At 38.3% G+C, this 72,089-nt stretch overlaps 1 protein-coding gene across 2 annotated transcripts; it reads right to left on the bottom strand.

Moving 5' to 3' along the window:
• Positions 1-24,461: 24,461 nt before the first annotated feature.
• PTGFR (prostaglandin F receptor) lies at positions 24,462-51,981 on the bottom strand. 2 transcript variants are annotated; one of them, XM_072419527.1, is made up of 3 exons: positions 51,754-51,981; positions 35,597-36,442; positions 24,462-27,567 (listed from the first exon to the last, which is right to left on the bottom strand). In XM_072419527.1, the coding sequence occupies exons 2-3, from the start codon at positions 36,389-36,391 to the stop codon at positions 27,232-27,234; spliced, it is 1,131 nt and encodes a 376-aa protein (XP_072275628.1). In that variant the 5' UTR covers positions 36,392-36,442; positions 51,754-51,981; the 3' UTR covers positions 24,462-27,231. The 2 variants fall into 2 exon arrangements, with proteins under 2 accessions (XP_072275628.1, XP_072275627.1); XM_072419526.1 differs by lacking the exon at positions 51,754-51,981 and adding an exon at positions 42,146-42,253.
• Between the last annotated feature and the right edge of the window lie 20,108 nt (positions 51,982-72,089).

Genomic DNA, 72,089 nt, shown 5'->3' with positions numbered 1-72,089 from the left:
TGCTGCCCCCTGTGCATGCACAGGCAGGTGACTGCTGACAAACAAGACTCAAGCGAGGTGCAGGAACGTGAGGCAGAATTGAATTCAAACGAACCTGAGGTCAGGGCAGGCAGCAAGCTGTAGTCAAAGACCAAAGCCAGAGTTGGTACACAGGAAATACACAGACAGGAACCGCAAGAACCACCTAGAACAGAGCCCAAACAAACTTCTTGTTCAGGCAACTTACAGTTGCCAGTCACTTCCTTTTATAGGGGAGGTCATGTGGCAGATAGGAGTCACATGATAAACACGTAAGAGAACCCACCAACAGAAGGAGTGCTGGAGCAGAGGCAGCTCAGGTGGAGTATACACTTCTACCAGCTAAGGGAGTGCTTGTGCCAAATACTCTGGTTCTCTGGGGTAAAGGAGCAACTCTCAGAAGATCACATGATTGAGACCAGGAATGTTAGATGGGTGACACAGACAGTGGCACAGATCCCCTGGGCTTGCAGGGATCTGTGACAAAAGCAAATTTATAGGTGCAGCATTAAATGTCATGGATGCTGTCACAGCGAGAGCCAGTAACATCCAGTAATAGAAAATCTGGTTGATGTTTATGAGTCTTTGCAACCTAATTGGAGCACATGGACTTCCGGCAGGGACTTGTGCACCTTAAATTGTAGTAGATCAGATTTGAGAACTGGTAAACTCACTACTTATTGTTACAATAGAAGAATCCCCTGTAATAACTCCCAACTCTGCTTCAGCCCACCACAAAGTTTAGGCTGTTCCATCAATCTCTGTGTGTTTCTCCAATTAAATTCTACATTATTTATATTAAAATCCAGTAGGAAGAGTGGTACCTTCCCATAATGAACATAGAAGACGTGCACACCCAGCACAGAGTTCCTAACAAGTCTTAGAAAGATAAGAAAATTCCTGGTGGTTTAAATCCCAATTCAGTATTCTTTTAAATGTCAACAGACCAGTCACATTATGCACTGGGTATTGTTTCTCTTTGCCACCATCGTAGCAGAGTCCTCTGTAGGGATGAGCGAGCGAGTTTTTAAAACTCGAGCTCGCTACGAATTCAGACGTTCTCACTTACCGAAATTGAAAGCGAGAATGGCCGGTGTAAATTCGCGGATCAAGCTCAAATTAAAAAAAAAAAAAAATATTGCGGGCTGTGCTGATCAATGAATGCAGCGCCGGCTGCATTCATGATCAGCTCAGTATGCGATCCCTGGCACTAGAGGTTAAATGAGTTACAATTTTCCCCATTTCAAAACCTCTAGTGCTTTCTGATTGGCTGAAGAAAGCTTTCCTCAGCCAATCAGGGAGCACTCGAGTTCCGGGAATCACAAACAGGATTCCCAGAGCTGCAAAAATGAGTTCTTCTGCAGTTCCACTGTGATCCCTGGGCACTAGAGGTTAATTAACCTCTAGTCCTGGGGATCTTCTCAATGAATGCAGCCGTGGCTGCATTCATTGGGATTAGTGTGCAATCCCCGGGGCACTGGAGGTTAATTAACCTTCAGTGCCCCGGGGATCGCAAACAGGAGGATTCCCAGGGAATCATCCTGTTAATATTTCCTTGATCTTCTGATCTTTCCGTTTCGCGAAATCGGTTTGCCAAAATTTTGCGGAACCACCAGAAGTTCGAAGACATTTTCGCTCATCCTTAGTCCTCTACAAAGTCATGATATCAGTGCTGATCTCTGTTTCAATATACTATGATTGAAGGATGCCATTGGTAGATGAGAACTTAAAGCACATTCTCCTATATGCATCTTCTTCAAAAAGGAGTAAATCTAACATTTACCAAAACTTTCCCTGGTGGAAGTTTAGGTTTATTTGTTTTCAATACCAGTAATTGATTCTCTGCCAGAGAATAGATTCACTGCTTCATAACTAAACCCCATAGTGTGTCTTCAATCTTCAACCTGGACATCTTGTAGTAAAAGAGAAGTATTACTGGCAGAGAGCTCTGGTTTGAAGATGAGTATTGCATTCCGAATTATTCTTTTTTTAGTCTGCCCTGCTCAGAGTTTGGCTTTAACTCTCTATCATTCACCTAAATCTGCAAAAGGTGTGCAGGGTTAAACTAGCTGCCTGATGGAAACTGTTCCTAATAGATACCAGAGCTTTGTTCTGTGCTGGAGTGCGTGTCAGATGTAACTACAATGGCTTTGTATCATACTGGTCCTTGTTAGCTTCATCTGCTGAAGGTGAAACATTGAGTTCTGTCATCTGCAGACCAAACAACATGATCTGATCCAGACACATTTGTTACCAATTTTCAGTTAGCATGACATCAGCTTTTCTGTTGTGTTTGTAATCAGCCAAATTATATCGAATCCCAGGTCAGAAACAAGACAAAGGCTAATATTATACTTTCTCACAGCTATATAATTGTCTTTTTTCATGTACAGATCACAACACGTGTTTGTTCAAAACTTACGCAAAATATTTTTTCATTAAAATACAATAACTGAAGAAAACCTGTCACAAAGCAAAATATACTCAATATAATACCTGCTTGAACGTATAGAAAACTAAAATAAGGACTGATAAATTGCACAATATTAGCGTTTTGAGCTTGGTTTTATATATGCTTTATGCTAGGTTGGATTGATGAACATGTAACATATTAAATCAGATGCAGGTCCAGTTTTAGGGCAGGGCAAACTGGGAAATTGTTCAGTGTAGGGAATTGGAATGCTTTGCTATGGGGCACCCAGTTTTTAATTACCCACGCCCCCCATTTTTTTTGGAACCCTCTCTGATCCGATGGTTTGACTTTGCTCCGACTTTTCCCATCAACATGCTTGTCCCAAGTATAAATATCAGAGACAAGACAGAAGGTAGGATTTTCAAAGTACTTCTTATTTTAAATTTCCTGTCGGTCCCTCCTCCCAACGCATGCTGCCCACATGCACACTCGTCCCATGCCTGCCCGGCATTTGTATCCCCTGCACTTGTGTCCCCAACGTTCACATACGGGGGATGCGAGGCCCAGGGACACAGATGCAAGGCATCGCTAAGGGGGTGCAGATGCCAGCTGGGCATCGCCAAGGGGACACAGATGCCAGGCCGGCATCACCAGAAGAAGCCGCGGACTTGTGGGGACCAGGTAAGCCCTCAATTCAACCCCGAGTGTGGCTTGGGGTTACCGCTTTTTGTAATGAAAGTTAACCCCGACACATTTCGCTGATAGGCTTCCTCAGGGGACATACAGCATAAACTAGTGCACAACATAACATAATACTGTATAAGTTACAATGAAAACCAAAATTACAATAAATATCATATAAATGTGATTACAATACAGATGATTATTATTTTTATTATTGTGCCATCATATTATGCAGCCCTGTACAAAGTCCATAGTCATGTCACTAGCTGTCCCTCAAAAGGGCTAACAATCTAATGTCCCTACTATAGCCATATGTCTATATTACAGTCTAAATGTCAATTTTGGAGGGAAAGCTAATTACCCTAACTGCATGTTTTTGGAATATGGGAGTAAAACCGGAGTACCCAGAGGAAACCCACCCAGACACAGGGAGAACCTGCAAACTCCATGCAGATAGAGCCCTGGCTGAGATTCAAACTTGGGACCCAGGGCTGCAAATCACTGAGCCACCATACTGCCCCCCAGCTTATACAGTAAACAACTCAATTCAGCTATGTGTGTAATAATATTATAAGATAGGTGAATCTGGATGACTCTGTCTCTGCTACATGTAGAATCTCAACTGTGGCAGCCCAGAGAGAATAAATAGGGATGGCAATGAGTGGTTCATCACTGCTATCTGCTGTAAAATGTGCCAGGCTGGGTTCCTTAAAAACCAACACAGCAGTACAGGCACCAAACAGTGCTAGCTACCAGGGAATGCTTTTTCCTGACTCAAGCTTCAACTTACCCTAAACAGAGAAGGGAGCCTTTGTAATGACTGGGGGTGAAGTATTGGATGATTAGTAAAAGTTGGTAAGGAACATATTGCTGGCAGCTGGATTCAAGACTTACTGGTACCAGTTTAATCTTCAGATTGTTAGAATGACAACATTCCAAATGTTCAATGATTAAAGAATAGATTAATATAAACAATCCTTCCAGCTTCAGAAACAGAGATTTAATATGTTTTATTTAGATATCTAAACACATATTCCGTTAGAAACAATGGAAACTTTTCATTTTATTTATATTTTTTATGTTATGCAAGAGAATAAATTAGCAGGATATGATTAAAGCTAAAGTCTCTGTAAATAGATAAATACACATGTGGATTCGGTTTCACCTTCCAAATACTTTGTAATTTATACATAGCTATAAATCTTAGCTAAGGATGCACACGAATCCTAGGTATGCCTCTGTCAGCAGAGGAAGACTTTTGCATTCACTACAGAAGCAGTGGGTTCTCTGCATGGGTTCAATACTCCCTTTGCTAATACCTATAGTTTATAGGATTAGAAAGCTGTCATAAGAAATTGATTTGGAAGATTTTCCCTCTGTATTTGCTCTGCCAAAAACAGGACAAATACAGAATTTGAATTTCCACAGCAAAGGATCAGTCTGTAATAAAAAACTTAGAGGGGTTCTAACACTTCCCTGCTTTATGCAAAACTGAAAAAAACATTCAGCTTTAGATTTTGAGCTTGAATGCCTCATTTGCAGTGAAATGCAGCCAGGTGCATGGAATAAACAGTACAGAACAATACAAATTTCATGTGTCTTCTGATCAATGCACATATTCATAGGGAAACATTTTATTAGCCCGATATTGCTTATGATCTGGAATTCATTTATGGTTTTATTTAAGCCAGAGCCGCTCAGGACTTCTACATGAAAGAGGTCATGTGACTCTGCAAGGTGCAGATGATTACTGCTTGTCTGGAACATATAGCTGGGATTTCATTAGCAAGCTTGGCGTGGTATATAGAGAAGGTTTTCAGATAGACATCTGTTCCGCCGATGACCTGCTGTGCCTTTGAAGTGGAAAGATCAATGAATAAAGTCACTGGAAGGACACCTGTTCTAAAAGTGGAATATAACTAAAAAATACAAACATTTTAAGCAAGCAGTAGTTTCTTGCAACAGGCTGCAAAAACAAAAAAACTTACTTGCCAGTTCACAATTGTTTCTAGAATCAATGAATGTCCAGCTCAGTATACCTTCTTGGCATGTCTAGGTGCTGGAACAAATGAATTCCTTGGTGCACGCGTAGAAGCTACGTCATCCTAGCCTGGCCAATCAAGATCGCCAAAGATCCCAAACCTGGAAAAGGACTCAGAACAGAAAGAGAGGCGAGTCTGTTTTATGTCCGCTATTGTTAATCTTTCTTCTTTGGCTTCTGATCCATTGGCTTCAGCAGTTTCTATGTTTTTGACCCTAAACAAAAATTGTTGGTTGGGAGCTTGTTCCTAAAATGTTAATTTTTTAGGTGCCATGCAAAACGTCTATTTTAATATTTTTGACTTGACAAACTTTCCTACCCTTTGTTCTGCTTCCAGGGTAATGGACAATAGGAAATCATAGCAGCTGGACTGGTGGGAAGGGAGACGGTACTAACCGTGAGAAAGCTTCCATCACAGGCCAAGATGGAGCTTGTACAGGCATTAGTCCAAACAATAGGCAAAAAAACTAATTCTTACTTCCAGGACTTTCAATTTCTGAGAAAGTTATGGTCAGAGTTAGGTAAGTCAGAGTAATGGCAGGTATTGTCTACACCAGTGTTTCTGAACCTGGATTCTTTGGAACCATAGGTCTCCTCCAGAGGTTGATAGGGGTTCTTGAACAATGAGAACTGTGAGCGGTGAGCGATATAATATCGAATGGCTTATCTAATCCCATAAATTTTGCAGAGTGGAGCAAGCATTATCTGGCACTCTTCTCCCGGTCTGTGGTGTCCATGGCCGTCCCCTTCATCTATTTGCTACCTGAAATGTTCAAGTGTAGTGTAATTAGTTATGCCAAAAAACAACATGGGAAATGCAAAATTGCAAGTGTGCCTGTGGTTTGTGTAAATTTAAGAGAGTTTATTTATTTATTTATTTTGGGGGGGAAGGCGGGCGTGAACTAAAGTCAAGCTCTAAAAGCCTAACTTCAGGAAAGATATTGGTAAGAACAACCCATGCATAAAGCATATATATAATCAAAAATACACCTGCACTATAAAACTAAGAATATATAAAAACCATAATAAAGCATAATCATGCATAGAGCATGACATTGCAGTGCTGGCAGTGTGTTGGCAGCCCATTCAATAATAAATGTATTGCAACGTAAGTTGACAAACACCATAATACACATTTTGGGGCGAGAATGGGAACTAAGACTTTTCTGTGATTGATTTCCTTTAATACAAATGATGAATGAAGTCAAGTATAATATTTACCTGCAAAATGTTTTCCCAAGCTTCTTTTACTAATTAGCTTCAACGTTTTCCTCTAAGCAAATCTATATACGAGAATGCTGGCTCAGAGGAAATATTATTCTTATTATTAGATAGAAAAACTTGAGTAAAGTTTAATGTAATGACTCACACTTTAATCAGACTGATATACCGGTACCTATATAATAAGGAACTGACCTCAGATAATTATCAATTCACCTCAGCAAATAATATTAGGTAGACGTCTTGCAATGGTGTCATTCAAAGGATGTTTTTTAATACGCCTTGGAAAGAAATTGCCAGGAAGAGGAAAATCATTTTTGTTTATTTGACTTATAAAACTTGTAAAAGTTATATAATTTCTAATACTTTGCAGTTATATAGTAGTGCATGAAGAATTGTCTGAAATTACCTTGGCCAAGAACATTGGTATTTGTTGTACCAGTAGCTGAATCCTTTCTTAACCTCCCTGACATCCAGTTCCGGACTTGTCTAACTAATGCTTTGATTATTTTATATAGTGTAAATAATAAATGAACAATGAACAAAAAAGCACCAGGGTCTCTAAAACTACATTTCACTTTCTGCATTTACCACTGTCATGTAATTCAGCTTTATATACAGTAATAAATATGTTCATATTTTGTTTGTCTTTTTCATTTTGTTTATTTATGTGTTGCAGCAAGAGTTAAAATACCCTGGAATGTGAACACTGTCAGAAAGAAACAGATTGTAATATGTATATAAAATATTTGTATACAGGTAGTTCCCGGGTTAGGAACTGTAGGTTTGTTTATTGGTTAAATTTGTATGTAAGTTGGAACAGGTACATTATTTTAATAAATGTAATTAGGACACATGTATGTCTCAACATATTATTAGGCAGCATGGTGTCAGTTACTGTATAAAATCCTCACTGTAAGTTAATCACAAACAAAGCAAAAAAGTAATAATAACTTAATGGAGCCTAGACATTTATTAATTTCTGGAGCAAGCTGTGCTCTGATATGCAAAAGGAAACAACTGCAGCGTTTGTCTTGGTCATTAAAGAGTTACAAGAGCTTGCTGAACAGCAAAAGATTTCTTCTACAAGTCATGAGAACCGCCCCTCCCCTCCTCAAGCCTCTGTCCTGCACACTAACGAGCAGGGAAGCCCCGTTCGTATCTAAGAGTCGTCCGTATGTCTGATGTCTTTAACTCGGGGGCTACCTGTATATAAAATATGTGGATTCCAAATCCATGATAATTCTACGGTCACTACTTTAAATACTGTAGTACATGACTAATAAATGAAGACATTGCCAAACCATGAAAGAGAATTCACTATTTAAATCTTCACTGCGCCTATGAACAGCTCTTAGCTAATAAAAACTATATGTAAAGAAAATTTATGGTTTTGACACTATTGTACTATTAGGGCCCAATTTATTAAAGCTCTCCAAGCCTGGGGGACACAGGAAGTGGGTTTGGATAACCACAGATGTCAAGCACAATGGAAGACAACTGGTGCTGGATGTTGGAGTGGAACAGCACCGGGGAATGGGATAGGACGCATGTTTCAAAAAATGCTTTTTTAATTTTATTGTGTGAATGCACTAAGATAAAAAAAGAATGTAAAGTCGAGTTCCCTTATTTTTTTTTTCCTGAGAATGGAAAGAAGAATGATGATTGGTTGCTCAAGTAAACTTGCAAAGTTTTTTGAGCACAAAAGTTTATTAAGCAGTATGTCCTTGCAAATGTTTTGTCCCTTTAAAAAAAAACTTTACTTTAATATGAATCACATTTTTTTCCACAGTGCTTGCAAGTGTCATTTTCGGTAATTTAATTAGTCTAGTTCAGGCTCCTGGGTCCCCCATATATTATTTAGAGGATGCAGGTAGAACATTTAGGTATTCATTTAAATGACATATTCAGAGAACAGACACAAAATGCACAGTCTGTGTCTTTATTCGCTGCTTAATACGTTTGTTCCGTAGTTTATTTTTCCAAACCTCAAAGCTTCAGACTAAAGAATTGTTGAAGTATCAAATCACAATGTTACAGAGAAAATGAAGTCTGAGACTAAGAGTCATGAAAAATAAAACCATGTCCCGTAAATACATTGTTTCAGTTCTGAAGCAAGATGTATGTAGTTGAGAAAATATTTGATGTTCTCAAGATTCGGTCCTTGGAAAAAATTAGCTGAACAATTGCTGGAATACAACAGCAGAGCTACAGAAAATAGATCTGAAAGCCTGAAAAAAGAGCTATGAAAATGTAATTTAAAGGTCCAAAGAACCTTTCATGAAATATGCTTTGAAGATTAGAAATGAAAATATTGTTATTAAACCTTTTACAGTCGATTATATGTATAGCATGTTCTTTTACAACCTTCTCATGAAAAATTTTAGGAGGAACTATGATCTTCTCATCCATGCCTGTATAACATTTGATGGACATACAAGTAGAATGGGGAATGTCATTTTATGGGTGCACGTAAAGTGGAACTAAACCGGGAAACTGCGTCTGTGCACAGCTGAAGGGAATTTCAGAGGCAATTAGCTCCTGACTCAGTCCTGCACTGCCATTGGCTGCTGGGACTTCATAGCCTCTCTGCTACTAGTCACCAGTCCCTGTTGTAGCGTATAGCTGGGCTAATCCATGCTTGAGTGAGTTTCGTTTCTTTTTACCGATTTTCTTTTTTTCCATTTTTATTTTTTTCAAATGCTGACCTTGCCTGATGTCTGGGTCTGAATTCTGGACTAGTTTATTGGAATCTTGATTTTTCTATCTGTGGGCTCTTGGCCTGCTGCCAGCCCATCCCCAGGCACCATCCCTTGTGCAGTAAGTCCTGGGGGCAACCCAGTGCTGGGAGACACAACCTGTCTCCTGAGGCTGAGCGGGGGCCTACTAAAGGTGAAGAATGCGGTATTAGATTGAGGGCCTTACAGCCGGGATTACATAATCATATGTTATCCTGAATCATGCCAGGGAAATGGAATAGAAACCCCAAGCAATTGGGAAAGTAATTCACATTATTGCAGAAGGGATATTACATGTACCTGCATTCTACATGCCTGATAGCTCAAAGTTACTTCCTAATGTCACAGTACTGCTATTGCCTAATGGAGGTTTCAACTATTCTGGGTCATGATAAGTTTAATAGATGAGTTTTGCATTTGCAATCAGCTATCTATGGTGTCAGTGTCACCCTCCACCATAGCTCTTTTCCAATGGTGTCAAAAACCTTAAAAGTCCATCAATGAGTTTACAAACACCCAACTATGACCCATTAGACCCAGGTGGACATCTCATTCTGAAACAATGGGCATCATTTTAAAGTTGATTGTTAATATTATAGAAATATTTAGCAACCAAGGGGCCCAATGTTTTCCCAAGAATAACACTTTTACCTGAATTTCGCAAATTATCATATTCCGTTATAAAACTGTAAGAATAATAGGTGAAAGTTGATTCATACATTTTCTAATTGCATCCTGTCTGAAAAATGTAAACATTTAGAAGAATTCCAAGGTAGGGGCAATAAATAGATATGTCATTCAATTAAGGTTTATATTTACTTGAATTTTTGACCAAATAGTTCAATGTCAGATTAAAACAGAAAAAAAACTGTGAAATGTGGATTACGGTCATAACATTATGTGTGTAATATGAAGTGTGAGCTGCTCGTCCTCTGCCATGTAAAATTCCATTTTTAACTTTGTATTTTATCTGGCACTAGATATTTCCTGTATTAGCTAGAATATTCCGAGAAAGGGTCAACCTGGCTACATAATTCCTTAAAAAATTACAATTTTGTGAAATGTCCCGGAAGATTCCATTCCAGGGGAGCATCTACTTCCATATAGCTCCTAAAAAGCCTTTCTATAAAAGCTTACATCATTCATTCCTATTGATTTGCAGGAAGTGTTCGTCCCAATAACATTTCCTGTTAATAAAGCTGTTCAGGGCGATTTTCTATGAATGGTCTTCATTTAGATTGAACAAAATGGTATTACCATAGCAATGTATTGCTAAATGGATTGCTAAATGTGGATCTAAGAATATTTCCAGAATCTTCTCCAAAACCATGAGTAAATATTTTCTTTCTCTAATCCATTTAAATCAGGTCAGCAGTGTCAAACTCATATACACAGTGGGCCGAAATTAAAAACTTAGACCAAGTCGGGGGCCAAACTTGAAATTTATTGACAAAATTGAGGAAGTTTACCACTTCATCCATAACTAACAAAAACAAACCCTTCTACGCACACTTTAGGGTTGAAAAGACTAATTTCTATCTATCTATGCAGGCTGTGTGTTGTTCATCCTCTCACATCACAGGTTTGTCTGACACTAAATATTACACTATGCAGTCTCTAATGGATTAGGACAAACACAATGCCCCTGGTAGTCAGGCACCATGTGATCATTTCCTAGGCTTTGTGTCACATGATGGGTGTACAGGAATAATGTCTATGAATTGCATGAATTTAAAATTCTTTGGGGGGCCAAAAAAAAAGGACACAGAGGGCCAGATTTGCCCCAAGGGGCCAGAGTTTGACATCCCTGAATCAGGTGAAATATATTCCATGTACAGAGGCAAAAAGGAATAAGCAAACTTGGGAAATGTTCTATTGTGAAAAATTTTTCTCAATAGTTTCCCAAATATGTTTATGATTTCATAAACCTAAAGCGGACCTTAAATAAAATTTTTACCTAACATAAAAGGGTAGACAACCCTTTTATATAGGGTAAAAATTACCTTCTTTGGGGAAGGGTAAAGAATGGGAGTGCACAGCATCCCAGGATACATGTCATGGATCCTAGGAGGCTTCTGGCTGTTCTTTCTCTGCATACCTGATCTCAACCGATCCCGACCAAGCTTTTTCTTGAATGCATGCACAGTGAGATTGGCACTTTTTTCCCATCTACATCACCCAATCCCGCACCTGAGCAGTACGAGATTGGGTGTCATACGAAGAAGTAAAAAGAAGATGGCTGAGCCCCGCACTTCCTCCACCCCAGGACAAAGGAGGATACCAGGACGACACGATCCAGGAAAACCCTGGATCGATGGATATTCGAAGGTATAGGTGAGAAAGTTTTTTTTTTTTCTCAGTTTACTTCCACTTTACCTTACTAAATTCACAAACTAATTGCAAAGCTAAAACTAACTGATTGTTTCAAACTAAAGCCTGGAACCTGGGTGGTCAGAAAAGTGTGAACAGCAACCGTGCTCATCTCCTTCTTCTTGCCCACATATTTGGGAAACTACTTGAGGGACTGAGCATCTTCTTCACATACTGTTCCCAGAATGAAAGTGTGGGTCCAAATGTCAGGGGGCTTACCATTGAATCGGTTGATAGCCTTTTTTCCTTCCAGGGGTCTTAAACCAAGAGGAGGGGTGGCTATATGAAGGCTTACTTTAACATACCATAAATGATGGAGGCCTTCATGTCAGGAAGGAAAGGAAAAGTAGCATTGAGCCTGGATTTGGACTTTAAAAAATATCAGATGCTCAAAATTACCAAATGATCTACCTAATATAAAGAAAGGAAATTCAATTACTAGAGAAGATGCAGAGACAGATGCAAAGGACATTTCGTAGAAACTTGGGGTACTTGCTGTGGGTGCCAGTGTTTAGCAATGCATCTGATTCTGGAAACTATGGGGAACTTGTGGGGCCCAAGGAAGCAATAAAAAAAAGTTCCTTCTGAATTTACATATACCTCTTCCAAAACTCAGGGCCACACCGTAGCAGCAATTCAAACTAAACATTACTGAGCAAAATCTTTTTTTCCATGGAAATATTATTGTTTTGAATTTAGAAAATTAGATTAAGGGGAAACACTGATTAGAAATGCCTGTAAGATTTCACAGAGACTGTAAGAATTTCTCAGTGGAAAACAGGTTCTAAGGTCTGCATTTTGTTCCTCTGATTACATCAATATATATAAAGCAATTATTTGTCAGAGAACAACATGGAAGGTGGCCAGTAGCCTTGTGTCTTCCATTGCAGGTGTTTGGCAAGGGATGAGGATCTTGCATCCAGGGTTAAACAATTAGGCGTGTCCACTCGCAGCACACTAGGCCATCAGAACAAAACAAGTAAATGCAATGGGGCCGATTTACTAAAATAATTTAGGCAGTTCACTTACCAAGGTGAAATGATCCTTTGATAAACATAATTCACTTAACTTAGTAAATGTTGTTCGCTTTGCCCAAATGCGCAAGGAAATTTAAGAAAACAGGATATTATTTTTTTTTTAAATGATTGGATGGTTGAAGTCAGCAGAGCTTCCTCTCATTTACCAAGCTACGTAAAGTATCACTTTGCAAGGGAATAAATAATTTTGCAACGCAAACAACCCATTCTCCTATTGTAAATCAACCCATGCACAGCTTCCCAAATGTCACAGATTTAATCCCGGTGTTAAATGTTTGTACCTTGAAGTTTTTTTTACGGCAAATGGTCCCGGAAATGTAGTAATGAAAAAGTATTGCCTGGAATTAATGGACCTGGAAATTCTACAGTATATTTAACTTTCTTGTAATGGGTAAAGGGTACTATGTACTATTGTATTCATTTCCCAGGGTAGTGAGGTGGTTATCTTGGGGACCTGTTATCAAAGGGGATTTCCATATTTCAAAAATCCTTCTCAAACACCTCCACAAGCACTGATTTATCAATTATGGCTCCCCCCATGTTGATGGAGCATGGTGTCTGGTATGGACAGGGTGAGGTGGGCACATGCTGTTAATGCCTTAAAGTCTTTTTTGTAAAATAGGAAATGTTGTTTAGTGATTGTAAAATATGATGATATATAAAATATGCTGCTCCTACAAAAATACAAATCTATACATATACAATTTTCGCTCTTCGCCAGTGATGTTTTCTCTAACCTTTTTCTTACTTTTTGCCATAGTTCAGTTCCTCTCCTAAGAATACATAGATACATGGATCCCATGTAGATTTTCTGCAACGGAGGTATTCTTGTACAGACTTCTGACATTTTTATTCCTTTTCTGTTTTCTTAACTAACCTAGCATGAAGAACATTTGTCACAGCCCACTTATATAAATCCTGGTATTGCTTAAGTCTGTGTAAGTGTTGCCAATGTACACTCTAGATCAACAGACAGAAGTACTTATTGCCCCGACTATTCCTTACCTGTCCAAAGGGACTGATTTTGCTTCTGATCCACCATTCTAAGCCAGTTTCATGGCTATTAAAAAAAGTTCAACATCCAAAAAAAATGACAAGATGATTTCCTAAAGCTTCTCTTGGTAATTTTATACTGCATAATTTATAAAAATGAAATGAATGTAACCTTCATTAACTTACGCCCTGAAGATAATATATACTGGAAATTATAAATGTAAGTTAGAGTGACAAGGAGAAATTCATAAACCAAAATGGAAAAGAAAGTATCTAGTTGAGGTGACCAATAACTATGGCCTTTTTTTTCGTGCAGAATTAATTTGGTCAAAAGACAATAAAGACAGGTCAGATGTGCTTTATTTACAGATGTGCCAATCTTATTTTTTTTTTTTTTTATTGAAAGTTTTTCATTATATATTATAAACAATATAGAAAGAAGGAAAAAAAAAAGAAAAGAGAAGAAAATCAGTAAACAAACAAAAACAAAGTGCCAGAAGTTAACCATAAGCATTTAACCAATCTATCAATGTTGTAAATCAGTAGTCATTAATACTGAACATCAAATACAACCAATTATACTTTTTGCATGAACCTTTGGGGACAAATATGCATGAAATGTATTCACTTGGTCGCTGTTATAAGCAAACATTTTCTCATATAAGACCTGTAAATTAATTTTGAGTATTATGTCAGATACATTTGAAACATCAGTGCTTTTCCAATAGGATGCTATGATCTGTCTGGTTGCATATAAGAAATGCATAACATTGGGCTTATGTTCTACTGGATATTGTTCAATCCCTAAATTAAGTAAAGCCGAAATGGGTTCGGTTGCACAACTATTCCGGTCACATCAGATAGCAGTTTAAATATTTCTATCCAGACACTTTTAATACTTTTGCAATATATGGCTCAAGGAGCCTATATGGCCACCCAACCTCCGGCAATATTGTGAAACATTTAAATCATATTTTGCAACAACATATGACGTTCTATACCATCTAAGTAACATCCTAAAGTAGGATTCCCAGGAAGAAGTACATCTAGTGTATTTAAGGGAAGAGTGAATGGCTTGTCTGAAAAAGATTTATTTATTTCAATCTCCTATTTCAAGATATAAGTCATTTTGATAAAAACGTGTTTTTCTTGTAATTCCTGATAAATTATTGGGATGCCTCAATTGATTTGGAATGACCCCGTAAAGAAACCCGCTATCTGTGGTTGCGTATAAAGTGGTGGATTTTTGTGATAATAAAGAATTTGACACAAAGTTTAGGCATCGGAAATAGGCAATCCAAAACAATTTAATTTTTGCTGAAGTGAAAATTTAGGTGGGCAGGATTGTAAATCTAGAAAAGTAAAATGTTCAGTAGTTTCCAATGTTCTATTCCATGATCAGGGATAAAATAGGTATAAGTGTAAATCGGTAGTTCAGTGGAAACATTATCCGCCTTAGAAACCATTTCTGACCACATAGAAAAAGCTGCTTTTATCGTGGAGTAGTCTGATGAAACTATCGAAGAATCTAGTGACTTGGCTACAAATAAAGTCACCAGATTCTTCTTCGGACAGAAAGAATGCTCCATACTATTTCAGATTCTGTCAGTAGAAGTGTTAAAAAAATATTGTCAGCACAGATTCTTTAAAGTAATCATAGAAATCCGGGAGGCCGAGGCCTCCAACTTTCTTATGTTTTATTATAGCCACATACCCAATTCTGGCTTTACCATTAGCCCAGATATATTGCTTCAATATTCTCTGTAATTACCCTGTAAAAAAAAGTTTTAATAGCCATAAGTACTCCTTTACATTTTTTCTCTGCATTAGCTGTACAAATATGCAGAATTTATGAATACATTTAGGAGGTTTAGTCACACAAAAATGTTTTTCTTGAGCACATAGAACATCACATCTGTGATTTTCCGCCGTGGCCCATGAAGCCGATCTTTTTTGAGGACTATTCAGTCCTTTAGTATTAATGGTTAATATGTTAATCATTAAATATTCTTTGTAAAACAAGCCTTGGTCAAAATTCATGGTCAAAAGTCAAAAATATGGTATTGGCACTAAAATAAAAAGAAAAAAGGGACAGAAGTATAAAATATAAAATAAATTAAAAAAATTCCCCAATATGGGGATAGCACTTGATGGCTCAAATTCATGAGTACTCAATGGGGGAGAATGAATGTGTAACCAAGAACAGCTCTATACACATAAAATAATTCTTTGTAGATTATGACAAGACATACTGATAAAATATGAATACATTTCAATTCGGATTTGACCCAGCATGCTACTACGAAAAAGGAAAAACAGAAGCCTAAGAGGCACCTGCAAAAGAATAGCACAGACAGTTCACTTTGGTGTCCGTGAAGCTTTACGGTGGACTTCTTGCCATTCCTGCCGCAGTCTCGGTGAACGTTGTGCAAGCGGTGGAGAATCTTCTACCTCTGGGCCCCACTCATGAAGAAGTGGTAAACCATCCTCTAGAATGGAGATCACATGTCGAGATCCAGATTTAGATGTTATGATCTACACCGGGAAACCCCACCGGTACGGAATGCCATGTAATCAGAGCACTTTGGTCACCACTAAAAACTTGCATCTAGCCAAAATCGTTGCTTGAGATAAATTTGCATAGATGGTAATATGAGAATACGGCTCTGGTAAGACTTCCATATTTCTAAAGGTTTGCAATAATTTCTCCTTGGCATGAAAAAATGAATTCTGGCAATTACATCCCTAGGTGTCGTTGCGGGTAGGTGAGCAGGTTTTGGAATTCTATGAGCTCTATCAATCACCAGTTCTACTATAGGAACTTCTGTTAAAACAGTGGATATCAGTTGTTGCAGATAAGTAGTAAGCTTCATCGGAGGGACAGTTTCCATTATTCCATGAAATTTAGGAATATTCCGTCTGGCCCTGTCTTCCATATCAGCCAGTGTACTTTTCACCTTAGCCACTTTTTCTTCCAGATAATTATGAGAGTCCACCAACTCATTATGAGCTGTTGTAATTTCTCCCATTTGCCCTTTTTCCCATTTTGGCCTTCGATATGATCTACTGTAGAGTAGATCATTCCAAGACCTGTAAGTCTCTTCCAAGTGTAGAAATCAAAGAAGAAAAGTCAGATTGTAACGACTTTCTGAGGGATAGTAGCAGTACTGTGTCTATAACTGGAGCATTGGTTGTCAGAAAATTATCAATAGGCTGATTCATCGGCGTCTCTAGTGGAGCACTCCTTTGTAATGGAGGGCCTCCTGTCTATGTAAAATCACAGGCTGAGGATGAATCATCATCAATAACTTCAGGATTAATAGGCTTACCCAGTTTATTCAGTGAGGGTTCCCCAGAAGATAGTGGAGTTTGCACCACAAGAAGGAGAAGTTCTTTCTTAGAAGCTGTTTGCAAATCTTATTTTTTTATCTCAAAGGAGAAAGCTGGAGCCATTTCCAAAAAGAACAAATAGTTTTCTAACATGTTCAATTGATGGTATTTCCAAGAAGCAGCAAAAAACTTTCTTGAAATACCATAGATAGGTGGACTATGCAACTGTCATCGTGAAGTTTGATTAATGGAGTGTTTGGTAACGGGAAGGACAAGCTAGAGCCATTTCCAAGAAGTAATTGCCTGATACCACAGACACCTGGGCCATACAACTGTCACCATGAAGTTTGATTAAAACAATATTGTGGAATGGGAAAATGCTGCCAGTACCGAGGTTGCTAGGCTGTCCTTAAGCTATAAACAAATTTTTGCCTCCCAGGTCAGTTTAACTTATTCAAATGATCTTTTTGGCTATCTGTATGGGTGACATCCTTCTCAATGGCCAGTGTAGGAAGGATTTTTTGTACTGTGAGCTAAGGATGAAGTAATTATTGAAGGCGTTCCCTGAAAACCTGAAAGATATTTCAAGGCTTCTCCATGTAGGCCCCCGCACACCTCACTCAAACCTTGAGAAAGATTGGACATGCTTTACTGAAACATGTGAACTTGAAAATTCATCTGTAATGTACCTACTATATTGTGATTGTGCCTAGTTTTGTGTTAGTATATAGTATAAAATAAAGCCTAAAAAGATTGGCCTATGGACTGTATAGATGCAGTCAGTTCCTGGGTTACTCAAAATTGATTCCATAGATATTCTAACTTCCCTCTCTATTCATTGCTTATATTTAATTAAGGAGATCTAGGAAAACAAACAAATAGAAAATCAGTTTGCTTAGAAAGAGAACTAAGTGCTATCAATGCTTATAAATGACTTTGTAGCAAGCTAAGCTGTAGTTCTTTGAGCCAGGCCGGAGATGTTCAGAAAGTCATTAGCAATGTCTCATCCACTATTGATCCTAGTAAGGAAAGAGCAATTCCAGAGAGGATTACAACACATGCTGAGTAAATCATCTTTAACATGTTCACATTCACAGCAATATCTGTTTCCATTTTTTTTTCTGCATCTCTAAAACCGCAACATGAAAAACAAAATGAAAAAGCTCCAAAATTCCCTTTAGAGACTGGAAGTTATTATCTAATTATTACTATTGGAGTCTGAAATTAACCTCCACTTGATAAACACCATCAGAAGATGCATGATGAATATAAATATGGACAGATTGCATTGTTTTGTTATTTACAGCAATAAACCCTCCAGAAAATATAATTTCTAAAGAGAGGTGAAGTCATGAATAAATATTCAGAATTCATTTAAAAATGTCAGAATGATTCAACCCTACAGCAAATTACCCAGAAATCTAAGGATCTATCTATACATTTTTCATCAGCCATCATATGCCCAGATTTTCTCCTATGTCCAAACCCACATATGCATTTTAAAAATATAAACCCTATAAATGGTGGGCTCTGCTTTAATCTCATCTCAGAAATCAATTTTAAGTTACTATGATTTGCCTTTAAATCACTCCATGGCTCATTTCTCAATTATATTTCCCACCCATGAATGTCCTCTCTTCTTATCCAATGACCTCACTCTTAACCTCCTCCCACGTATGGCTTCAAGACTTGTCTAGGGCTGACCCCACTCCCTGGAAATTCCTCCCCCACCCCATGAGGTTTGCTTCTATCCCAGTCATATAAAAGCAAGCTCTTAAAACCCATTTTTTTTCAACTTACTGTAAGACCCTGGTCCAGTGTCAGTGCTTACCAGACATCAGTCCCCCAATCTAACTCCGCACTCTTCACCTATAGCAAGCACCCATTCAGCCTTGGGAGGCTAGTTGTGCCTTCCCTGCACATGGGGCCCCCCACAACTTTTGCACACAAAGGGTGGCATCTGCTGAAGAACTGACGGAGGACCAGGAACCCACAGATAATGCAGAACAGGAGAGTGCAGAGGAGGCAAGTCCAGAAAACAGAGACAGAGCCATACACAGGAATCAGCCTGCCAAATGAGGTATACAACGGAAGAGACAAAGCAAAATTGGATTCACAGGCAAAAGTTGGTCCAGGCAGCATACAATCTGAGACAGATACAGACAGAGTGAGCATCAGTAAATCCGAGAGAAAAACACACCAGCAGTAGGTAAGCCCAGCCTAACGCTACAACAGGCAACTGGTGACTATGAGCAGAAAGGTTATAAAGCCCGAGCAGCCAAAGGCAGGGCAGGATGAAGTCAGGGACTAATCTGCTCCTAAAATCCCCTTCAGCTCCGCACAGCCCCAGATAACGTTCTGGGGGTGCAGAGGGCAGACAACTAATTCCTTTCTCTACTTGCTGCTGTGAGCAACACCGTCCGAGAGAATAAACAGGGCATAAAATACTGAGATGGCACACAGTGCTGGATCGGCAAGATAAGCGTGTTCTAACATTTACTCACCCATTTCCTCTCTTTCTTAACCATTTCTAATTTCCCCAAACTTAAATATGCTTCTTTGTCAGTTAGGTAATACGTTTGATTGGGCAGGGTTCTGTTCTGCACCTGTATCATAATCTGTTGGTGCTTTTTTAATAAAAGTCTTCCATATAATAATAATGTCTTCCACGGTTGGATAGGAAAGCAGGTTGCATCTGCTCTTTACCAAGGTTTGCTCTAACAAGAACAGACCGGACAAAAGGGTTGAAATATTTATATATTTATATTTATATTATATATATTTATATATTATATATTATATTTATATGAATATATATAAATGTATATATAATATATAAATGTATACTGTGTGTATATGTATGTATATATATATATATCACACTAGTTTCTAAAGTACACACATAGGCTTGATTGGGTAGAATAAATACTCATCTAAAGGTGCAGAAGAAAAGAGGTAGCTTTGCCCTGTATATGTATTGCATGCACGCCTATTTCCTGACCATCAGTAGAAATATAGTCATTTCATAAAAGCCTATTTGCACATTGTCACAATATTCTAGGCCAAGGATAATCTTTTCATGGTGTGCTACTTTAAGTGCCAAAAGTTGTGTGCAGAAAGGTTTCAATTATGTAAATTAGGCCCTATGCTAACAGCACCCTTTTCTATCCAAAAGTAGCTTTCTTTGCACTTCTCTCACACTACTCTGGATCTTGGGCCCTTGGCACTTCTTGGGTAGTTTGGGTATACATTAAAGCAACGAGCTGGCATCTTATTACAGTGGACTGTAATTCTTAATGTTAACTAAGCTTTTTTTTGGCAAGTGCACATATCTCCTATAACTACCTAATAATTTATTATTCATTTTGTAGCTTAAAATATTTTGCTACCCTTTAACATCTCTGCTGGTGTCATGAAAGTTTTCTGCAAGTTAATATTATTATTAATAAACTGTATTTATATATCTCCAACATATTATGCAGCACTGTACAATAAATAGGGGTTGCAAATGACAAACAGATACAGGCAGTGACACAGGAGGAGGAGAGGACCTTGCACAGAAGAGCTTACAATCTAAGATGAGGGGAAAGTAGCAAACAAAAGAGGTGGGGGAGGAAAGGTGGGTAAGTAGTAAGGGTTTTAAGAGACAAAAGAGAATAGATAGGCAACTTTGAAAAGATTTTGAGTGCTCAATAAATGAGAAGAAAAAAGGAGCAAGCTAATAAAACGAGGAAGACAATTCCGGAGTCGGGGCAGCTCTAGAAAAGTCTTAAAGTCATGCATGTGATGAGGTTATGAGTGAGGAAGTCATTAGTAGGACATGATGAGCCTATTCCCCCACCGGATTCACCCTCCTCCTTGACCACAAGATTTATTTTTTTCTACATGTTGAACTTCATGTTAAGTAAACAGACCAAATAATTGTTGGAGAGCAGTTGGAAGTCTTCAAAGTTTTGGCAACAATGTGCTGGCAACTAGTTAACAAAATGTGAGATTGGGGCGCATGCAAGATTTCCAAGATGGTAAAGGGCATTGATGGAAATGCAATCTAGCAGGGTAATTCCATCCACTTTGTGTTTTAATTTTTATGAATCAAAGAAAGAAAGTTAAAGTTAATCAACCAGGGGTGTAACCTATCCCAACTTTGTCCACTGTATAGGCATACAAATAGTTGCAGGGCAAGCAGGGATATTTTACTTGTCTAAGCAGACATTTATTGCTTATTGTGTATGACAGTATGAAAATATAGGACCACATTAGATCCAATAAGTTTTGAGGACCAATCTTTAAAAATTGATTCTGTCACTACAACTCCTGGACTGCTGACATGCGCTGGTGACCATGAACTATTTCATTATGTTTATATCACTCTTACTTAGAATTATTTTATTATTCCCACCTTCCATGCCATAAATAGTTGGTCTTCGCACATAAAAATTGACACAGTATAAAGAAAATTGGACACTTGCCTGTTGCAGAAATGAGATGGGCTGAAATAAATTTATTCCCAAGAACATTGCAAATGAAAAAAAAAACTAATGCATGAGTCACACTGGCTACAAAAATGATCCACTAAGTATCCGCTGCATGTGAAGCACGAAGTAAACAAATTACATAACAATGGAAAAGCACTGAATAATTGTGATACAATAGGGTTGATTTATTAAAGAACTTTAGGCTGTTCACATTGCAAAAAAAATTATTCTGTTGCAAAGATTTCACTTTTCACTGCAATTTTCACTGAATTTTCACTGCAAGCACTAAGCTAATTCACCTTGGTAAGTAGACAGCCTAAATTCCTTTAGAAAATAAGCCCCAACCTGAACACATACAGGAGAATTAATTTCCAGCTTGTTCACGCTCTACAGTGCTGTGATAACACATGCAATAGGGTACATAGTTCATTATGAACAGGCCCCCAAAGTCAATTAATCAGGAGAATTCTGTAATTTCTCACAGGCTCTAGACCAGTGGTCACCAACAGGTGGTCTGCGAGAAACCTTTGGTGGTCTGCGTCTCTGACCAATACCCCGTACGTATCGCAGGCTCAGGGAAGCCGGTGAGTTGTGTCTCTGGGCACAACCTGCCCACTCCCCCATCGCGGGCTCAGATCTGCAATGGGATAGTGGGCAGGTTCTGGCATTATGACGTCACTATGGGGGTTTCTTCCCGTTTGAGTGACACGCGGCTCCCCGCACATGTGCAGTCTGGAGCCAGTAAATTTACTAGTCTGTGGGTCCGAAAAAGTTGGCTACCAGTGCTCCAGACCATGGTTTGGATTTTAAGAATGGGCCATAATATGCAGGGTGGTGTGTATAACCATGCTGCTTCCATGTTATTTTGCAGTGTGCTATAGCTCAGGTATCTTATATGCAATATTGCTTACCAGTGCGCAGTCCATGGGCAGTTAAACTTTATGTATGTGCATTGGGGTGTCATTCAAAATTGAAGGCAATGGGCCTGATTTATTAAAGCTCTACAAAGCTGGAGGATACACTATCATCAGTGAAGCTGGGTCATTAAAGAAAGGAACCACTGGAGTACATGAGCATTAGTGCACATGAGGCATTGGAGCACATAGGATCACTGAAGCACCAAGCCGTTGGAGCACAAAGGGTTACGGGAGCAACAATAGGTAAGTATAGTATGGGGTAACTGGAGTCATTGGAGTGATGGGTCACTGGTGCACAGGTCAATGTAGTACAGAAGTTGCTGGAAAACAATTGATTACTGAAGCACTGTGTCACTGCAGGAAAATGTCAATGAAACAAGTGTTACTGGAGTACATAGTCCCAGGAGCATACAGGGTTTCTGAAGCACAGCGTACATCCTCTACTTGTAGCGACACCAGAGAAAACTCTATTGGATAATAAGAGAGAAAACAGGCAGTAAGCACTTCTTGGTTGCCTTTTCATCTAGTGTTTCCAAAAATATGCTTTTAATTCACAAAATCCAAAGCACAGAGCCCTGTAATGAACTTTCCATGGAACCACCTTCAGCGGCAAAGTGGCTATACACACTATACATTGATGGTCAAAGGTGGGCAACCTACAATACAATTTCTTGTTTCCTGCATGTGTCCATGCTGTGCTGACATGGGGCTGTGTGCCAAAGAAAAGAAGCTTTGTGGTCAGCAACGACTAAGCTGGTGTGGGCAGATGGATTTTAGAGCATATGGCACATAAAGCCCTAAACACAGCAAAGTAGAGATGCCTAATAAGATGCAAAAAAAGTGACTGGCATGAAACTGAGCCAAACAATTTCTGTGACTGCTGCAATACAATCAAGACCCATTTGCCTGGATCATTCAAACGCTCAACATGCATACAAATACATGGATTCATGCCTATAGAAATCTTGATTAGCTACACTCTGCAATACGCTATACAAGCTATCTTTGGGACACACCCCCAGAGTAAGCTGTATTTTAAAGGCTCAACACCTCATCACAAACCTAAAAATATTGACAAAAACCTTTTTTTCATCACTTTGCAGCAACTCCATATCTTTGGCTTCTTTTCTTTCTTTGGCTTTTGGCTTTGGCTTCTTTCATATCTTTCTCTGAAGCAGCTCGGATAGGCAAACACGTCAGAAAGTGATATAACATCTCTCTACAATCTAATGGAAAATTACCTCTAAAGTTTGTACCTTACAAGTTATTAGACCCAATCCCCTGATTGTTGAAGGGGTATACCATACTACAATTAGTATATTGGATGTACTATATGTATATAGAGTGATACCTCAGCTAATGAAGATAATTTGTCCTGGAATCACACTCATTAGCCGAAATCTTCGTTGTCCGAAACAAAACTAAAATACAGCTCGATACAGCTTACGTAGCTTACTGTTGCTATTGCACATCCACAAATGCATTAGTTAGCCGAGTCCATCTTTGTTAGCCAAGGCAGAAAAAAATCTTTGTTAGCCAAAAAATTCATTAGCAGGGTCACTTGCTGACCAAGGTATCTCTGTGTTTCGTATATAATGTTTGGATTAATTATCTGTTGAACATATGTTTACAATAAAACTTTTAAACATTTAAATGCCATTTAAACCCCTACTTTTCTATATTCTCTAAAACCCTTCCTCCAGGGAAACCACACATTTTCTTTAGGTGTAGAGTTTGATTGGTCTATTTTCAAGTCTGTGAAATCTTCATGCTATTTGCATACATTAGCCAAATCTTTTGCATCTCTACTCCCCTTGAGGGATTTCACAGAATTGCTGATTCTCATTATTCTCATTCTGATGATTGTAATCTACTAATTACAGTTTGTTGATGAGGGTACGAAAGAAAAAAATAATGTCCCAAAGTAATGACTACATAGATGAAGTGTCATAAAAAAAAGCTTCATAGGGATTTTGACCAAATTCTTCTGTAAAACTAAACAATTGTTTAAAAATAACTTTTTCTGTTCCACCTAGCAAATCATTTTAAATCAACTTTCCACCCATATTTTAATTTCCATTTTGTATATTACCGACCTTGGTATTGTGCTGAGCAAAAGAAACAGTAAATCACGAGCACTAATCAGAGCTATTATGTAATGTAAAGATTATTGCACCCATGTACACCAATATTTACAATCTATACACAGAAACAGGTGTTTTAAAACACATTTTAACACACATTTTATTAAAATCAATATAGTTTCCCTTTACACAGCAGTGTTTGTAATATATTTCTTCTGTATAAGCAGTCATAAAAAGGACAGGCATCTGGACGATTGCATATAGAACAAAAAAAAAAAACATAAAATCTACATTTAAAATCTGTTAACATAAATATGTTCATATCTACAATCATATTGCACAGTTAAAAAAAAAATGGAACATTAACATTCGACATGGTAGTTTCGGACTATGACATAAATATGGATTGTTTTTTGATCAATTGGATTTTTTGATTCATAAACCCAAATAACAAATACATTTAAAAACAACTTCTTTGGATGCAACACTTAGGACCCTTTTTCCTAAAGCAGTAAATTGGCTTTACCATGGCTATAAGGCTACTTTAAAAATTAAAAACTTGTACATATTTATAAAGCACAAAGAACGACCTATGCAGTGACACATACGCACCCGTGGACTTATGGACTCCTGTCAACTTCTGCTCTGCCTCTCTTTACCCTGCTTGGCTGCAAACAATATGTTAAACTAAACAAAGGTGAATACGGAGCTGTATTTTTTAAAGAGACTATATCAGGCTAAGGTCTATGCTAAAGAAGAGGTATTACATTTACTCTGTCAACCCTTAGCCTCTATCTTCACACCTTTTTTATTTTTTTTTGACACTTCAGGCATAGAGCTTCCCAATGCCCGTTGGGGTTCCAACCTTCAGCCTCTACCTCACTGTTATGTTTAGTAGTGACCTATGGGTCACCACACCATGTGGTAGGGGGAAAAAAATGCTGTATTGTTGGAACAAAGCGTAGGTGGGAGAATTGGGCCACGGGAAAGGTGAATATAACACCTCTTAGAATAGAATATTTTGTAACCTGAAAGTTTGGATGCTATATATGTCAAGAGATAGGATTTGAGGTATATCTTCCATGTGCATAATGGCTTTTTGTAAGGCAACTTGAATATTTGGTTAGTTGTCTTTGAACTTTATTGGCTAATGTAAAGCCTAGGTGTTGGCCTATAAGAGCTAGCATTTATGTTTTTTAACCAAGATGTCAATGAAATAAAAATTATGTAGGTGAATATCTAGTAGCGGCGGGGGGGATATTGACTGCTAATATATCTTCGGTTACATTTACAGATTGTAGTCAATTGCAGTTGTGGTCGAACAGTTACTATTAGAGTTGATTCCAACTTGGATTGGAGCTATTCCACCCTCAGATTGGAACTCAAAATTTGACAGCTACCAACCTGCCAGCCAACTCCGCTGTCAGGCTTTGACGGCTGTCATTGTTTAGCAGCCCGATTGGTTAGCCATACAATACCTGTCACAGGTAAAGAATGTCTCATAAAAATGCCAATTTCAGCATGACATTTCTAAATCTGGTAAGATTTTCCAACCGATCTGGCAAGTTTGGGTCCGATTGGAATTTTACTGTTCCAAACATTTTGCAGCACTACTAAGCCTGCATATATAAAGAGCAAATGAGGCTGCTTATATGTACACATTTATTTACAACTGTACAATGAAACAAAATTTTGAAAAATATTAACACACATTGATACGATAATTTACAAGAAGCTATTCACATTCACATAATATATATATTTTCAACTGTTAAAGTCTTCGGTTTCAAAGTCTACAGTCTCTCTTCAATCTGATCTTAACCAATTGTTAGTTTTGGCTGTCTTTGACTTTGGGGTAAGATAAGATTTACTCATTGGCTTCTACTGCTCTCAGCAATTGCTGCTTTGTATTAATTAAATATGCTCAAGACTTCAATTAGCAAAGCAGTTTATTAACATTTAGAAACTTTGCCAAGCTTATACTGGATCTGTTCGCTAAGTCTTTTAGAGTTCAATTCAATTTCTCATATAGACATTACAGATCATTAATAAATACCAATGTGGGATTTCCAACTGGTATTAAAAACCTAAGCTACAAGAAGGCAAAGGATATGTCACCCAACCAAGATGGAAGACCCTTAGCACAGATATGCTTTAGAAGCAATCGCCTAAAGGGTCATCATAGGATACAGACACATGCTATTGGTTATATTGAAGCTGGAACCTTCTAGGCTTTAGACTGACATACTGTGATGCCCATCATTATAAAAGTTAACAACTGTGAGTAACGGGCACGTGACCCGTTTTTGGATACTGCTTTTTAACTTACAGTACTGTTTATTTGGTACCAATGTTTTTTTTAACTCTGATGAGATATTGCTCCAGCTAGCCTACTGGGATGGACTCATAGGAAATCATCGATGAACCACCACTTCGCTGGTCAGATTACTAGCACTTCATAGAACACCAACCCATAGTGTAGCTGCCATGAGCCAGCACCTCACTGGTGGCACTATTATCACTTCATACAATATTAGCCAATGGCTGAATTAGAGAGACCATTAAAAATGGTTTATTTTCATTCCTTCACTTCACTGGTCACATTACTAGCACTTTATACAATACTAGCCCATGGTAGACCTAAAGTGCCCAATAAAATTCGGTTTGTTTCAACAAGTATTCACCTCTCTGGCTACATTACTGGTACTTCATACAACACCAACAATTACAGAATTAAAGCGACCATTAATGATCACTTATTTGTTTCAATGAACCATCACCTCACTGGTTGCATTACTAACACTTCATACAACACTATCCAATGGCAGAATCAGAACGACCATTAAAAATGGCTTGTTTGGTTTTCAATTACCTCACATACATCACCAGCCAATGGCCATTGAAAATGGCTTATTTTGTTTCAATGAGTTCACATTTTTGTTCTGTATCAGATTTTTGGGAGATGCTGAATGTATTTGTTCGTGTGCAACTTGGAGAGTCTGATATGGTGGCAACTTTCAGAGAATTCTTGATGGAGCTGAATTCCCAAGCATGTAAACTGATGATTTCCACCCCACAGCATCGGCGGGCAATCCTATACAGTTTTCTGAGGACTGTCCTTCGCAGGAGGATGTATACCCAAGGGTCAAGTATTTGGTTCCAGGTGGCCATTCGAAGAGCAAAAAGAATTGTCTGATTAACCTCTTGAGAATCGAATGTCTTTAATCCAATGTTGGCCATCGTGAACTAAAAGAAAAAAAAAAGAAAATGTAAAATAAGCTTGAGTATTATTGTAGAATATAAAAAGCTCTATACAAAAAGTCTTGTAAGGGACATTTTAGACGTGGTTAGAAACTATGATGTTTATTTGGTGAACCTTTTATAACAAGGTAGGTTTGAGAATATTTCTGGTTTTATGCCCTTCGGAATTGGTTGTCTACTTGACACAAACACAATGGACTCAATGGTAGAACCAGATATTTTTACCACCAGCACTGTGACGGTGGGTAACAAGCAGGTCTGGTTAGGTAGTTAGGCAAAGACAGAGATGGTGGAAAGGGGGTTGTCTTGCAGGACAAGGGCATTGGAGCACGCTGATCGTTTAGAAGTTGAGACACATATGATGTAGGTGCATCTATAAAACGTAGACTCAAACACTACACCAAAATGGGTGCTGTCCGGATGCTCTTCTGAGTCATACAGAAACCCCCCTGCTAGCCTTTTAGACCCCAGCCCCATCTGGAATGAAAAAGCTCCCCTAAAACTTTTACATATAAAAATTCATTCAATAATTTAAAATGTGCATAACTGGATTTGAATAAGTTAGAATGAAGAATAAACTGCCTAAACTTGGTGGGCTACAAAGCAGCATTTCCTATGTTATGAAAAAGAAGAGGGGGTGAACAGTTCTCAAATTCTGTCCTATGGCAACAATTCTATTCCAAAGATTTGATACAATGGGGCTGATTTATTAAAGAGCTCCAGGAATGGAGAAGATAGCCTACCATGGGAGAACCTGGGTAATTAAGCAGACCTGAAGTGGATGTTCTAAAAATCATTGCTTTTAGTTGGCAAATCCTTTCAATCCATTCCAGGTTTGCTGAATGACCCAGATTCTCCCATGATAGCCTATCTTCTCCATTCTGGGAGAGCTTTAAAAACAGGCCCAAAATAGTGTTGTCCAATATATACCAGAACTGGCTTGTTACAAATAATACTTGGCGGCCCATTTAAGACAATCTAAACTATAGACTTCGCTTAAGTTTCAGCATACAGGTCCCTCTACTGTACTGAAATTGCTTACCCTGACAGTACAGGGTGAGCACTAAATAAAACACATAGGGCTCTCTATTTTAAAAACAGGGAATCAGACATTGCCTTGTGGGAATCTTGCAAGTCCATGTGTTTCGATGGCAGTAATTGATTCCCACCAGGGAATGTTTGAAGTAATGTCAGATTCCATATTGATAATGATTAAAATAAAAATATGTAAAAATTATCATAATTATTGATTAATGCAATATTAACACAATATGACAATATTTTTAGAAAGTGCATTTTAGTTTACCCATAAAAACATTGTATTTGCTGCTAGAGCCTAGGGCCCAATGGATGTCCTGGTGGCCCAGCTATACATATCATGCATTTGCTGTAAACCAATGTTTGATTGATCAAATTTATGATCCTGCTTGCTTTTCATATGGCAGTTGGTGTATGATAAAGCCATTCCAGTACAGACAAATGTAGATATCTTCTCTGAGCCTATTGAAATACTTAATAAAGCAGAACTAATCTTAAATTAGAAAACAAATGTGACCAGACAGGTTCTTTATTGCAGAAGGAATTGGCCAATGTACCTTCCACAGTAAGTTTGCAATTTTTTGTCCAATGTACACTAAACTACACATGTGCAGCTCAGTGAACAATCTCAGGTATTCTAGCTTCCCTCAGTCTTCTAAGATTTAATGACCACCCAAGCTCATGCATGGGAGTTACATCGTTCCAGCCTGACCAATGGCATCAGATCTTTAATCCGAAAGAGAACCGGGTGAAGATGGCGGCATCTGTGACAAACTGAGTGTAATAAAGGATTGCAATCCAACAGGTAAGTTTATTTCATTACAGAAGGGATGTCACCTGTAAGTTCTATAATAAATAACCCACCTACACGCAGTTTTTTCTAATTTATTTCCATTTTAAACGTATAGGTGACAACAATTGAATAAGTGAGAACACTAGTTACTCTTTTTTTGCTGTTTATAAGGGAGCACGAAACGTCCTTCACACAATCAATGACAAACACATATATCTAATTGCAATGTATTCACTCTTGGCTCTCCTGAGACCAGCAGTACAGTGCTAATGAACCTCTAGCTGTCACCATCCGTACTTGTGGCCATAAATCTGGATTATTCACTATGCTGTGTCCACAGATACTTTATAACAGTTCAGATCAGGATATAAAACATCACACGAATATTCCATTAGAGAAATGAAAGTTTAGTAGAATGTGTGACTCAACAAAGATTGTTATAAATAAACACGACAGCTATCATCCCGAGTCAATTAAGTTTATGATTTCTACCTTCTCTGCACCTGGTATTTGAAAGGCAACTTGCAAGGCAGATGTTATTTAACTTGGAGCAATTCTTTTGCATCATGTTACTCCTTTCCCAATGTATTTGCCTCTGATGTCAACTGGAGTAAAGAAAATTTGCAGCTTTCAAAACCCCATAAACTCCAAAAAGTGTTGGCTCTCCACCACATTATCTGGTTCAATCCATTGGCCCTTAGGTCCCGTAGTGATGAAGGGGTTGGTGGAAGAAACCACAGCATGCAGCAGGGAACCAGGAAATTGACAATCCCAGTGTTAAATGTCAAATTCTACAAAAGTTTCAACCAATCCTACCGAAAGTGTTGCAGGCTGCAGAGGGGTGTCTTTATCACCTTTAGAGGGTCCTTATATTGACAAATTGATTTTATGGACACAATCCAATTACAAATAAATGTTCTTCCTAGGAGCAGACAAAATGTGTCATCTTTTATCTTTAATATACATTATTACCTTATTAATGAACCTTATTACTGAGCCTTTGTTATCCAGGGCTTGACTTTCCTGACTTCTGAGTTATGCCCCACCCACAGGTTCCCACCTTGTCCAATTAAATGATAACTAGGATATCAGTTTCCATTTCTCTGTTTGGATTCAATTGTAAGAAATTATATATTTATTAACTTTTATGTATTAGGTTTTAGGTTTTTTATCTAAACTGGTAACACTTTGCACTCATTTTAGTTCTGCCACATGATCAAACACACGGATCATTTTTTTCCATTTTAACCAGTTAATTCTTATTGCATTTTTTTTCTTGTTACAATTTATAATGTTTAAGAATCAGTTATATAACATTATAAAAATACAACCAGTCTAGCAGTGAGATTGTGGTGCAGGTAATGGTTTCTTATGCCAGTGAACCGCTTCCTCAAGGAAAACACTACATGTACCCATGGCAGCCCCATAAATAATGAATGGAAACGGTAGCAAGCAGTTCAGTACGGCTAAGTGTCAAATCCACAAGCATCAGTTCCTTATGAACCAGTGCTGCCGTGCAAACTAGCAAGGTGCCAGCCGCTGGGAACCACACAAGATCACCTATTCCCACCGCAGGTCTGAACCTGCCCTAAATGAATTAAAACAATATTGAATTATTTTATATAGAATTTTATTTTTACCATAGTTGTGATATTAATATTATCTAGTATTCATATAGCACCAATATATAACGCAGCACTTTACAAAGTCCATAGTCATGTCACTAACTGTTCCTCAAAGAGGCTCACAATTTAATGTCCCTACCATAGTCATATGTCATCAACACAGTCTAAGGTCAATTTGGGGGAAGCCAATTAATTTAACTTTTCTTTTTTTTTTTTGAATGTGGATGAAAAAGCACAACACAAACAGGGGGAGAACCTGCAAACTCCATGCAGATGGTGCCCTGGCCAGGATTTAAGCCTCATACACATCACTTACTTATATACTCAAACACACATAAATATACGTAAGCTTATATTCAGAAAATCACTCACCACTTTTTTTGTGCAGAGAGTATTCAAACAGCTCCACAATGAAGCACTTTTTTCTCTACACCAAGCATAGCTGCACATTTCAATAAAGACTTAACCTATTTGTTTTCTGTTTCCTGTTCACTGCCAAATTTGGCTGTTACTATTTGGCCGGTAGCAAAAAATTCCGGGAAGTATATAGTAGTATTGTATACTTGCTGGCAGTAATCCTGGATAAGAGAATGAAGGGTTTGGGGCCGATATGCAGGAGTTAAACACATGTTCAAGCCTTATAAAGCTACATTCTTGGGAGTCCACGCAATAAATATCCCTGATCCGCTGGAACGCGTCTCCTGTGTTAATTATTGTGCATTCTCTAAATAAAACATTCTTTTTGTCCCAGGAGACGTGAAATCTACTTTTCGTACACTAAGTTTAAAATACAGTGCTGACAAGCTGGGCAAATGCTAATGACAAGTTTCTTGTTGCATAATATTTTTTATGTAAAATGAATTCCAATATAACAGGTGCTACATACACTGTGCTGAAAGGTGTTTGGCTTGGTTCACACCTTTAAAGCCACAATTGTGTATTGTACAGTGAGCTGATGTATGTTTTGGCAAGGCAGGTCATTCGTTTGAACCTGTATGCCCTTTAGTGATGTAGAGGTCTATGGAAGAAACCACAGCATACAGCAGGAAACCAAGAATTTGATACTCCTGGAAGTGTTGAATTGTACCAAATCTTCAGCTGAGTCTGCAGAAAGTGTTGCAGGCTCCTGGAGAGATGAGTATTATTATTATTATTGTTATTATTAATAAACAGGATTTATGAAGCACCAACATATTATGCAGCGCTGTACATTAAATACAGATAAATACAGACAGTGATACAGGAGGAGAGGAAGAGCTTACAATCTAGTAGGTGGGGGAATTTACACACAATAGGATGGGAGATAAGTAGTGGTGGAAAGAAGTGATGGTTTCAAAAGACAGAAAAATATGGGTAGGCAAGTTTGCAAAAATGGGGTTTGAGTGCTCTTTTAAATGAGCAGAAAGTAGGAGCAAGCCGAATAGGACGAGGAAGACCATTCCAGAGAGTTGGGGCAGCTCTAGAGAAGTCTTGTATCTGTATTCTATGTCTCCTTTTTGGAAGGCCCTTTTGTTTATCAATTAATTTTAGGAACTCCTCTGGAAAGATGTGTTCCGGGGCATTCGAAATGAAGGGCAATACAGCACGCCAACATGTTTCATACTTATTTTTGCGACATGCATGTAAGTGTAAATTGGTCTTATCAGGGTTGGTGTGGCCCACAGGAGGACCAGAAAAACCTCAATTTTTTTGCTGCCAAAATAGTTTTCTTTATTGGCAGGCACCAATTGTTTGCCTCCTACATAAGTTTTTCTGCCTTCTGGTGGCAAAAAACTGCTGCCATGACAGGAAACCATAGGTTCTGGTGGGCCTTCCTTTCTCTGGTGTGCCCCAGATCCCCAGTCCAACCATTAGCCTTATTCTTACTGAGATAGTTGGAGAGTGTGACCATGTAAGTAAAAGGTAAAAGTAAGCACCCCTGGCAGTATTATAGTAAATGTAAACGTGTAGAAAAACATAAATGAAAGTGTAAAATACTAATAAAAAAGGAATTCCCCTACTGTAAGCTATGGTTACATGTCTAATGATACACTCATCACAAAACAATATCTTTTACAATAGCATTTTTTTTTTCTAACATTTTGAGCCCATTATCTTCTTTGGCCAGCACACTAAGCAAGCCATTGGTGACCTCGGTGGCTCAACTCCCACCATGGCTCCGCACACAGCACATTACACAGCTAATACACCACTCACACATACAATTTTCTGTTTGATCCCATCAACTGCCTGGAGGTAATATCCCATCATTTGTTACCATCACAAAAAAGTACAGAATTACTTATATCCGGTATTCTGTATTTTTTCTGAAAACTTTTGGAATCTTAAATGTAAAATTAAATTCTCTATATGTAGTGCAATATTGACTATATTGTATATGGTGTGTTGTACGGTTACTTTGATACCATGATTCGTTAAAGGAGTTTAGGGTGTTTAGTTAGCAAAGTGAGGGAAGGAATTTCACTTAGAATATGAATGTAGGGAAATTCACATTGAAAAAAAATCCAATCTTGTGCAAAAAAATATAAAAAAACATAATGCTTGCATGTGCTCAGATGGGTGAAGTCAGAGTATCTTCACTTCATTCACTATGTTAAACCAAATAAACGAATTGCAGAGGAATAAAGCCTTAAAATAGAAAATAATGCAACCTCCTCACCTAAGAAATGTTAAGCTGCAATACATACCAATACATTACCAGGAATTTGAAATATGCACAGTATTCCAGGTTAGACAAATAAGCAGTTCAATATAAATAGGATATTTTATAGATAATAATCTGACTCGGATTGGCTAAAAGAGAGAGGTGGGTATTATTCAGGATGCCTGCAGAGGGTGTAATGTGCAAACTGTTAGCAGAGTATAAAGATTTTCTTATTCTCCCAGCTTTTAAACATTATTCATTGCTTCACACAAACATAACTTGTGTTCCAGTTATAAGCACACCAAAACCTGGACCCGCCTGGAAAAGATTAAGTGTTAGAAACTTTTACAAGACAAGAGGTCCAAACAAACAGATCTCCTGTTAAAATAATTTGTTTTTTGCAAGGAGAAAAATATTTTTTAAGTAATTTTCTAAAACATTCCACTGAAAACAAAAAGAATGAAAAGATTGCAAAGGTTTCCCAGTCCTGGCACACCCATGGGATGAATTTCCTTGACTATAGATGGGCATATTAAGGCAAGGATGGGCAAACCTCTCATCAACCATCATCATTCTTTCCAGCTTTTGGAGTGGGAAAAAAGGATATTTTTTAGCTTAAAATATTTTGGCAAATGACAAGCCCTGGCCATGCCCACATTTTGCAGACCATAAAAAATAAATTCTGAAAAATATGATTGGTCAATCCAAAAGTGCTTTGTTTCACAACTAAAAATAATTTTTTATAGAGGTGTATAAAGGTCCACCCAAAAGGAAGAACAACCAAGGAGGAAAGAGGGACGTGGATCTAAAAGACGGAACACCCCTTTCAAATTCAGAAGAATTGGGAGTGTGGTTTAACAAAGAGATGTAGCATGAGCATGTTAGAAAAATAAAGATTTACACATACCTAACTTTTTGATAATACAAAAGACAAAGTTTTTAAGAAGGAGTTGTGCCAAAATAGGATGTATGCATTAGTTTCTGTAAGACTTCTGCCAACCCCTGCTTAAAGCTGAACTACAAAAATATTGATTGCAATGATGCATTTACTTTTGAATTAACTGGTAAATTAGCTAATAAAAATATTGAAAATTGACAGATTTTAACCATTCATAACAGAGTCAAACTGGTGAATGAGGGGCAATATTTGGGGCCAATTAGGTGTTCTGCATAGACATGTGCTAATAAGGAGTTTGCTAAAAGGAAAAGATAAAATGATCTCTCTTGATTGCTGGTTCTTCATTGTCCAGTCTCTTGCTGGGGGTGGAGACGTGACCTGGCCATCTTGCTTTACATAAGTCCACCCACCAGGGTTATTAAACTGTGTGTCACATCAGTAATGGATAGACAGAAAGCATCTTTGCAATAAAGCTTCTAATGCATTAAATTGTTTGTTTGTATGTCCACCATATACCATTGTATGTCCACCATGTACCTTCAAATTTCAGGCCACACTTTTTGAACTGGTGCCATTTATAGCCATATTCTTAATAATTAGTGTATATGATAGAACGTAGAAAATCGAGTAAGTTGATAACCTAATGGTTAAGGGGGGTGCACAAGGTCTGGAGTTTCGCTAGAATAAAGTAGAACTAAAGTATAATAAGATGGAATTTAGTTGGCTTACCCTCTATATAACAGTTTAAATGGTTAACTGTTCATTCAAACCATTAAGAGGGCATCTAGTTATTTAGGAACTGATCTCAGTGCTACGGACTTGCTGTACAATGATGCTAAAGAGGGTCAGACAACCAGTATTTTCAAGAGGAGGTTAGCTCTATTTTCCACTCAATATATGTTTGCTTTAGGAAAACAATTCTTACAAAATTAAAACAAGTAACGTGTTTAGCTTAAGAGAAGACAAGCAACATCATCAGTACACAAAAATGTTTCCTGATGTTCATAAGAGCTTACCAAGAACGGAGTCCAGCAAATACAAGAGACGCACATGATGGCCAGGAGCTGGATTATCATCTCTATATGATGTGATCTGCCTTGTCTGTGCTGCTGGCTTTTCATCCTGGATCTCAGTAATGTTATTCCAGTCATAGCATTGCATAAGAATGAGATGGCCAGAGACAACAGCCCCAAAGATGAGAACAGCAGAAGATTAAACTGATCCATCCAGTCTTCGATCTGCTCAGTCTTTAGAAAGCACCACGTCTTGGTGGCCTGGATGTGATAGGATCTTAAAGTCAATATTGGCAGCAAAGCTACCAGGATAGCAAACAGCCAAACAAAAGTCAAGATGATTTTGGAGTGCCTGGAAGTCATGGTGGTTGAATGAAATATTGGCTCAGTGACTCCGATGCATCGCTCCACTGCCATAACGCTCCCGAGCAACAGTGGACATAGTCCAAAGAACACCATACACATGCCAAAGATATTGCAGAGAACATTGGCATTGTCAAATTTTGACCAGTTCCTGTCCGATGCATAGACATACACAGCTATGGCTCCATTGATGAGGTGGCCAAAAAGGTCAGTGATGACCAAGCCGCTAGCGAACAACAAAAATGAGGCCTTGGACTTTTTCCTAAATCTTTGGTAGGCTTTGAGGAGTATTGCTATCGCAAGGCTGTTTGATGTAATCCCCACGGTCATGAACACGATGGAAAAGAACACTGATATCTTTTGTTCAATCCTGTGTGTGGTATTAGAGGGCGTCGTGGGTTCGACATACAAAGCCAGGACCGAGCTGTTGTTCATTGTTGGATATATAGAAGTTGATTTTAAATCATCTCCTCTGTACAATACAACCTGCAGAAAAAAAACAAATTTCATTATTGAGGTCAAGAACAGCAGATTTTTCCATTCAGGGCTTAAACAAGGCTCCTCTCCAATAACCTTTAGGTCACACCAATTATCATTCTACATGTCATAGGTTCAGTTCATTCAAATGTATCTAAATTCTAATAATAAACTTTTTTTCAAGTGGTAACTATCCCATTGAACACAAGCTAAATGTCCCGGTTCTGTGAGAATAGCAGCACCACCGTTTGACGAAACTCTTCATTGCTTCATCACATCACGAAGCAATGACCTACTGAATATATATCCTTACTTACTTTTTGAACTGATTATCCCTGTAAAAAACCTATGAACAACTTATCACAATTAACTAATTGCGGCTCGCAGATCCCCTGAGGAAGCCTATAGGTGAAATGCGTTGGGGTACGAGACATTACCACTTTCCGTTATACTTATAATTGAGCCAGGGATATTACTGTCTTTGTGTTGGTCCAACATCCCACAGTTACCTACGGGGGATGGACCTAAAAATATTATATGTTATACAAGTATAGAAAGTAATCTATAAACCCTAATGTGTAATATAATTCACTCAATACAAAGGATGTCTAAATTTTCCAAAATACCCCAGCTGTCTACTTCTTTATTGAACACAAGCTGTTATATCCGTGCATTTGTGCACAATTATATCTTGTGATCCTACCAGAATTTGATTAAAAAATCCTATTAAAAGAGACATACCAAAATATTGCATATGTACAAATATATTATTGTTCCGCAAGAGGGTTGCGTAACTACCGGAAGCTACCAGGAGAACCCTTGATCTTGCAGGTCTAAAAAATTGCATTGATCATACAGGAAACGGATGTGTTTTTAGGATCTTTGTTGTTTTATGTTGTTTTGGAGCTTGCTCATATATTCTGATCTTCAGTAGCTGGTAGCAAAGGCAGAATTTTATGCCCCTCACCCTTTCGTGTTGGTTTCTTCTGGCCTCTTCAGATTTCTTCCACATCCCAAAAATATACTGGTGATACTTCTAATTGGCTAATTGATTTATCTCCAAACATAGCCTTAGACCAGTGTTTCTTTTCAAACATGGGGGAGTCTACACACTGCTGTGAAACTGCACTACAAAATAATGGCACCATGCTTATTCTGGGGTCAATGGTCCATAGGAGGATTTCCCAACCTTTTTATCTTGGAGGAACCCTTGAAATAACTTTCAGGTTGTCAGGGAACCCTTTAACTCCCTTCTATAATTACTATATCCACAGCTCACAGTATATTAGTGTGGTGGTCAGCGGGAAGAATTCCTCTTACATTGCTGGCCTTTAGGAAGAATGTCACCCTTACAGATAGCCAAAACGATCATTGGTGTCATTTAAACTGACCTAAGAGGGACAATTTGCTCATAGCTCAACCCCCAGCAACCTCTGGAGGAACTTTGGTTGAGAAACACTTCCTTAGCCTATGTTATTGATATATTATTATGGTAAGAGAACATTAGATAGTGAACTCATCCTAAGATAGAGTTAATGGCAAGAAGTCAGCTCTAAATAATAAATATACTGCAGGATCACCGGGTAAAAATGAAGGGAGAAACGGTCTGAAAATGCAGCCACTACATTGCACCTTTGATTTTGGGGTATAGATCCAATTTATAGTGATTGTTGATAATATGAAAATAATTATGAGATAACTGCGGAATGAAGAGGTAGGGGTGTATCAAAAGAAAAACACTTCATCTCCAATGAATGGAGAGTATTAGATCAATATTATTTCACACTAAAAAAAAGAATTTCAGATTTATAAAAAATTTTGATTTAATATGAGGACTCTTACTATTCTAAAATTATATAACCTGCTATGCAGTTTGCCCAGCATTAGCAGGACAAACGTGATAACATGAAAATCTGAATCCTGTACAAATGGAAACTTTTACCCAGTTCCTAAGCTTTCGACAGCAAGTGACGCTCATGTCCATTCTCAGACTGACTGGGTGAGTGGGAGGTTTTGCCTTTAGTATCATTTTCTGAGAATCTCAGTGTTGTTATAAGAAAAGAGCTCCATCTGCATCCCTTTAGCCATATCGAGTCTAAGGAAGTATTTCAGTATGAATCAATCTCTTTTTCCAAGTGACGCTTCTAATTCAATTTCCATCTGTGCAGGCGCTGGGGACTAATAGTGCGCTAATCACACAAACATGAAATGGGATACACAGGGACATTCTATATATAAAACAGTGTACAGAACATTGCAAACAAATGGCATTCTCTCCACATTAGAGAATTGGTCTGAAATAAAGGAAGTCATTTTAATAATGTTTAAGTTTATCTAAGACCAAAAACAGTAAGAAGTCAGATATCAGTCACTAGAAATTGGAGGCATTTTAGAAAATATCTACATAATTATAATACTAAAATTCCATTTTATTAGAATATTAATAATAAAACCTCAATTGTTAACATGTACAGATAGTTTTAATTGTTTTAAACCAAGACACATTTTTCCTGTATCCATATAAATCAGGTATACAGCTATACACATGATACACATGATGTAACATTCATTGCACAATACAAAGTACATTTCAGACCATAAACAGAACACTACAGTCCTAAAATGTGTTGGTTGCAATAGTTTTCTATTCTTCAGAATTATTTCCTTTATTTTCACCTGGTGGGCCAGCAAAAACTATACCATATATATGGAGGGAGTCATTGTTGTCTCTCTAGGCTGCTATCTAGATTTGGACTACAAACACTTCTCCTTATATTCATTATCCATATTACATGAAGTGTGGGGGAATTTTAGGAAATAAGGTTGGAAAGTAAGCATTATCATTAATATTTTGTATTTATGCATTGCTAACATATTACGCAGTGCTTTACCAAGTCCATGGTCATGTCACTGTTGTAACTGTTCCTCAGAGGAGCTCACAATCTAATGTCCCTACCATAGTCATATGTCATTATTACAGTCTAAGGACTGGGACCTAGTGCTACAAAGCGAGATGCTAACCACTGACCCAACTATGCTTCTACGTCCCCCCACCCCCTACACACATAGTTTCAAGAAAGTGTCAAGAACACTAGTACAAACATTTTCTGTATTTGCTAAAATGGTTCCTTGCTTAAAAAGTGAAAATGAATGCTGCCACCACAGCCAAGAAGTGGGAAGCTGCAATAGTGGCATATTGGCTCAGTGGTTAGCACTCTAGTCTTTGCAGCAATAGGGTCATCTGTTGGATCTTTGCCAAGGCACTATCTGCATAGAATTTGTATGTTGCTCCCGTGTGTGCATTAGTTTCCTCCTAAGTCCAAAAAATATGCAATTAAGTTTATGGGCTTCCTCCCACAATTTGCTCTTAATGGCTATGGTAAGGGACATTAGATTGTGAGTTCCTTTGAGGGACAATTATCGATATGACTATGAACTTTGTACAGTGCTGCATAATATCTTGGTGCAAGTTAATATTAATATTTTTTTGTTTTTTGGGTTTAAATATCTTTGTATACCAGAATGTATTGCAAGTGTTTTGTTGGGTTGAGGTGCGTTACATTGGGCACCATATGCAAAATGAACGGGCTGTGAAATCTGGACAACCGCATTTTCTTGCACTGTAGCCTTTTGGCTTGTGGTGTGCTGTAATGCAGCTGCATTATGGAGATGTAATGGGGTTTCAGTTATACACCGCAAAACATTGCACCCTGTTTGGTACTCTATACACATATTACTGGAACATGATGATACAAATTGGCATTTAATTACAAAATCGCTCATGTTAATGATTTATTGTTCAATCAAGCAAATTTTGATTTCTCATTCAAGTCTATGGCAATACAACACATGGCAGAAGCAGGTTAAATGTATGTCAGGAGGATGTCCAGTGCAAATTATTTTAGAAATGTCTTAAAGGGACATCAAACTGATGCTATCAAAACAAATCTTACAATGATATAAATGTTTTTACTTTTTTAGAAAGTTTTCCTTCTAAATATTACTATAAACATGGTGGACAAGGACTAAGATAACAAAGTAAAGAGTTGAACTTAAGACAAACAACTAAATATAGAGCGGAGGTACACACTTGAAAGATGTTTTATCTGCCAAAGAATTTATAAGTTGATCCAGATGCTTTTTGGATTTATACACCTCTTCTGAGACTTCACCAGTCACATCACCCCACTTTTTAGTGCTCACTAATGGGCTCCTGGTCCCTGCTGCCTTACAAAACAAATGGCACTGTGCCACGAGAGCTATGCATATTGGTGTGTCCTCCTTCTAAATCCCCAGTCCCATTTCTGTCTATTTATATGTTGTATGTGAACATTGCTTCGCAGAGTTTTCCTTCAACTTGTGTTTAATCAGCTGGTGCAGCAGTAAAAGTTTCAGGAGATCCTTCCCTGCAAAAATGTTTCTGCAATTAATGGTTTGCCAGTTAAAATTACAGTGTACAGGCTGTATTTTATACAGAGAGCTGCATAAACCTACAGTTCTTTGTTTGCCGGGGAAGCAAAAAACGTCCACCTCTGCAGAGAATATTACAGGACGATCACACACAGCCTTTAATGCTTTATATTGGGGAAATGAGTGGGAGAACATATGCTGTAGAAATACACATAATAAACAGCAGATTCCAGCATACCTCACAATTTATAGAAACAGGGAAAAGGGGGGTTTTATAGCTATGTAGGCAAATTGCACAAGCCCGCCATGCCTACATTTTGCAAATAAAAATGAATATGCAAAAACAATAAGTGCTTTATTTCACAACTACATTTTCTTTATATTAACTTTTCTAAATGACAAATGGATTTAGAGACTGGAAAAAGTTTAGTGCAACATTTTCTTTTTTGTTCAGTTCCACTTTAATTGCGCTTTAGGCAAAAAAGTCACCTCCCTGCCTCCAGCCTTTTATTTTGACACTGGAGGAACTTATACTTCTGCTCATTCTATTCTCCTTCTGTCTACACATGTGCATTCACCATACCTGATTGCCCCACAAATTATCTATGCAATACAGCCAACTACTAAACAAAAAACTATTCAGATCTAAGTATACCTGTTCATCTTCAGTTGTCCTTGTTTTTGAATGCATACACCTCTATACAGAATAAATTACTTGACTATTAAACTCGTCATTCAACCTCCAAGGCAGTGTCTCTCAACCAGGGTTCCTCCAAAGGTTTTTAGGGGTTCCTTGAGCAAGGAGCAATTTTGACCTCTTAGGTTAGGTAACTGACACCAATGATCTTTTTGGCTATCTGTAAGGGTGGCAGGCTTGTCAGTGGTCAGCAATGTTAGAGACATTCTTCTCAGTAACCACAATGCTAATGCACAGTGAGTTGATAATATAGTAAAAACAGTGGGATGTCCCTTGAAGACCTGAAAATTATTTTTAGGGTTCTCCCATAATAAAAAAGGCTGCTCTTAATTACTTCATTTATCTAAATTAGTATAAAATTAAACACCAATCATTTTAGTGCATTCATTCTTTTTCTGGACTGGAAAATTGGGGTGTAGCAGGGGTGTATCATTTGCCTACAAATGTTAAGCTAAAAAAGTCTCCTCTTACCTATCTGGAGTTCAGCTTTAATGCTTCTCTATGGCAAGCACCTCATAACATAATACAGCTATTGGAGAGCTATTTGATTAGCTTACTTTTTTCTTAATTTGAAAATTTTATTACTTAATTTGAATAAATGTTACCTGTTTTGCAGCGATCACCCATGATCCCATAAATCAATCCTTCCCAGACTCAGGAAATTCCGCCTTGTATACCTTCGAGCGATATGCTTTCAGTTGCTTACAGTGCTGGGAATTTCCTAGGACACACGCTCCCAATTCCAGAGTGAGCTTTCTTTTTTTTTTTTTTTTATACAGGAGTTGAGAAACATCCTAAATGGGTTTCATAATAATAACCTTTTCATTGCACTTTCAACAAGTTGGATTGCAACTTCCGACAAGACAAAAAAAAAACCTCTGCATTGTGAACAGAATTATTCACTGAACACAAAACTCACTAGCGTAGGGCTTTATCCATGAGCAATGAGTGCCATTTGTCTTTTCTCATATGGTTAAGGATTCTGTATTGTAATGACAAATCTAATGTGTTATTTGATAATGCTTATTGATTTCTATTAATATTGCTCACGTACTGTACAGCAACCTCTTTCCCAGAAGATGTGTCATTACTTGAAGCAGACAATGCACATTTTTCTTCTTCTTTATATTTTACAATGTGTAGTCCTTATTAAAGGACATTGCCCTTTTCTTTTGCATTATTGTGCTGTTGCACTCCAGTCCCACGCCACCATTCTGCGTTCTAATGCCCATAGTTTCTTCCTATTCCCCTTATTGGCAGCCCACTCCATGATTACGCCAGATCTTGTGCACATGCCTTCAGTCACATCCCACAAGACTTGTGGCTTGTATTGGAACCAGCTGTCACCTGAGCACCGGTGGTTGGATAGTTCCAGTTGGATTTGATTCTGACTTGGATCAGAGCAGTTCCAACCCCAGAGCAGAACTTGGAATCCTCAGAACTCGGAGTTCTGATCTGTATTTGACAGCCGTCATCCTTTGACAGCTAGACTGGCTAAGCAAGTCCTACTATACCTGTCATTGACAGATGTAACATGGCTTATTGAATAAGTACAAATTCTGACTCTGAATTTATTAAAATTAAAATGTATTTAGATTTCCAATGGTGCTTGGAATGTTTGTGTTCCAAGCACCCCTACTCTTGACATATGTAATGTAGTTATTCCAGAAGACTGCATAATTTGGCCATCAAGCATAGGGTGGATAAATAAAAAAAAGAATACAAAAGAAATGATTATATATGTAAAGTATTAAACTTTTTTTAATGTAATTACTTGCATGAACTTTATATCAGCCTCTTGCAATCCCTTTTACAGCCTAAAAACTGAGAAGAAGAAGAAGCACCACAAATAAAGGTAGTGCCAATGTGCTAAAAAAAAGTAACATGCTGATAGGAGAAGCATTTGGAGTCAACTGCTTCTTCTTTCACTCTTTATTAAGAGCCTGGGGGAAAGACAATGTCTGGGTGCTAAGCTGCCACAGACAAGGCTGGGCTGTGTGGCAAAGCTATAAATGCAATTGGAGAAATTTAAATCATTTGTGGTTCCAAAAGCTCCCTTATAAGCCTGTGTGTTGCTTTGATGGGGTCTCTCTGTGTAACAGTCACACATAAAATAATTAAAATAATTAGGAGGTGTTGTTACCCATACTACTCAACATCTTGTAGCAATCAAATGACAGTGACATTACAGAATCCCATGAGTTTAACAGCAAATTAGGTACCAATGATAAATTATTTCCCCTCTTTTATTTAATGGTGGCACTTCCAAATTCAAAAATTTTGGATCGTTGTTAAATACGAAAGTTGTAGAAAATCTTTTTTATAGGTCAGTGGTTTCAACCAAGGTTCTGCCAGAAGTTGCTAGAAGTTCTGTGAGTGTAACTAACGCTGTGAGCGTTCTGTGTTGTAACTGACACCAATGATCCTTTTGGCTATCTGTAAAGGTGACATTCCTCCTAATGGCCAGCTATGTAGGAGGCATGCATGCTACTGACGCCCACATATAATATACTGAGAATGTAGATATAATATATACATCTATATATAATATATATCTATATATATATATATATACTGTAACTATAGAAGGGCTTCCCTGAAGACCAGAAAACATGGACTCCCAGAGATTGATCACTTTTTCATTTGTCAGTGACCACCTTTCAAAGAAACACAACTCGTTCACAACGATCCACCTCCTATGTCAAGCTGCAGAGCAAAGGGCCATTAAATTGTGTATTTAAGTTAAATAAATAAAAAGAAATCATTGAAAACCTAAAGATTCAAAAAATTCTGTAAACACCAGAAAATGACCCTTTGTTTTTACAGGGATAAATAATTTAGCTACACACTGCTTGCATCTTTCACGGTCTCATAGAAAATGCAAAAAACCACAACCCTTTCCTCTATGAACCAAGGTCTCTGTTAGCCACAAATGGATGTGATCCCTCTGTGTATTAAAGCAAGCTGTTGTGAAAGAAGTAGGTGGGTCATCACTGGCTGTCTACAATGTGCTGGTTCCTTGGCTGTTATCCTGATGTTACTGTTCTGGGAATCAGTAAAGTCAGATTGAAGTTGGAACTCCTAATATCGATTCCTGGCCATTGACACAAAGTACTGAAGCAGTAGGGTAAGCATGACAGCCAGCCAGCTAAAATCTTAGAATTGAGGGATTAAAAATAGGATTTGCTCTCTTGACGCCATATTAGCATAGCCAGGCACTGGAGTTTATCTGAAAATATTAGGCATCATATCATATGTATAATGATCCTACTGTCTCTGTTCCTGCTGGCTTCAGGGAAACCAACTTGAAACACCAGCCGTGCCCTCTTTGCGGGAAGGAGAGGCAAGTTTCATCTGCTAATGTTTTGCCTTTTCTGGTTTTTCATTTTCCTGTTATATACTACTCAAGTTTGTAAATTTTTAATACATACCTTATTTTTTTTCCTAGAAAGATTATCAATGAGTGTCATGGGTAGGGTGCTGTACATAGCTAGAAAATATCACAGCACCCTGCTTTAGTACTCCTCTCAAGAGTTAAGAGAAAACAGTGAACTTTTTGGTGGAGTATAAAAACATCAAAATTCTTTAATTGGAGGAAGTCTGTCTGGAATATTGGGCATTCCTAGGCAGCTTATATTTGTTTATAGACCACCCTAGGTAGTACCCGCATGCTAGCTAATAATGAAAGGACTCATTGAATGAAGAGGGTGGCCCTGGGATAGTTTGGCTGCGAGGAAAAGGCTAGATGGATGTCCTCCAGAAAGGTTAAATATTATACTTACCTATCCCCATCTTTATCCTTCAGCACCTAAATGAGTAAAAGCTCTCATTCTTTCAGCCAAGTCACAGCAAAAGATGATCTTGCTTTGTTTCAGTGACTTCTCATGAGATTTGGGCTATAAAGGGATCTTGGCAGCTGGATGATGGTGTAACCTGCACAGAAGTCAGGGAAAGGTGTTTATCCATCTTTTTTTCCTCTTACAGTTTTTGTGTTATTTTAATGTTATTTTGCAGCATTTTGCAACATTTTGGGAACGAAGGGTGGAGGTCACAATAAATGAGTAGACACTGCCCAAAGTGGAGGATCCAGTAATGATCGACTAGTGGTGAGTGCCAAAGGAGGAACTCTATTACTTATGAGACACAATCAGCAAAAGTCAAACTGATAGGTGTGTAATCCTTCTCTATCCCATCCAGAATTGAAAAAAAATGTTTTCTCTCTACAAAAAAAACAAATTAGATCACCTGAGTCACTTTTCCTGCCAGCTCCAAAAGTCCCTAATCATGTTAGATCTCCCTTCACTTTTACTAATTATGCAGATTGCATAAATTAACTTTGAGCAGACAAATCCACGTGCAATCAAAAGTTTGTGAACTGCAGATTCTATATTTTTGATTATCACTACAACATTTTTTTGCCAAAAATATTTGTAAAGCTGTTGCAACCTTGGGAAGTCAAACTGATCCCATGGTGAGGAAAGATGAAGGCTGACATTACCTTTAGTGAAAGCCAGATGTTGAAACAATCAGCAGATCCAAAGTTGTAAACAGATAAAGTTATATGCAAATCTTTTCCTGTCAAGCTTTGCCTCATCATCTCCAGCATCAACAGCTTGCTAATAGGTCCTGGAATAGTATGGATGGCTCTTTGACCATTACAGGTAGGTTCAGACCTGCCTGGGGATCCCATGATCCAGTGTGGCTCCTGGCAGCTGGCACTGTGCCAGCCACTCCTCATTCACACCAAAACGCTAGATCATACAGGACCAGCATCTGCAGATTTGACAGCGGGCAGCAGTGACCAAAACTGAACCCCCTTCATTCTCTATAGGGCTGTAGCATCCCCTACAGGGATGAGTGAGCGAAACTTAAAAATTTGATCTCGCAGCGAATCGGGACATTCTCGCTTACCAAACATGTAAGCGAGAACAGCCTGTGTAAATTTTGCCATCGACATCAAATTTTTTGATGCTCCGCTCCCCTGATTGCTCTTGCAGCCCTGTAGTATGTGTTCTTGGATAGAGATTCTCTATGCAAGAACACAGAAGTCCCGCGGCTGTTCTCATCATAAACAAATGCAGCCGTGGGAATCATCCTGTGATGATTCCCACGGCTGCATTTATTGATGAGCACAGTCGTGGGACTCACACTAACAGGAGGAGTACCGCGGCTGCATTCATGAATGCAGCCATGAGAATCCTCCTGTGTGCGATCCCCGGGCACTAGAGGTTAAATGAGGGCATAACTTCTAGCGCCTGGGGATCACACACAGGTGGATTCTCACGGCTGCATTGCAGCCGCAGTACTCCTCCTGTAATGATTTCTTCGATCTTCCGATAGGTCTGCAAAATTTCGGCAAACCGATGTCACGGACCCATCGGAAGTCAGAGGCATTCTTGCTCATCCCTAGTGCCATAGCCAGCATTCATTTCCATGAGTAAGTGCTTACTGCACCCCAATCCCACCGCCAAAAGGAGGTGGCACCAGCCTCAAATTTACAGGAAACGTTAAAATTTGGTATAACTTAAGTTGTTCACATCTCTGGACGGATCGTTTGATCAATATTTTAATTTAGGATATCATCTGCTTTCATTTCATTTATTCTATTATCAATTTAACTGCCCATGTTTTAGTTGGGATTAAATACAGATTACAGTATGATTACATTGCAGATCAGCCAATGATATAGGATGATTGCACATGTACACAAATCACTGTTCAGTTCTATGAAGGGGGAGGACAAGCAGGAGGCTTCCCGCTGTGTCCTCCTGTATTGGAAAGCACAGAGATCATTTTCAAACTGCCAGGATGGATTGATGAACAATGCCAGGGGATAGCTTTACACATGCTGGATTTTTGCCTGAGACCATAACAATCATATTTCTTGGGTAACAATCATCTAGTGCATGTACATAGCCTAACTCTGCTATAGGGGCTGTTTTTTCTGCACTGAATCCTGAATGAAATGAAACTGCTAGTTGTCGTTTTGCTTGTTACTGACATACCCACTTTAATTCCCAACCTGAAACAAATATTTAGATCAGCAAAGTCACAGAAAAGTTGATATTTGCATGCTTGATCCAGGCAACACAAAAGCAACGATGCTTAAGCCTACATCAACTGCCAATAGCCACACACTGGAATATTCAATAATAGATTAAAACAACAGTTTTTATGGGTACTGCACTTAGCCCATTGTCTTGTCTCAAACTGTAGGCTTAGCATTAAATTTTTTGTTTGAGTACAGAGGGGATAGAAATAAAGTTTGGGATTTAAAGTACCATTTGTGTTCATAGGTGACACCATGCAATGTAATGGAATAAAGTCCTTTGAATGGGCAACTATGTGAAAAATGAGGGTGATAAATGTATTCACTGTATTCATAGTTATTCACTCGGGGGTTAACATACATTTCTCATACATTCAAGGGGGACACAACTGGGGCAATCAATGATGGGAAAGGATCTGGGGGTTTTAGTAGATCACAGACTTAATATCAATGCCAAGCTGCAGTTTCTAAAGAAGGCAAAATACTTTTTTGTATTAAACAAGGCATACACTCCAGAGACAATTCTTCCCCTGTACAAAGCATTAGTCAGAGCTCATCTGTAATTTGCAGTCCAGTTTTGGGCACCAGTTCATAAAAAGGATATTGTAGAACTGGAGAGAATATAGAAAAGTGCAATGAAAGCTTCATGCAGATGCAAGATCATTAGCGATCCTTTCCAGCAAAAGTCAGAATAAAGAAGCTCTGTGCAGACAGCATTGCTTATTCTAGGGGAGGAAGTCGACTTTTCCTCTATAGGTATCATTGGTGTGCGTTAGTTGCCAGTCATTCAGCAAAGCACCAGGTCTGATCACTGAGAAATGTCAATAGACAGCAGATTTTTACTCAAGATGATCACAAATGTTCTTCTCAAGCATCTGTATGTAATTTTTTGGTTCAGACCTGTGGCAGGAGCAAGCAATCCTGCGCGGCGCACAGCGGCTGGCATCTTTCCTTGGCCAATCACACTGTAACCTTGGTTCTTAAACAACCAGCATTTTCAGATTAGACAGGGGGTGGTAGTGATCAGTACCGAACCTCCCCCTGCCACCCACCATTTATTCTGTATGGGCCACCACAGGTCAACGCCGCAAGTAATGTCTCCCCAGGAGCGGAGGTTGTCTGGCATAAGGAAGCAGGAACCATACCACCTCCCTGCCAGTCTGAACATAACCCATATAATAGGAGCATTTAAAATGGGATTGGATGATGAATATATAAATGGTCAATATACAGACCGTGGTCAAAGCAATTCTTTAAAAGGTCATTGCATTGGGACAAGGAAAAGAAGTTTAATCTCAAGAGGAAAAGAGATTTATTCTTCACATATGGAAAAGGCTTCTTTACCGGTCTGTGAAAATGTGGAATGTAAAATATACTCCCTAAGGAAGTAGTTCTGGTCAGCTCAGTTGACTGTTTAAAAAAAGATGAATGCATTATTATATGCATTGAATATAACTGGCTATGAACATTAACAAGTAAGAAAATTTAAATATAACAAATTTTTGATAAGGAAAATATTTAATTTCCTTAGGCGATCAGGAAGAATTTTTCCCCTGTTTAAGCAAAGTTGTCCATGTTTATAGTTTTTTTTACCTTCCTCTGGATCAGCCATGGGTTTAGTGCTCTGTATATGCAGAATATTTAATTTATTTATCTACTGAATGAACACAATGCATCTGCTTTCTACCGTGTAACATTATATTCTAGTAATATAGTTTAGGGAAAAAAATCTATACTATATAGTTCTAAGTTTAGAAAAAATCCTATGCGGAAACAGATGCTTTCCCAATGGTGACCCATAGTCTTCCAACCCTATGGCTACCCAATAACCAGCACAACCATTGTCCAGTCTTGTAGCAATCTCAAATAATGTTTGACAGTCATCTAATGGGTTCAAGCGTCAAGAAAGATGATGATAAATACTGTGCAGTGAATTCAACAACCTAATAATAGGACAGGTCTGTCGTAATCATAAATTACAATCCCCTCACTTTTTATATATAGAAGATAGAATGTACTGAACGTGCTCTGGATTAAAATACACCAACATAAATCTTACATCATATCCTGCCTCCAGCCCGTGCTGATCCTAATAGAAATAAAGGGATCAATAAATGTACATTGTGGCACTCTTCTACCGTTAATAATTCACTGATATAGTCTGTTTAGCATTGTACCTTGTGTACATTTAAAATATATCCCATTTACTAGAGGTCAGGTTCCCATTTTAAACACACGGGCAGTAATAATTCAAACCAGAGTATTATTAATCTTTTCTTTTTAACAGTTCCTGTTTTAGGATATGTTAGAAATTATTCATACATCTGTATATGGTTTTATTGCTTAGTTCATGAAGCAAACTGGACCTGAGTGCCATATCCAAATGCACAAAGTTTACTTTTTTCTTACTTTTTGGTTTATTTATAGTATTTGTTTAGCTTCTCTGAGAGCTGTGTATTGTCATCCTGCACTTTAAAGCACGAGCATGTACCATATGTGATCAAAGGAGTTTTTTGTAACTTAATGAAAAACATTAAGACTTTCTTTGGATTCAAAGGAGCCTCTGACACCCGAATGTAGGTAAACATAAGGATAATATATTTTTGGAAGGATAACGAATAAAAAAAAATGCATATTGGTAACTGTGCAGGGTAATACCTGGAACACTATTTTTAATTATATGAATTCCTTTCCATTACAGGGTAATACATGGAACACTAATTTTTAATATATGAATTCCTTTCCATTACAATCAGACTGAGCTGTCTGGAAAAGGTGACAGTAATAGGGAATTAGGCAAAGCATACAACACTGCCGGAGTGACTGAATCTCCCATTTATCACTCATTTAAATTGTTTTAACCTTTTCTATAAACGTGAAAAACGGGAACATTTTCTGTAACTTCTAATGTTAGTTAGAGTGAGATTTTAATGGTTGCAAAGTCAGTCTAAAACTACATATCCAGCTATGACAAGCAGCAATGGAGCCAAATGGTTCTTCCTGAGGCTGAAAAGGGATCCTTGACCAATGTGCAATGAAGAATTAATCTCCGACCTAAACTGGCCACAAATGCAATGTGCAAATTACCACTGACCACCAACACAAAGGGTCAGGAGACGCCAACATTTTAACCATTTCTTCTTCAGTTTTTATTTCCCCTTTTTTATTACTATTCACCTATATTTAGGTACATATTTAAAATCAATGTTGTTGTGTACAGACGTTGGGCTTGATAAAATTACCTTAATTATTAGGTATGCCACATTCTTTTATTTGTTCTATTGACTAATCAATCTTTTATACATTAGGCTGTGGGCTTATAAATTACAGGGGTTCCCAGGACATGGGACCCAAAATAATCTGAGGGGTCCAAAAGGGTAATAAGGTTGAAGAAGGGTGAATAGAACAGTGTTACTATGTCCACAGTTCAAAGTATATTAGTGTAGTGGTCAGTGGGAAGAATGTCTTTTTTTTCATTCATCATTGAGTGGCCATCATTGGTGCCACTTTAACTGACCTGAGAGCTCTAAATTGCTCATTGGCTAAGGAACGTTCCATGTAACCCTGGCTTAGAAAAAATGGATCTACATTGGGGTGTGGGTGTATTTTTTGCAGGGGTGTCCGAAACCTTAAAATTATCTTGACGGGTCCAAAAGGCTAATAAGATCTAACTTATCTGCACGGTGACTACGGCTATGCAATATTTTGCTGCAGACATAGCATTGTCACTTTGGTGGAGTGGAAGTAAACCACATCTATTGGCAGGATCCACAGGTAATAGAAAGAGGAGACTGTTATGGAGGGGACCTAGATAAACTGCTGTGTTAATGCCATTGTCAGGCTTCATTATATACATATTTTAAATGTTTCCAATAGTGCTACAGAAATTTAAATTTAGATATCAAAAGCTGTATTGCTGCACTTTTTCAGTTTTCGGAAAAAAGTTTAAAAGTCTTGTAGAAACTTTTACCTATAGAAGTCATATGAAACTTTTTATAAGTATGTTTTTAAATGCTATTACTATTGTTGCACACAACCTAAGACAAAGTTTGTATACATTAATAAAAAAGATGATCAATGTATCATTTCGAAATGATAAATGGGAATTTTTAATTTCTTGCTTAAAAAGTTACAGTTTCATTTATTTTTTGATTTTGCCCATACCTGTTCTGGGGTCCCGCAGGCTCTTATCTGTCCCCAATGGCTTCATCTTGCTCCGACATGGTGCCAGCCAAACTCAGGGAACTAAAGAAACTCAGCATGGATGTAGACCTGGTAAATCCTGGGATCTTGCTGAGATCTGCTCCATCTGTAGACTTGGTGTCTGGATGTGTTCTTGCAGTTTCCTCCCCTTCACATATAAACAAGCAGTGTTGAACAGAGCCGGACTTACTAGCAGCAGCCACTTATCCGCTCTGAACATAAAAATCAATGTGGTGCACTAAGAGTCTCCCAGTCCCCACCCACACCAGTTAACTATTGTAAGGCTATGAAATGCTATTTACCGTATGGAGCTGATGGGTTGCACAGGGGCGGAAAGAAATATGGAGCAATACCAGACCTTCCTGCTTATATCACAGAGGCCATGATTTTATTACTAGATGTCATTTATTAAAACATATATCCCCCTTTAAATTAGCTAGTATTGATTCACACCAAGCAACCTGTGTTCTGGTTTCATGTAAGCCATAAAGTAGATTTAAATCCTAATTGGATGACATTTATTCTTTGAAGGAACTTGGTATCGTAAATAATCTATATATATATATATATATATATATATAGGAAAAGAAAGGACGTAAATAAGGGTCAACATGGCGGGATCAATAGGATATATTTTAAACTGGAAAAAAAGTGACTGATATGATGTAGTCTGTAGTTTTTGTATTCTTCCTCTGTTAGTTTTCCACTTCCTATAACAGGGTGACAACACTGTTCTTTCTGCAGTTTAGTCTCACAGCAGTGTTGTCACTCTTGTAAAAAGATGGAAATGTAATTTTGAATGGACAAACAAAAAGTCTGTCTCCAGCTTAATATTTTTCCTCCAGTCACAAAGAAGAAAGGCTTGGAGCAAATAATTAAAATGCGATAGTGAAAAGCATCCTTGTCTGTGTTTTATGGCTTTTCTGGACCCCCAACACTTTTGGTGGACAGATTTGCATGTCAAAATAAGCAGAAAAGTTAGGAATCTACTGACAGAATCATCAGGTAAGAAAACATAGGGGTGGGGGTGACTCAGGAAACCTAAAACCACCAGTTTTTGGTTTATTGTTTGTTTTTTTGTCTGGAGTAGAAGTAAAAACATAGTTTACCAGGGTCAGATATAGGGAGGTGTAAAGTGTGCTGCTGCACTAGGGACCCAGACCTTTCCCAGCCAATAGGAACGCACAGGGACCTCAAGTCAGTTTAGCGGGGGGCTGTAGGTCAGTTCTGCACAGGGACCCACTGTTGGCTATGTCTGCCACTGCCCTTTACTTATTTAATTCCCTCCTCTGTATATCTGGTCCCCAGCAGCCTTCTTTTCTCCAGCAACTATCAACCTGATCAGATGGCTTTAATAAAGAAGTCATATGGAGGCTGTACAGCTAACGATCACATGATCCCATCTGCACTGTGCGGTGGCTGAACACCCTTCTGCGTCCCAGCGCCCTTCTGTGGACCCCCAGTTCACCTCCAGTTTCTGCCATGGCCAGCAGCAGAAAATCAGTAATAATATTATCATTGATCCTTTTTCTCATGAACCTGGAGGCAATCAGCTCTTTTAGTTAAAAAGAAAGTGTTAAAAAAGCTGAAATATAATAAAATAAAACAAGCAAAAAAAATATCTCCGCCCCATAGATATACATATGAACGCAAATTCATGCATGAACATATACAGCAAATGCGCATCAAATATCCGTTATCACCGTGTATACAGGTATGCAAGGAATCACAAAAATGGACATTTATGCACAATTTTGAGTATTGTATTTCTTCACTTGCAGCTTGAAATTGTAAGTCTTTTAAATCTTTCAAATGTTACAAAAAATGCATTTGGGTCTATTGATAACGTTGTGAATCTAACATTCATTGACACATTCTCTGCCATTGAAATGCATGAATCTGGAAGATTTTCCACCAGGGAATGTTTCAGTGAATGTCAGATTCAGTGCTTTATAAATAGACCCTATTGTGCTCAATAAATAACATTTTGGATATTTAAATTATTTTGATTTTTTTTCAGGATTAAAAAGCAGTTTCACAAAAACTGAAACGCTAGTTTTTTCATTCATTATTTATTTAGGTTTTGTTCTTTCTTTCAGAAAACAATTCAGTAGGGAATGGAGGGATTTTAAATAATTGTCCATTGTCTGACCAAAAATGTTTGTTTCACTAAGCATACAAAAAATGTTATCAAAAATCCAGTAGGGAAGCAATTAACATTTTACAGTTTATAGGAGATTTTATGGATTGAGTTTAAATCCCTTAAACACACCATTTCCTCAGCCAGAAGAGACGGCTTTTGGATACGTTTTATACAATATTAATAATAATATTATGACATGATTTCCCTGAAAGAAATCTTACAGTTTTCAATTTCAAAAGCTGCTCTGAGAGTTATGACTCAATACAAGATTCCATACAAGAACACGCTTCCATGGTCACATACACAAAGAGGTCTTTCCCTAAAGACATGAAATATTTGACCCCGTGGTGGCCCAGGGAGGTGATAGAACTTCTGTATGTTTGTTTAATGTAATATAATTGTAATTTAACCCAACACTGACTCTTAGTGGACCACCAAAAACATTGTTGTCCATCAGGGTGGGCTTTTGGCTTTAAACCATTATGGACATGCTGCCAAAACTCTGCAGAACTATCCACAAGAAAAGAGATAAGGAAACTTTTTAAAACAGAATTAAAGTTTCAGTTTTAGGAATGTTTGATCTGGCAGGTCTAATTGCAGAAAGGGACAGGCAATGCCCATTCTTAAAAAAATCCTCCTACAATCCTGATTGTTCTTGGAAACCATATATAAAATCTGCACCAGCACCAGAATGGTAGCAAAATGATAATGAAAGTTACATCAGCAAGAAAGGCAAAGATCATGTCCAGTAACAAAAATAGAATGAAGATGGCGGCGTCCTGCAATGAAACGGGGACTGTGGAGTATAGCTGGGTTTGGTTCCACTTTAAAATCTGGTGATATGTTATTTAATTAAAAGATGGTGTCTGGGTGGCGTTGCTTTTTTTTTTTTTTTCTTCAAGGAAGAGATTAGAGTGACAAAAATGAGATATAGCTGGGCCCCTTTAAGACTTAAGAGATTGATCTTGGTGTAATCTTGTGTAATCAGTTCTCCTTATGGGATGATGGTTGGCTACCTTTTGCCCCAAAGGTGTTACCTGTATCTAGCAAGTAGTAGCCAATCACTTCCCTAGTACAATAACCCATGAGCTTCTGAATACTGATACGTTTCCTTTTACTGTCCGGTCACATCAAGTAAAAAATCTCCCGTCTTGCCAAACAAAGCTGCGTAAATGTCAGGATTACATAAGCAGTATGATTTCCCTTTGGCAGATCAAACAAATCATTTTTATATATATTTGATCTGTTAATTTAGCTGTATGAGATTTTAATGCAGATTTGGACAAGTCCACTAAAATAAAAGATGAATAGGCAAAAAAATTTCAAGCAGTTGTGTGCACTTTTGCATCAAGAAAAACCTAGAGGTCTATTTAAAAAGCAGTGAATCTGATTAATTTTTGATGGAGAATGTTCCATGTCTGTGTGTTTTCATTGGCAGTAGTTGTAGTGATTTTCCACCAGGGAATGTTTCAGTGAATGTGAGATTCTTTGCTTTATAAATGATTCTTCTTCACTTTGCATATTGTAGGTGCAAAAAAACAGTAATGAAAATGTGAAAGAGCCCAAAGCCAGGTATATCTCAAGCCACCAGGTGTGTGGTAGGTGTACCACGTCATTGGATGGTATTGTTTTCAATCAGTCTGGCTTTATCAGGTAGATAAGAGCAGGAAGCAGAGTGTGCTTACACAACTAGCAGATATGGCTTTACTCATTACAGATTACATAGATTGAAAGAAACCCCATGTCTACTAAATTCTAACAGAGGACAAAATAAAATAATAAAAACACCATGCACAGACAAAAAAAGAAGGAATAATGGATAGAAGAATAGATAATAACCTTTAGATCCACTTTGCTCTAACAGAGAAAATCCTTCCTGAGCCTTAAAGACTATTAAGCTCATTGGCTTGCATTTCCCCTTAGAATCAAATTCAAGCTCCTGTGCTTTGCTTTTAAATCCCCCCACAGTTCTTGACCCACTTACCTTTCTGACCTGATATAAAAATTCTCCCCTAGCTGCTCTCTTGGCTCCTCCAATGACCTACTAATAACTTCCTCACTCATAACCTCATCACACGCATGGCTTTAAGACTTTTCTAGAGCTGCCCCGACTCTCTGGAATGGTCTTACATGTCCTATTCGGGTTGCTCCTACTTTCTTCTCACTTAAAAGAGCACTCAAAACCCATCTTTTTAAACTAGCCTACCCATCTTCTTCTGCCTCTTAAAACTCCCACTACTTCCAACACTACATATCTCCCCTCCTATTGTGTGATACTTCCCCCACCTCTTAGATTGTAAACTCTTCTGGGCAGGGTTCTCTCCCCTTCCTGTGTCACTGTCTGTATCTGTCTGTCATTTGCAACCCCTATTTAATGTACAGCGCTGCTTAATATGTTGGTGCTGTATAAATCCTGTTTATTAATAATAATATTAATAATAATAATAATAATAACAATATTAATAATAATATTAAATAGAAATTCTCTGAACCAATAACATGCGGAGTTTTGTCTTTTAAATATTAATAGACAGTTATTTTATGGAACACATCCAGCCCATTTTTTAAGTCATCTGCTGAGTTGGCTACAGCTGGATCCCGAGAAACTCCATATTATGACAGTTCTTGCTGTAAAGAACCTTTCCCTATATGATGGGTAAACCTTTTCTTTTATTCCAATGCTAATTGCAATGATCTTAAAGTGATATTTAAATTCCTAATAACTATTTCTTTTTCTGACTCAGAAGGGGGTTTTCTAAACCTCTGCAAAGAAATCACTGCCTCTGCCGAGAAAGCAAGGGTCCTGTAGGTAAAACTGTTTATTAATATTCTTGGACCAAGTGGTTGGAACCTCAAAAAGGTTTTGAATGCTGTCTGTGTTTCTTCTGGGTGGATTCAAACTTTCCAAAGAAGGGAGAACAAATCCCACAATGCGAATGCCTGTTCAAGTGACAACTGTCTAATTGTAAAATTCTCTCTACCTTTCATTCTTCTTTCAGTTCTATCATTCATTCTTTCTAATAGTTATGCAATGAAGCTTCTTGTTCAGACACTTCCTAAATAAACGTAATTCAGCAAATGCCAAACCAAGATAATGTGTGGAGGTGTATTATAACACATTCCTTAACCACAGCTGGTTCTCCCCACAAGTGCAACCCCAGACAACCCTAAAAGAAAGCAATTGCCCCTCTTTTTCCCCACCTTTCTAAAAGTGCTTCTCTCATCAATCAGGGGGGCAAACATGACATGCAAGATTTAAGCAGAAAACCATCTGTAGCCACATGTCAGTCTGAGCAGTGGGTTAATGGAGCGAGTGGTTTACTAATCAGAAAAAATAGCTCAAGTGAGCTAAGTGGCTGTATGAGAAAAGACCATTGCAACATACAAGGCGACGGGCCCGGTATGACAAATAAACAAGATTTGGCACAGGTCCCTTGGTCTTGGGTGTGTACAATCCCAGACATAGGTTTTCCAAAAATCAGAATGATAAAAGTTTGGACAACAAGAAGACTCGGCAGCTCTGGGCACTATATGCTGATATATTTCACCCTTTCCTTTCTAATTTTAAAGTTTTTATTCCTTGGTTTACTTTTTGTGCATTTGAATAAAATTGTAACTGTTTTGGTTACAAAATTATATATCTTGAAGTTTTTTTTCGATATGGGTATTTCACAAATGTACATTTAATACAAAGGGCATTCATCACACTATGGTCCTGATTGATTAAAGCTCTTTAAGACTGGTAAAGATATACTATCATGAAATGACCTAGGTTATCCAGCAAGCCTGAATTAGATCTGGTCCAAGATTGAAAATATTTGCTTACCAAAAGCAAATGATTTTAAGAAATCTATTCTAGGTTTGCTGGATCACCCAGGTCCTCCCATGATAGTCTATCTTCGCCAGTCTTGGAGGGAATTAATAAATCCGGTCCTTTGTATAGGATGTTGACCTTACAGAAGAAAGAAAAGTAACAAGAAAGTAAGTGTTAGCAGGCTGTGCAAGCTCTGATGCGTTTTTCCCATGAAATAGGTTTTATAGTTGATGAAACATCAGCAGGAGAGAAACTGCAAGGAGCAATGTCAGGACCAAGTTAATTAAGTGACAACCCTCACTATCTGCAAGGAGATTGCATCCTCCCCCTTCTGTTTGAAGGGGATTTCTTTGGGCCCTCCAGTTTACCCCAACACTTTCATAAACATACAGTTAGGTAAATTGGCTTTCCTGGAAACTGTCCTTGGTACATGTGGAAAATAAGCACAATATACAGTAGATACATAAGGATAATAATAAAGAATACAAATAATAAAAAAAATAAAAATGATAGAACTGATATTTGTTGTGTGGCTTGCTGAACCTCCATAGGTCCTGCAGTAGCAGTCATAGCACCTGGAACAGTATTTTGATGATCATGTATCAGATTATTTTTTTTTATGTAGCATATGTAGCATTCACCCAAATAGGGGCAGCCAATATTTATCAAGGTTCCCCCATGAAGTGTGGCATAGGAAACTCACAAAGTCTTGTGCATGCTCATTTTAGGGGTTTAGTGTAACTGAACACATATTGCATTAGAGTGATATAAAGTAGCATCTCACATCCATAGCAGTCCATAACAGTCACAATAGTAGCTGACCTTTAGTGTGCTGTGGGCAGAACCCACAGGACATCTTATGGAGGATTGTTTCATCTACCCCAGGCAGACTTAAACTCTTCTTGGCTTCTGGTCCCACCATTTGGTTGCTGCTTCCTGTTTATTGACACTCATCGCCCTTCTGTGCTCCTTTCCAGTGTGAACCTGCTTTGGCGCTTGGAAAGTGATACTAGCTTCATCCTGAAGAAGTGGTGTTACACCACGAAACGTATCGATGATACACCGCCACTTCTTGTGAGACTTGCTATAATGTTTCAACTATGTATTTATGTTGAAAAAGTGGATGTATGTCTGTATATTGTAATATAGGGACACAGTGGTTCCCATTCTGGGACACTTCGAAAATCAATGTCTCCTCTTTTACTTTGTAATATGATGTACCAATAAAATGTTTTACGAGTTTAATATATGCCGGTAAAGTCCCGTTTCTCTGCACATATCAATTTAGTCTATATTTGGGATGTGGCATTTGGGCATCTAATGCAATATATTGAATGTTCGCCAATCAGTGAACCCTTTATTTATATAGCCTAAAAAAGGTGCCAGACATTGTCATAGGCCCAAAAAGTCATGCACCACTAAAGTGATTGGTTGCTAACTTGTTATAGACAGGACCTCCTCCAAGACAAAAAGTTATCCAACCATCACTCCCTGAAGAGAACTGATTCTAGAAATGTCCAGATAACATTACGATGAACCCCTTAACGTTTATAGGGACCTTGTTATACTAGGTGGGGGCTAGACATAGCTACAAAGACACATATTGTTCAAGGTCAACCAATATGTGTCAGAAGGTTGCTTCCATGAGGAAGACATCATTGATGGAAACTAAAATCCTCTGTCTAAACAAGTTTAAACAATGAATTTATGTTACTAAAATAAAAAAAAATAAAAAAACACCTGTACTTCCAGAGATCCCTGGATCCCTCCAAGGGTTTCCTGCACTGGGTCTTGCTCCATCCTGCAATCATCATCCGGCTTCTACCTACGTCACCCCATCTTGCACCCAATCAGGTAAAGAGAACGCATTTTTTTTTCACATTGAAGAAAAGCTCTGTCTGCACAAGTTTTAACTTACATAAAAGGGTTGTCTACACTTTTAGGCAAAGCAAAAATTCTGGTGATATGTCCTCTTTAAAGATTTGATTCTTCCCATAGGCGCAAGCTTGTTTCACTTAATTCAATGCAATATAGACATCATGAAGAATGTGCACAATTCACTGTTCCCACAGAGATGGTCTTCACCACTGGTGCCATGCAAATTGCATGAAATATCTGAATGTGGCTCAGACTGGTTCTCACAGTACGATAAGGATTTAAAGATAACGATATTATAAACAGACCATCTATTTTGGTCTGCATGATCAAGGTTTTCTGGAGCAGTATCAAAGCTCAGGGTTAAAAAAAACAATTCCAGTAGATGGTGTGTGGCAGTTATATCAAATGCTGTGATCACATTAGACAGGCAGAGGTCAAGTACATTGACCAGGGAGAATAAATTGGCATATTCAGAAGAAGTCGGCCGAATAGCATTGCCAACCATCTAGAAATTTATAGGCAGTCTGTAGATAATACGGGTCGAGGATGTACCTAGAGCCCACAAAAAGTATTTCAGGTATATGGTTACTTATGCACTTATTTCAGTATATGCCAACCAAATAAATAAAAGGTTGTTTACAGGGTTTTAGCACTGCATTTTGGAAAGGTACACACATAAAATTGGAAACAATCTTTTTGATATTTTCCAGTGCCAGTTGAATGAACGAGGACTGTACACACAACACTGTTCTGTTCCAAGGAGAGTGAAGGGGAGAGGACAAAAAAGTGGTACCTCACTGTGCTTTCCTTCAGAGGAGTGAATGATCGTTCCATTGGTGGACTGATGAGCAATGTTGGGGGACCACTGTACACCTCTGCCCGTTAGTCGACAATGATTTGATGTGTGTATGCAGCGTTAGATGCCAAACTACCTGAGCATTGCTTCTTGTGAAAAAAAAAAAACTTTCATTTAATGTATGTAATAATTAAATCACAGTTTATTGAATTGTTAAAAAATGTTAAAAGTGTTATCTTTAGCTTCTCAAAGTTCCTTATTCATTACAATCATCATGATGACAGTAGGAGGTCCAGCACTGCCATACAAAGATGCTTTGCCATTCAGTCCTGGCAGTGTTATCAGGCACTGAGAATGTAATTTATCCTAACAGATACATGGTACTAGATAGGCAAGAACCACCAATAAAGCACAATTCATAATCACGCGTCTTTTTCCCCATACAATGGCCCTAGTTTTCTGGGTTATTGTACACCCATGTGGCTCAACCCAAAAGCCTGAGGAGGTGCTGTGAGAGCATTTTGCAGACCCATCGGAAGTTCGAAGAAATTTTCCTAATTTTGTGGAATTTCCTAACTGTGACTAGAAACCTTTTATTAGGGGCAGTTTCAGAATATGTGCTCCTACGTGTCTCTGTTGGCCCCACACTGCCTGCATGATGGGTCAACTGTAAGGAAAAGCCTATATAGTATAGTATAGTATCAGTGGAGTAAGATTTTGGAGCTGTTCTCTTTGTATATGACACAATTGGGGCTTTTGTTAGCCCAGGTCCAGAGTCCTGACTACTCCTCCAAAAACAGTTCTCTACCCAGGATATTCTGAAAGATTTGCATGTATAAAAATTTTGCACCTGTTGCGTGGTCCTCTGAATAGAGGAGTTTGTAAATTGAGAGCCAGTTTTCAAAACCAGAAAAAGTGAGAAGAAAGAGTAGGAGTAGAAGACCTGTTGGATGGGCAAATGATAGGTAAAGAAGAACTGTTGGATTGACAGAGTGTAAGAGTAGCAGAACTGCTGAATGGGTTTAGGGGTAGAAAAGCCTAAGTACAGACTATAGTGGTAGAAAACTTCTTTGATAAAAATAACATGGGAGTTGGAGAACAATTGGAACAACTGGAGTGTTCAAGTTGAAGACCTGTTGGATGGATAGATTGAATAAGTAGGAGAGCTTTTGGAACTACAGAGTAGAACGAAAAAAGACTTATTATACAGAAAAAAAACATGAAAGTTGTAGAACTGTTGGATACGCAAATGTATAAGATTTCTAAGATTCAAAGATAGTTGAATTAGGCAATATAGTAAAAGGGTATAAGATCTATAAGATGGACATAGTACAAGTATAGAAGAGCTGTTTGATAAATGTCTTCTAAGACATAAAGAGCAATAGAGGAGAGATGTGTTGGATGAGTTTAGAGGCCGAAGTGTAAGGGTAGAAATGTTGTTAAACACAGAGGGGGCATTTATCAAATCTGTTGTAAAACAAGGCTATCTTAAACAGCAGCAGTTAGACAGATATGAGAAAGATTTAGGATAAAATTAGGCAACCCTATTCATAAATTTCTCCCTCGGCTGCTCTAAAATTGTCTTCTAAAAAAATAAAACATGCCCCAAACCACTTAAATGTGTGCGTTATTGGAGTGAAAATTGCTCAACTCCAGAGATAAATTTGTTGCAGACAAGTACAAATCTGTCTCAGAATACTTAGTAATTTCCTCTTTTCACCTAGCTTAGTAAATAGAGAAAGTTGTGCCAACTTTAATCATCTATTCATGAGTACACAATTATTTCCTCTTTATATGATTTAGTATTTTTGGAAAAGTGAATAATCGCTTTGTTTCACCCTATTAATCAAGTTAAGTACCAATTCACTTTGAAGGTGAAAATGTTTTTAGGAAATGAAAATAGTACACTCTCTTAGTAAATTAGAGTCAGAGAGGGGGTAGATGTTGTGGAAAGATTGTGGAAATAATTGTTAGATGTGTATAAAGATGTATAGATGCATGTGGAGGTTGAAGACATTTAGTGTTAAACAGTATGGGGGAACATGGTCTAGGAAGAAAAAGAAAAGAAAATGTTGGATTGACTTTTTTTCCACTAACAGGTTAGAGAAACTATTGGCAATGCAAATTGTATCAGATTGGCTCATTGCTAGCTGTGTTTGGAGGCTGGAGGTGGATTTGAATGCTGGAAATTCCATTGCCACTTTAATGATAGCATGTTGTTGTTGTTGTTGTTGCCTATGATGCAGTTGCAGAACACTCACAGTCATAAGATGAAGCCCAGGTGAAAATGTATTCATTTTTTCTACCTTTTCATTATCAAATTTTACAGTAAAATGCACAAAAAATATCTATGCATACTCACTTTTGTTCTTTAACATTCTATTTTATTATTTTGTCTTACACATTTCTATTTCATCCTGGAACAAAAGAAGAAAATCAATATTCATTTTATTTTCTGATTTCTTCTCTTCTAATAATTTTTTATACGTTTTATGAACACCTTTGTTAAAAAAAGAACATTGGTTTAAACTCAAGCTTTGAAAATCTGAGCAGAATACATTCTTTGCAAGGGTTTCATGCCATTTCTTATAACAACATATCCTTACTGTGGGACACCACCAAAGATTTTACAATCTTTAAGTGCTGTTTGTACACTTGAAAGTGCCACACAGGGCATTGGCACCTCAGTAATATTCACTGGAACACATAGGGGGAAATGCAAAGTTTTTATTACATGCCTATGGCAAAAGCTTCTAATAACTAAGGCTACAGGGCATATGTTTTCTAAGTTCTGCCGGGAAGCCCAAACCCTTCATTGTCCCACATGCATGGAAACACTGCTCTGAAAAGAATACAATACAGGTATTCCCTGAGTTACATATGAGATAGGAATGGTAGGTTTGTTCTTAACTTGAATTTGTACATAAGTGGGAACAGGTAGAATATTTTAATAAATGCAATTAGGACAGATGTTTGTCTCAACATATTATTAGGCATCGTGGTGTCAGTTACTGTATAAAATCCTCACTGTGAGTTAATCACAAAGCAAAAAACTAAGCAAAAAAAACTTTATGGAGCCTAGACATTCATTAACTTCTGGAGCAAGCTGTGTTTTGATATGCAAAAAGAAACAACTGCAGAGTTTGTCTTGGTCATCAAAGAGTTACAAGAGGTTGCAGAAAAGCAAAAGACTTCTTCTGCAAGTCATGCAAATCGCCCCCTTCCCCCCATCAAGCCACTGACCTGCACACGAACGAGCAGCAGGGAAGCCCGTTTGTATCTAGGAGTCGTCTGTATGTCGGGTGTCCTTATCTCCGGGACTACCTGTACTTGAATTACAATATTTGCCCTGCACCTTTGAAAACAATCTCACTCGTCTAATGGCCTTTAATCCAATACTGTCCTCTGCAGAAAGCCCTCATTGCCTTTAGGTCAGAGGTCACCAATTGGTGGTCCGTGGCTCTGTCCGGATCACAGGGTCGGGGCAGTGGGTGAGTTGTGTCTCTGGCCTGAGCCTGCGATGGGGGAGTGGGAGGGTTCTGGCATCATGATGTCACTCTGGGTCCAGAGTCCCAGAAATTAGTGGTCCGTGACAACCAAAAGGTTGGCGACCACTGCTTTAGATGGTGCTTCTTTTCCTGGTGTAATGACAGCCAGAACTTCTGATTGCAGACAGTATAGACATACAGGCATCACCAAATGCATCATCAAGCTAGCCTGAACTCACTACATTGCAGTACGGACCAACCATCACCAATTCTGGAATCACTCATGGGAGCTGCCATCTTCACCTGGTCTTCTTCTTGGTTCCAGATCTTTGGCTACCTTAATTGGCCAGACCAGGGTATTGTAACTCTCGTCCATGCACATGGACTCTCTGGTTCATTTATTCCCAGGGACCCAGAGAAATGCTGCGATCCAGCAGTGTACACTGAGCAGCTCATGCACAGCTTAGTACACATAGACAAAAAGACTGTGAACAGGCAGGTAAGTTTATTTTATTGTAAAAGCAACATCACCTTTTTCTAAGGATAGTTCTGCTTTATTATGACTTTAATGCCAACAGATTTAGCATTCTTTCATCAACAGGATTAGAGAATGTCACTGAAATCGGTAGCTAATAACTCCCAGAGAGAGCTGGCGTATTCTCTGAAATTTACTCTGAATTATGATGCATTAATCAGACATAAAATGTTAAGCATGCTACTAATGGATTGCTAATCGTCTGTTATCTGCTAATTGCTAGATGCAAGCTCCTTGTAAACCATCTTATGTTGAGTTACTGGAATACACAAAAATATTCAACTAAAACAAAAAAGTGGCCTATTTTTTGTCTGAATATGGCTAAATGAGCTTTCCAAAGTGCACTTACATTTCACACCTCCTTGACATTGCTTCGTGAAGTAACAGGAAGCGGTTCCCCACAGTCCCAACCATGAAAATTTGCCTGAACTCTTAGTAAATAAAACCTGATATTGCAACCTGGCCATTATATTTCAAGGGAATCTGTAGTTCCTTTCCATCAATTGTATTAAATTTTTCATATATTTTTTTGTTTTGTTTTTTTCAGAAAAATATGGTTATTGCTGACTCTAAAAATTATAGCTGCCTAGCTATCATGCAGATCCATTGCTTTCAATACTTGTTGAGTTCATGACCTTGAGTAAATATATTGATCAGGAGACTTTGTTAACTGCATATGTCCATCCTTCACGTCCAGGTCACTTAAAAAGAAGGAAAGACATATGCAGGCAGCCGACTGACATTTTAAGGAATGATGGACTTCATATTATGGTTGGTTTCCAAGGTCAGCAGGCAATGGCGGGCTTCATATTGTATTATGGTTGGATGGTTGGTTTCCAGGTGCATAAGGTGCATAGATACTAGACCACAAGCTGCAGTAGTGCAAACTCTTCGGAGTCTTCTCTAACCATCCTACTGCCATCTTTGCTTGAGCCAGGCAGTCAATCCTACCCTATTGTGTCCCCAGGTTATTAGTATTATTACACAGTATTTATAGAGCGCCAACATATTACACAGCGCTTTACAAAGCCCAGAGTCATGTCGATAGGTGTCCTTCGAAAGGAGCTCACAATAATGTCCCTACTCTAGTCCTTTCTCTTCTTCTCTAGTACATTCTAAGGTCAATTTTGGGTGGAAACCAATTAACCTAACAACATGTTTTTGCAATGTGGGTGAAAACCAGAGTACCTGGAGGAAACCCATGCAAACATGGGGAGTACCTGCAAACTCCATGCAGACAGAAGACTGGATTCAAACCAATTCGACATAGCGCTGCAAAGGCCAGAGTGCTAACCTCTGAGCCACCGTGCTGCCCCTGTTTTGTGACAGGTTATGTGAATCCAAGCGGACTCCATAATTTTCTGACCTAGACACCAGAGAGTGAATCTCCCCAAAATGCTAGAGAGAAACCTTTGGATTTACACGTTTTAAATAATTTCCCATTACACATAATAATACAAATGAAATATCTGTTTAGTCTCTGGGCAAACAATCCTAAGATAACAGTAATGGTTACAAGGAAAATTATCACATTGGTAAAAGTGTACCATACATTACATTTCCTGTTAAATAAAACATGAATCTTCTTATCAGTTTCTCCTCTACCTGTGTTTACTCAATTAGGTAGGCATGAATAGAATGCATTACCCATTAGGCTGGATCCAATAAAGTTTTTCAAAACTGTCCCTGGAGCTATTACACTTTCAATTGTTAAGTTAGGAGAGAGCAAAAATAGATGAGAGAAACAATCAAAATAGGATTTTACTAAAATCCAACCTAGCTATAGGACAGGAAAATATCTTACCAAGAATATCTGCTTGTCCTTTTACATATTGCAGCTCTGTTAGGACCATCCATCGTATACTACCTAACATAATGTAACAGGTATATGTAACATGCGCTTTGTTTTGTTCACAATAAGCTTGGCATTTTTTGTATGCAACCAAGGGTACAAATGGTGGTCAAGAGCAGTGACCATCAGATCCTAGTTGACTCGATCATAGCAAGAGATATTTGAATTAGACCAGGGATAAGCCATGTTTGGCTCCTCTAAGGACTAAATCACACATTACATTCTTTAAATTGATTATTCATCCCCTTTATAGACATATATTTCCTCTGCAGAAAATTAAAATGACCACTAGGTATGGTCCACATAATATTTAGGTCTATTGTTTCCAAATTGTATTGTATCCTAAAATGCCTGATAATATTTTGTAAGCTGTAAAATACAACAATAAATAACAATTTAGGAATCTCAAAGAACCATAAGTCCAAAGCCATGATGCTGGACTGTCAATAAACAACATGGAGGCTAGGAGAGCTAGGACTTTAACCAACCACATATTTCTTTGGACTTTCTGTAGTGAAACCACTGAAACCTTTTTTGAAACAGCTGTTCACAGTTTCTCCCACACCTTCCTTTTTACAATTGGTTCTGGAAATAGACCATTAGAGTGACAGGTCAACAGATAAGTGCAAGGAGATCAGAGAGGTGGTCAAGAGTCAGTGAATGTGTAGGGTTATTTGGTACCTTTCAGCAGTAGCTATTTTACCTTTATGTTGAGTATTGTAGCCACCAATTCTTACTACAAACACTATAAGGTGAATTGAACACATGACTAGTATTTAGAGCACACTTTCTTAACCTTTTTGTCTACCAAGAAAAAAAATTTCCTGGTTTTGGGGAACCCCTGCTTAAACCATAGGGGGTCAATAAGAAAAATACGCCTTTCTCTGTTCAGTGGAATGACCGCCCTTACAGTGGTGCTCATAAAAAAACTAAAAATAGAATCGCTGACTTTGCCAAGTTGTATTGGCCACAAACCAAGGGGTCACCATCAAATAGGAGGTCCATCAACCAAAGCTCATGGAACCCATACCCAAAGGATACCCTAGGTATCCAAAAACCTTGGTTGAGAATTAATAACCTAAAGACTTCTCCAGCTTTTGTAAGCATACAAGGCAAGGTTCTCAGCCTACTTACTGTATATTAGTATTAGGTTTTGTCCGATATTGTCTTCAATAGTCACTGTGACATTCTGGGTAATGTAATTTTGCAGCAATGCAGTAATGTAATTTACAGTATTACACACCCCTGTTTGTTTTCTTACTTTGTGCAGCACCATGGTAGATAATGGTGCCTTATAAAGTAAATCAATCATAATACTTTCACAAAGCTGTATATATGATTGTTAGCTATGTTCTCTGTGCATTGGGACTATATATTTATATTCTTTAATTTACTCTTAGTAGTTCTCTACTTTTACTTAAAAGCACACTTTAGACGGATGTAACCTTCAGATTTCTGGGCTGAGAAGAAGGCTCCCTGCCAGCACCAAGCAGGATTCATGGGGAATTCCCAGGATTAAAAAGCTCCTGGGATACACTTACTTAATATAAATTTTTAAACATAATTGTAGTCAATGCCATATTGTTAGTTCATATAAATTCTGCTACAAATTAAATATAAATCTCTGGTCTCTGCAGGGGTCTTGGTGACCTATTTTCTGCCCCTTTGTTAAACTGGTTCCACCAAATACTGTACTGAAAATACAAAATTTGATGAAATGCCATGTGTTAAAAATATATCCCAAGTTTTACTAATTATTTTAGGGGGCGATAGACTACACTGGGGAACGCATTTTTTGTTGAGTTAGATCTTAAACTTGTTTCTTTTTACTCATTTTTGGGTGGTGAATCCAGAAATGACCCCAGTTTTTTGCTATCACATCCAGTTTTTACCATACAGGGTACCCTCCATTTTTGTCACAATACATACAAATTTTACATACAATGAAAAAATAATGAAATAACTTGAATGTACTGTTTATTTAAATTCCTTTTGTTCATACAAAGGATTTATTGTTACTCTATGACTTTTTTTTACAGTAAAACATTTGAAAATTATTCGGGTAAGCAGTTAAGGTAAAAATTTACGCCTATAGCTTTTCCTGGAGAGTTCAGTGTTGGGACAATCCCGCCGGATGATCCAACAATAATCAGCCATCATATGTACATCCCATCTACCCTGATACCGGCCTTCCATTACCTTCAAATCTTGGTGGAATTGTTCACCTTGCTCATCACTGACTGCACCAAGTTTTTCCGGTTAGAAAGATGGCTATGCAGAAAATGCAAGCATTTTGTAGCTCTCCAAGAGTTTCTGGACAAATTCTGTGTAATTAATTGCTCATGTGTTTCCAAGAATGTCCTTGACAATGGCTTTGAATGATAACCAAGCATTCTTTTCTACTTCTGACATTGCCCCTGATTCATCAAGCAAAATCGGATTATCGGTCGCGCATTCGTATTAGCGATCCGGAATCGTGCGCGATCGCGCTATTCAACAACCGGTCTCACCATTGTGCTTAGATCCTCCTTAATTGCGCAGCTGAAATGTAATTGCCTTAATTGGCAGATTCGCGACCCCTATTGCGCATGGCAGAAATCCGTCCGGCATTCAGGATGCGAGTGGACACGCGCACTCGACTCCCGGACCGCGGTAATCCGCGATCGCGGGTCGCGCGTATTATCGCGCATCCAGCGATCGCGGATTTCAATGATGAATCAGGGGCATTGTCTTGATGAAATGTTCATCTTTATTTTTTCAAATGACAGGCTAGGAAATTCCTTCAGTTGGCAAAGCTTTAACGAACTGTTTCATCAGACCCAGTTTCATGTGCAGGGACGGAAATATAATATTCCTTCTATCAACAAGTGGCTCACGTAGAATGTTTGGATCACCTGGTTTTAGGACAGATCGTGGAGGGCAATCCCTTTCCACCCAATGCCTCTCACGAGCTCTGCTGTCCCACATGCACAGATAACAGGGATACTTGGTGAATCCACGTTGCTGACGAAGAAGGAAGCAAACAATTTTAAGGTCAACACAGATGACCCAATTGTCTTGGTAATATTACAAGAACTCAATGACTCTCTTTATGTCTGTAAATTCTTCACAAAGTGAAACTGAATGGCCAATGGGGACTGACCCAAATATATTGCCATTGTGAAGGAGGACACACCTTAAGCTCTGCTTTGAGCTATAGATGAATAGTTCCCATTCAGTTGAGTTATAGTTTGGACATCCCAATTCCTCAAATAAACCAGGTATGTTATGGCAATACACAAAGCCACTGCCAGTTCCAAAGTACTGCAGAAATGCAATTTCCCTGATTTGAAAGTACAATACCTTTTTTCTTTTTTCAAGTAAGTTTTTCTCAAGCAGTCTTGATGCTAGGAGTTCTGAAGCCTTCTTCGATAGTCCCAAATCATGTGCCAAATCACTCAACTCATGCTGATCAAATCCCTTACGAACAGAGTCCTCTTCAATTTCAAACTTCTCATCATTGTTGTCACCCAGTTCATCACCATAATCATGTTCTTCAAGAGAGGGTAGTGTAACAAGAACTGCACTGGGATTTTATCTAAATCAGCCCCATTTCACTATATAAAAATACCAGTCACTGAAATGATCTCCTGTCTCTCGCCAAACCATAGCTATACCAAATGGCATCTTATCAAATGTTCCCTTTGTCCACATCCGTAAACCCTCCACACACTGTTTGCACACCTTATGAGGGGTCCAAGACGTATCTTGATCACCAAGTTTAACTTTGAAATATGCCAAACAGGCTTGCTCCACAAATGTGATGATGTTTGCCCATTGACTGGGAATGGTGAAACCGCCACAGATATAACAAATCAATGAATCAGGGTTGTTTAGGCACTTAGGACAAGAAACAGCAGAGCCAGACATGATCTGAAATAAATTTTGCCTTTTCACTATATACAGCAGTGCACAACCTCTGACGACACTGTCTTGCTTGTAATTGAATAGCCTATACAAATTCACGCTACAGCAATCGCATTAATATAGGCGGTAGAGAAAAAACCTGGCATAGACCTGTGATAGAAGAAAACTAGCTGCACTTTCAGAATCAGGGTACCTATTTTAGTGTAAATAAGCTTAAAAATTGAAGTCAACGAAAAATGTGTTCAAAATTGTTCCCCAGTGCTATTGCATGGAGTGAGGGAGCCATGGTTGCCACTGAGGTTGGATTACGATTTTGTCTGCCTTTGTTCATTTCCATTACATAGCAGCATAGGAAATAGGTCCTAAGAGAATATAGAACAGTGTTTTCAAGCAGGGTTCTGTGGAACCCTAGGTAGATAGGAGTTCCTTGAGCATTGAGCAGTTTTTGGCTCTTAAGTCAGTTTAAGTGTCTTCAATGATCTGTTTGGCTATCTGTAAGGGTGACATTCTTCCCACTGACCACCAAGCTAATATACTATGAGCTGTGAATATAGTAAATATAGCAGGGATTCCCTGATAGTTATTTCAGGGGTTCTCCTATGTACAAAAAGGACAAGAAGTGTTGATATAGAATATACCTTTTGTATGGACACTGGGACACTGAAAAGGACACTAGGTTTTGATATAATCAACAGATATTTGCTGTGCTTGCTGAAAATGTTCCCAGGCTGAAAATGAAAATCAATTTAACAACCAAATCTAGGGACTCATAAGCTGCAATAGATAACATTTTTGTTTTTGAATTTTGTTATCCTTCCAAGGTGAAGTCAGCTCAATGGGGATTACCTAAGGAGGTAAAGAATTTTTTCAGGGGTGTAGCCTGTGCCTGTTGGAAAGGATGGGTATGAAGCTTGGATGGAGCAAGCTATGCAGGCATTTGAAAATGTGGAAATTCTGAACTAGCCCCCAAGTGTAGTGCACCCTTGGGTGTTAGCTGTGATTGTAATGGGTCTGCTCCAACTCAACCTGGTGACACCTAAACTCCCATTGACAACATGCACATGGCAGTGCATGAGACATAGTCTATTATATGAAAGGGCCGAAAGTGAAGAGGGTTACAAAACCCAGTAGTATTACAGGATCCTGTATGTAATGTAACAACATAATAAACAGGAAATGGTTACATCATTTCAGACACCATGGAATGATGAGTACCCCAGTAATGCCACTTGCCACTTGCCAAGTGCCCTCTTCTCTGCTGCTTCTTCAAGGTCCCATTGGATGCCAAAAGTGCTGGTTCGGTGCACTACATCTAATTTTCTATCTCCTTTAAATTTATCCAGTCAGGGGTTATCTTTCATATGTGACATTGGGATTAGGAAGAAATTATGCCAGATAATATTTCCCTGCATTACAGTAGAAACCATGTGTCTACATGAAATGGTGCAGGGCATGTATTGACAGGACATAGGTGATGAACAGTTGTAGGACTAAGACTAGGTCTCTTAAGAAAAAAAACAGACACCAGAGACTTTGGCTGTTTAGATGTGCAAAGGTACAGCCAAGTTCAGTTACACAATGAGTTTTTAAATTTGTAAAGTGTAGGTAATATCTATAATTTACATAAATCCACATGATCACAAAGATCACTCTTTTACGACCTGAACATGGGGCGTCCAGTTCTTGAGGTAACCCCTGTAGTAATTACTATAGCCATAGCTTAGAGGTGTCCCCAAACCCCCGGTCCACAGCCCACTAGTGGCAGCCGGCTGCTCCGGCCTGTGCACCCCCTAGCAGGGTCAGATGAAGGACCAGCCAGTGCCACGGACCACATCTCCAGTACACATCACAGACTCCGGGTGGTGGGCAGGTTGTGTCACAGGTC

This window comes from Pyxicephalus adspersus, chromosome 8 (genome assembly GCF_032062135.1).
Source record: "Pyxicephalus adspersus chromosome 8, UCB_Pads_2.0, whole genome shotgun sequence".
Taxonomy (NCBI): Eukaryota; Metazoa; Chordata; class Amphibia; order Anura; family Pyxicephalidae; genus Pyxicephalus; species Pyxicephalus adspersus.
Note: the sequence above shows the minus strand (reverse complement) of the source record. Positions and strands in the feature narration are given on the sequence as shown.

Coding starts and splice junctions, on each gene's coding strand:
- PTGFR (XM_072419526.1), bottom strand. CDS start 42,175: ATGGGATCATGGGTGATCGCTGCAAAACAG. Junction 36,443..42,145: donor GGGTGATCGCTGCAAAACAG/GTAACATTTATT, acceptor TTTTTTCTGCAG/GTTGTATTGTACAGAGGAGA. Junction 27,568..35,596: donor TTTGCTGGACTCCGTTCTTG/GTAAGCTCTTAT, acceptor TTTTTCTTTTAG/TTCACGATGGCCAACATTGG.